Source organism: Notothenia coriiceps, unplaced genomic scaffold, assembly GCF_000735185.1.
Source record: "Notothenia coriiceps isolate Sejong01 unplaced genomic scaffold, NC01 NC01_scaffold00008958, whole genome shotgun sequence".
Lineage (NCBI taxonomy): Eukaryota > Metazoa > Chordata > Actinopteri > Perciformes > Nototheniidae > Notothenia > Notothenia coriiceps.
In genome coordinates, this window is record NW_011341659.1 from 274,873 (window position 1) to 333,058 (window position 58,186).

The 58,186-nt window shown below is 41.9% G+C and overlaps 2 protein-coding genes across 2 annotated transcripts; one reads left to right on the forward strand and one right to left on the reverse strand.

The window, feature by feature from the left end:
- Window positions 1-1,636: 1,636 nt before the first annotated feature.
- On the forward strand, window positions 1,637-10,672 carry tubg1 (tubulin, gamma 1; the record flags this gene model as incomplete). The annotated part of the gene is made up of 9 exons (XM_010770494.1): window positions 1,637-1,822; window positions 1,910-2,084; window positions 2,190-2,214; window positions 3,115-3,175; window positions 5,217-5,303; window positions 5,841-5,990; window positions 6,130-6,282; window positions 8,887-9,048; window positions 9,511-10,672. Coding segments are annotated over 9 exons (1,197 nt in total), but the record flags the coding sequence as incomplete, so codon positions are not given.
- Window positions 10,673-11,648: 976 nt separating this feature from the next.
- On the reverse strand, window positions 11,649-45,617 carry plekhh3 (pleckstrin homology, MyTH4 and FERM domain containing H3). Its single transcript, XM_010770489.1, has 13 exons — window positions 45,009-45,617; window positions 40,523-40,578; window positions 28,440-28,534; window positions 24,803-24,985; window positions 23,140-23,297; window positions 20,497-20,620; window positions 19,663-19,960; window positions 17,636-17,843; window positions 17,331-17,458; window positions 16,561-16,681; window positions 15,630-16,118; window positions 15,319-15,510; window positions 11,649-13,720 (listed from the first exon to the last, which is right to left on the reverse strand). Exons 1-13 carry the CDS (start codon window positions 45,141-45,143, stop codon window positions 13,550-13,552), a joined length of 2,358 nt encoding a protein of 785 aa, XP_010768791.1. The 5' UTR covers window positions 45,144-45,617; the 3' UTR covers window positions 11,649-13,549.
- Window positions 45,618-58,186: the final 12,569 nt, after the last annotated feature.

Sequence of the window (58,186 nt, forward strand, 5' to 3'; positions counted from 1 at the left end):
AAAAATATACAGAAATATACACTACAGTGACATCTGGCGTCGTTTTTGTAAGAAATGTTCACTTCCGCATAAAAAAGCCTCGGCACGTGACAGAATGTTAGCTAACGTCACATCACAACATTGTAAAGTTAGCTATCATATATCAGGCTATAACTAAAGTAGCATTGATAATATAGTAACGTTACTGGCAGGACTGTTGATACTGATCCATAACAGAAACTAATGCGCAAGTATCAGCCGTATCTCGCGTTACCTAATGCAACTTCACACTACGGTGCTGTTTACCGGAGGAGAGACGCGAGATACGGCTGATACTTGACGATCTGGCGGAGAAAGGTTGTGGAGCCTCCGTTGATATGCCGTTGTAAATGGCTTGATGGAAAGCAGGTGTGTAGTCGGGGAGGGTGCACAGCTGATTGCAGCAGGTGAGTGGAGGTTGAGCCGGGAGCCAGGAGTGACAGCCACCACGCACACACAAACAACACAGACAGGGGGAAACAAACAAACACAAAGGAGACGGCTGGAGCAGTACAGCCACCACAGCGTTACCTAATGCAACTCTATACTATGTCTTACGGTGCTGTGTACCGGAGGGGAGAGAGAGAGAGCAGCGAAGGGGGGGGAGAGAGAAGTAATACGGTTTCCTGATAAAGCTGTGGAGAGTATGTGCTGCAGGGAGGTGGATGCACAACGCACCCAGGAACGAACGCTAGCTCCGGTCCTTTTTACTGTGGACTCGATGTCCTGACAGGCTGGTATTTTTGCAACCTGCACAAACACAATACTGCACCATGATTACAAATGGTGAAATACAATGTAAAACTACCGAAAAATACCAGCTCCTTAAAACACAACCGCTCTACTCAACGCAACTCTACTATACCCGCGGTCAGAGAGCGGAGATGTGTCCCCTGTGTGATGTAATATGACGCGTTTGACGTATGACCTTAAAAAAAAGCCGTTTTTAAGAGCAGAGCTCAAAATTGCTCCTTTCCCTCTGAATTCCTGCCCTTATGTCTCGTAAAACATATCAAATCCTGCATTCACTTTTTTAATTGTAATTTTTTTAGTGTCTTTGAGCACCAGGAAGAATGTATTATTATTATCAACCTATAGTTGTATTAGTTTATTTGTATTGTGTAATAGCTTATAATGTGAATATGTAAAGTTAGTAGTAACTAAGAGTAGTAGTAGTATAAAATGAAAATACTTCAGTAAAGCACCCCAAATATTGCGTAGCTACAGTACTTGAGTAAATGTACTTCAATACATTACACCACTGTAAACGTCACATGTGGTTGCTATGATCATCGCTATGAAGAACTTAATGCATTTTCTATTAAAATGATTTATGAATACAAGAAATAGAACAGTGTATTTACCACAAAACATATTGTCATACACTCCCGTCTTTACTTCTACTTAATTTATATTTACTATATATATTTTTTGGTGTCTTTTTCTATTTGGCATTGCTTATTGTTTTGTTTTTCTCAACACCTCATGTGTATGTGGGTTGATGTATTGCTTCCACTGCAACAACATTATTTGCCACTAGATGGAGTAGTTGGATTAAAGCCTTGTTCCTGCAGCCAAACGCAGGACTCTACACTTCATCACTAGCTAACTCCTGTTTTTTCATGAAACTCCCCAGGCTGACGATGAGCACTACATCCCTCGGGCAGTCCTCATGGATCTGGAGCCGAGGGTGATCCACTCCATCCTCAACTCCCCGTACGCAAACCTTTACAACCCGGAGAACATCTACCTCTCTGAGCATGGCGGAGGTGCGGGGAACAACTGGGCGAGTGGATATTCACAGGTAATCACAAAAATAAATGTCAATCTTTAACCCTTAGAAATAAAACCAGATCGCAAGTTAAGTCTGCTGTTTTTTCTTTCTGTCTAGGGCAAAAAAATCCAAGAAGACATCTTTGACATCATTGACCGGGAGGCCGATGGCAGTGACAGTCTGGAGGCAAGTCGCTGTTTATCACATACAGACTGTCCCAGAGGCAGGGTTATAGCTAGGAAGGATCCGTCTTGTGTAAATATGACGTCATGTTCTCGTTGTAACTCTCGCTGTAATCGGAGCGGACCCTATTTCAACAATCACACTCCCTGTAATTGACATAATTAATAGATAGTTTAGCTTCTCACCATCATTTGCTGTGGCCCACTGATGTTAGTTAACAGAAAGGCTGCCTGCCAAACGTAAACATTCAGCCACGTGACTTGCTAACTCTCGCGAGAGTTTTACACACGACGGATCCTTTCTAGCCATAACCCAGAGGCAGGGGGGACAGGGCTGTGGCTGTAGAGCATCTTCAAAACTGATTGAAAAGTAACCTGATATTGTTGTGTGATGAAACATTACATGGTAACTTAAACTCTTACGAGAACTGAAGCCCGAACCTCAAATGTGACCCGCTCTATCCAAATCGGTCGGAAGTAGCAACGGCTCATTGAAAAATAAACGTGGATTTGTGTAAAAAAAATAGTTGTTCGGGTGTTTTGTTTGATTTTAAACAAACAAAGTCTTGGCTTTCAGAATAAGAAACTTTTATTTCCAAAATCACACGATAAATACATTCTTTAAGCTTGTAAAGGGAAGATGACAGCTCTCCCTCGCCACTCTGCTGTTCCGCAGCGCCGCCCCCCCTCCCTCCGGCTGACATTATGAATGTAAGGCGTATAGTAATCTTAGATAACACTGCAGGGTCAATTACAGTTTATTTTCATCTGATTTAAAATAAAGAAAGTATTGGCTTTCAGAATATTAAACTTGCAAATTCAGATGATAAATACAACTTGTAACGGCACAATTACAAACGGAGTACGGAGTAACTTAACGTCACAGCAGGCATAACAACAGCCGGTGTTTCTCGTGAGTGTTTTCCCCGGGGAAACAAACACAAACGCAAAAATACACAAACACACACACGTATATATACACACACTCGCGAGCTTCCCCCAGACCAGCAATCCAAACAAAAATATCTTCCCTCCGTAGTACTTTGATCATTTGCTCCGCTAATAATCAATCAGATCGATGGATTCCAGAGAAGAGGAAACTTTGAAGGCCTTTTTCTCAAAATGATGACTCGGTGACAGTCATTATATAATGTTACGTANCTCACGCCTGAAGAGGCTCACGCAGAACGCAGACTGCGTGGTGACAGAGGAGCTACTGAATGAGAGTTGATTAATCCCACCTGCGCCTGTTCGCTTTAAGAACGGCTGCCATGGATCACACTAACCTCACAGACGGATGCGCAAAAACAAAATTATCCCTGTAACAGGCTCCCGGTAACTTGTAATGTGTCACCCCGGCAAACCAAATTGCGACATAAAACATTGGGTAAGCCAAACTGTTCTCCACCTAGCAATGAGCCTGGAACAGCACAACTAAAAACATAAAAAGTGCCAGAAAAATGACGAACGTGATGTCACAGCTGTAATAACATTTTGGCCTTCCGCTTGTTGTCTGACGAAACATTGAAAGGTCAAAAAGCAGCAAGCCGTGAAATAACACACAAGACGAATGACATCCTACATGAATACATTCCTAATGCCATAATTCACCTGATTTTGCTGCGTTTTGATTTGTTTTCAAAGATTTAAAAGTTGGTAACCACTTTACGAATAAGCACTACCCTTATAAGCGAGATTCATAAACGGGTTTATAATTAGGTTGGAACACTTTATTAAGTAATCATTTAAGGAACATTTATAACAATCTAAGGCTCACATTTGGCAAAATGACAAGGCCTTAAATTGGCCTACTGCAGCGAGAATTCAACTCTGTAGCAACAGGATACCAAGGATGCTGGCTGATGAAGCAGACGGTTTTGGCTCGGCCTCCTCCGGCGTCTATACCCTACCGGGCCGTTTCAGAAAGCATTCAGAAGCGGAAGCGTCTTGCCTGCCGGCTCGCAGTTTTTGTTGATTTGGGCATATTTCCTGGACAGGCACTTTGTAACACAACAAAGTTAATAATAATGAATATTCCAGTTATAAACGACCATGAATCAAAGATGTGTTGCTGTATAATTCTTAGTGGTCAAAAAATGCATTCATCATCATAATTACTCTATATATAATTTACACAGTGCCTGTAAACTGGAGGAGAACACTGGCATTTATTCTCCTACTTGAAAGACTACGGAGGGATAGGGTCTGCAAAATTAGATGTATGTATATATATATATATATGTGCTCTATATGCTCTGAACGTTCCACTTCCTGCCTGCCCGACATTGCGTTACGGCTGCGTCGCGTCAAAGATAGGATTCATCCTAATTGTAGAGGAGCCCTGCGCCGAGGCGCTTCTGCGACGCTTCTGAGCTGTAACGCGCCGCGTGTGGTGGAATAGCACCCATTGACTAGAGTGGCCGTGAGCGCCGTGAGCGCCGACGTAACACGCCGCAGACAGACCCGGTGGAATCTAGGGGTTTTAGCAGTACAGATAAATCTGGGCTCACTATTTGGAAAGCAACCGGTCACAGTTGCCCTGTTTATCTCATGTCTTATAAAAGCTTATTCATGATTTATAAAGTGTTCACAGCCTAATTAATAAATGAAATACAAAGTATTTGTAAACCCTTTATAAGGGTAGTCTTATTGTAATGTGCTACAAAAAGTTACACCCCAAAAAGAAATCTCAAATATGGAGAAAGGTCGTAACATCCCTCTCTGTGTGTTGCTTTATAATGAATTGGCTTCTATTAATATAAACTTGAAGTTACATTTCCACTAGTCCATTTCTAAAGCAGCTGACATAATTTCATGTTGTCATTCCCCCTCATTTGTCTAAAATCTCACTTTCTTCAAATGTGCAGCACACTAATAAAGAAGGGAACTGCAGCGCCAGCAATCAAACGTAATAAACCTCAGTCTTAAATAGTTGATTGTATTAGTCTGCGATGCTCTAACAGCTTAATGGTGTTCCCTCTGTAATACCTACTTCCTGCGGGATCTTGCATAAGGCCCTCATGGTGATTCAATTAGCCGGAGAGCTAATAGAATCTGCCTAAGAATCGCTCCCCCTGTTGCAAACGCACAGAGTGTCTTTTATATCCAGCTCTGCCCCCAACAACAGTGCACTGTGCTGCTGCTTAACACTCATTAACGTCTTACTCTCTCTAGCATCCTGGCTGTGTGTGTTGTTGTGCTGGAAGGAATCTCTCCTCATTTCTCTGTGTGTTGTAAATCAGGTGGTGCTGGATAACACGGCTCTAAATCGCATCGCCACGGACCGCCTGCACATCCAGAACCCGTCCTTCTCCCAGATCAATCAGCTGGTGAGTGAGAGGCGTCACCCAGAGCAACCACCTCCAGGGGTTTTCTCTCGCTTGTCAGTCAGCAGGTTTTAGTTATACTTCTAGACTACCTGACTGTACTCAAACAAAGGCGAAGCGTCGAGACAGGCTGTACCAGACGCATGTCGCTCACTTAAAAAATTACAAGATTCACAAACTAGTTTGGCGAGTCCGTTGCACGTCAGACTGGATTTCTGCTTTCTTGGAAATGAGTTGCACATGGCTGCCTTTTCCTAATGGTATCAGCGTGCTCGACAGGAGCCACGTTTAGACAGTTAGAAATTTAGGCTGCTCTCTTTTTAGGGCTAGTGAATTTGGCCAAGAAAGGAAATAATGTAACCTTTTCAAGTTTTTATTGGATTATTTTTCCTGCAAAAGGCAATTTGAGAATGGAATTGTACACATTGTGCAGAATTGATAAATGAATTTGATATGGCTAGCTCTAAGTCATTCATTTGTAAGATCTTACAAGATATCATTGATTTCAAGCTATGTGTGTAATAAACTCTTCACACACAGGTTTCCACCATCATGTCTGCAAGCACAACCACCCTGCGTTACCCGGGCTACATGAACAACGACCTGATTGGCCTTATCGCATCTCTCATCCCCACGCCCCGCCTCCACTTCCTCATGACTGGCTACACACCTCTTACTACTGACCAGTCGGTGAGTTTGGATTGGCGCAAAAAGTTAAATTAAAGGGGCATTAAAACCTGCTTACAGTTAATATATTGAAAGTGCTTAGTTAATGCTAAATGTCCTTAAGATTCAGACTTTCTAAATCCGTAAATGCACTGTGCTTCAGGTCGCTAGTGTGAGGAAGACCACAGTGCTGGATGTGATGAGGAGGCTTCTGCAACCCAAGAACGTCATGGTGTCCACGGGGAGAGAGAAGCAGCCGAACCACTGCTACATCGCCATCCTGAACATCATCCAGGGCGAGGTCGACCCCACACAGGTACACATGCACAGTATACGATTCAGGTTAGCAGTTATTAGATAAAAGCTCTAAATGTGAAGACAAACAGCTATGTACATTCCTTGTATGTACAGTGGGGCAAAAAAGTATTTATTCAGCCACCAATTGTGCAAGTTCTCCCACTTAAAAAGATGAGAGAGGCCTGTAATTTTCATCCTAGGTATACCTCAACTATGAGAGACAAAATGAGAAGAAAAAAATCCAGAAAATCACATTGTCTGATTTTTAAAGAATTTATTTGCAAATTATGGTGGAAAATAAGTATTTGGTCAATAACAAAAGTTCATCTCAATACTTTGTTATATACCCTTTGTTGGCAATGACAGAGGTCAAACGTTTTCACAAGGTTTTCACACACTGTTGCTGGTATTTTTGGCCCATTCCTCCATGCAGATCTCTTCTAGAGCAGTGATGTTTTGGGGCTGTCGCTGGGCAACACAGACTTTCAACTCCCTCCAAAGATTTTCTATGGGGTTGAGATCTGGAGACTGGCTAGGCTACTCCAGGACCTTGAAATGCTTCTTACAAAGCCACTCCTTCGTTGCCCGGGCGGTGTGTTTGGGATCATTGTCATGCTGAAAGACCCAGCCACGTTTCCTCTTCAATGCCCTTTGCTGATGGAAGTAGGTTGTCACTCAAAATCTCACGATACATGGCCCCATTCATTCTTTCCTTTACACGGATCAGTCGCCTGGTCCCTTTGCAGAAAAACAGCCCCAAAGCATGATGTTTCCACCCCCATGTTTCACAGTAGGTATGGTGTTCTTTCGATCCAACTCAGCATTCATTCTTCTCCAAACACGTCTAGTTGAGTTCTATTTTGGTTTCATCTGACCATATGACATTCTCCCAATCCTCTTCTGGATCATCTAAATGCTCTCTAGCAAACTTCAGACGGGCCTGGAGATGTACTGGCTTAAGCAGGGGGACACGTCTGGCACTGCAGGATTTGAGTCCCTGGCGGCGTAGTGTGTTACTGATGGTAGCCTTTGTTACTTTGGTCCCAGCTCTCTGCAGGTCATTGACTAGGTCCCCCCGTGTGGTTCTGGGATTTTTACTCACCGTTCTTGTGATCATTTTTGACCCCACGGGGTGAGATCTTACGTGGAGCCCCCAGATCGAGGGAGATTATCAGTGGTCTTGTATGTCTTCCATTTTCTAATAATTGCTCCCACAGTTGATTTCTTCACACCAAGCTGCTTACCTATTGCAGATCAGTATTCAGGTCTTCCCAGCCAGCCTGGTGCAGGTCTACAATTGTGTTTCTGGTGTCCTTTGACAGCTCTTTGGTCTTGGCCATAGTGGAGTTTGGAGTGTGACTGTTTCAGGTTGTGGACAGGTGTCTTTTATACTGATAACGAGTTCAAACAGGTGCCATTAATACAGTTAACAAGTGGAGGACAGAGGAGGCTCTTAAAGAAGAAGTTACAGGTCTGTGAGAGCCAGAAATCTTGTTTGTTTGTAGGTGACCAAATACTTATTTTACAGAGGAATTTACCAATTAATTCATTAAAAATCCTACAATGTGATTTCCTGGATTCTTCCCCCCCATTCTATCTCTCATAGTTGAAGTGGACCTAGGATGAAAATGACAGGCCTCTCTCATCTTTTTAAGTGGGAGAACTTGCACAATTGGTGGCTGACTAAATACTTTTTTGCCCCACTGTATGTATATCCTTTATTTAACCAGGTAAAAGTCTCATTGAGATTCAAATCTGTTTTTAAAGAGCAACCTGGCCAATAAGGCAGCATGAACAATGTTACAACAAATGAACATAAATTGAATACAGGCAGACGAATACAGCTGTCATAAAACACAAATGAAATGGCACATTAACCGGTCAAAATAAACTGTTATGAAACATAAAAAACTGGCAAAATGTTAAAACGACTTCAATTATGGGATATAAGAGCAATCACATCGACCAATGGTGTCCTGTTCTCTGTCCTTTAAGATGGAATTAAACTCCCCCATAGTGATCCAATCTGAGAGTTTCAGCTCCTTCTGAACATTGTTCCAAGCATCAGGGGCAGCATCTTTAAAAGCTTTTTTACCCAGATCTGTTCTCACTTTAGGAACCAGCATCTGAATAACATCTTTATACAAATCTTTTATATTTGATATTGTTGCATCGATTGTCTTGTGTCTTATCTGTCAAAGAGAAACCACTATTTATTTTATTTGTATAATCATACATTTGACCTCCTTGTGTCTATTAACCTGATAACATGTTATATTTTGCTGCATGTACCTTTTAAAGTTCTTAACAAATAATCTGAGGGGAATTTCTTGTTGTTTATTTTTTATTTGTGATGTGTGATTTTGAGCTGAATGTGTTGTATGAGAAGTGCCATATAAATAAAGCTTTATTATTATCTTGGGAGCGCAGGCCATATAGACTTTCTTTTGTACACATATATGTGCAAATATAAGAGGGAACCAGTAAAACCCAACCAATGGGAAAAGAGACAAAGATGGCCACAGCAGCATACAACGTGCAGTGGTGTACACAATATCCACATCCAGTAACAAAACATAATGCACAATGGTTCACAATAGGTCAACTTCTCATACTACCGTAGGTGCATAAAAGCCTCCAAAGGATCCGGGAGCGTAAGCTGGCCAGCTTCATCCCCTGGGGCCCCGCCAGCATCCAGGTGGCTCTGTCCAGGAAGTCCCCGTACCTGCCCTCTGCCCACAGGGTCAGCGGCCTGATGATGGCCAACCACACAAGCATCGCCTCGGTAAGTGCTCAGCCTGCTCCGCTACATTCTGCTGCAGTGTGTGTTCCTGCAGTCTAGACCTGAGCTGTGAGTCAGGGCTGCAGGCCGCCATTGTCCTAAAACTGAAGCTACGAGACCACAGCAGCAGTTAGAGGGGAGTTCCACAAGAATTAGGTTTTGGATTGTCATGCTGTGAAATTCCTTGAAACTATAGATGGTTTTTTTCCCGGTTTAAAAGATGATTTGTAAAGTTTAGTCCTGTGATTTATAACAAAGAAAGCCTTTAAGGACAGCTTGATTTCCAAGCCTAAATGAAGCTCTTTCCCAATTTCCTTTTTAGTCTTTAAATGTAATCATATATTTCCATTCAGTGTACATAAAAGCAAAACAAAAAGTATCAATGGTTTAGAGAAGTCAGAATAAGTTCCTGAAACTTTCCAGGTATTAGTTTTGGTTTTGATTTCCTGTGTTTCTGTCCCACAGCTGTTTGAGCGGACGTGCAAGCAGTACGACAAACTGCGTAAGCGAGAAGCCTTCCTGGAACAGTTCCGCAAAGAGGACATATTCAAGGAGAACTTTGACGAGCTGGACAACTCTCGGGAAGTGGTCCAGCAGCTGATAGACGAGTACCACGCAGCCACGAGGCCTGATTACATCTCCTGGGGCGCGCAAGAGCAGTGAACGCACTGACTTCAATCTCTGAAATACCATAGACGATTAGCTCATTTCTCCTCTTTTCAAACACGTTCTCCTACATATAGGTGTCCCTAAAGAGACAGATATTTGGCTATAGTTGCATCTCTGAAATACATATTTATTGGCTTGTTATAGCAGTAAATATAATGTTTCTGTATCAAAATGTAAACAAGAAAATGAGTGGAAACAGCCTCTGTAATTATATTAACCAAAAAGTAAAATCACCTTTTCTGAGCTGGATCACATCCTGGAGATTCTTAAACCTAGTTTAAATATAATAATCCTTGCCAACAGTCCAGTGAAGTGAAAGTCAACATTCATTTCTTACAAGTATGTGCAGAAAACATTGATCTGTCTTATATAAAATGATCCATAACTGTCTGTTAATAGTTTTTTTTAGTTTCCCTTAAACTCATATTTCCCGCCTTGTAGCCTTTTGGTTTTCAGCATTGCAAGAACATGTGTTGCCTTGCTTTGGTCTATTTTTATACTGAATACAGTATTTTTTGCAGTTTAGTTACAGTAAAACTACCACCCCACACAAATTGATTGCCTTGAATACTGACAGTACGGTTGACAGAATATGTTGCATGATGGGTAACGCAGGTTCTTGCATCCCAGACATTTCTGTCATCGGGCCGTCATCTGTTTGCTGCTGATAAACATTGATCTTTTTTTACTGCTGTACAAAAACAAGAATGTCAAGACAAGTTGGGCTTGAGCCAAAAATGTTAAAATACATGCTATAAATTAAACGGCTTGGACATTTTAACAGCATTGGCCGAGTACAATTTGCACAGACGAACATAGTGTACACTTCATCTCCATGCTTGTATATATGCTGCAAAGAATAGCTCATCACTGACATTCTCTGTATTGTCTTAAATGAATATACTTTTGTTTGTTGGACCTGTTTGAAATGGTTAATAAACACGTTTTGTATTTGAAATGTTTCTAGTGGTATATGAAGCAAACTGGGAATGTTTTATGTTCAGAGACTTCAGGGTTTCCCCTTTCCTGTAGTGTGGTATATAGGTTTTAGTGCCTGTAAATGGTCTGCAAAGTCTACATTTCCCTATGTTCCCTCCCTCCCCCGGCCTGAAAAGCCTCAATTTGACTCCTTTGTGTACTTATGTAACATAATGACATCACTATGTAACATTTGCACTTCTATTGGCCAGAGCTTCAACTAATTTTGCGTGACATGCTAAGGGGAGGGACATCTCCAGACAGTCGACCAATCGCAACAGAGCCACCCAGCTAACCAATCAGAGCAGACTGGGCTCTGGTTTCAGACAGAGGGTGAAAAGAGGTGCTGCAGCACAGGCTGTATGAGACAAATAAAGAGCTTTCTGAACTTTAGACATGTCACAGAGGCACAAAATACAAATAGGAACCTGAAAATGAGCAGAATAGTAGTGCCCCTTTAAGGGTTGGTTTTGCTTCCAAGCTACAAAATGATGAAATGCTTTTCCTCTCACCTGGAGCTGCAGTGTACTAGTGGCCGTTCATCTCCCTCAGTTCAGGCTCATTACCACACGGGAACGTAAAGGCACTTAGCAGCCATTGCCTGACCGACCATTGTTTGTGACCAGAATAACTCCGGGGAGGCAGCTCTCTGCTCTGCTGCTGGCTTTTATAAAACGTCTGGTTGAGAACAATAGTCTTACACTGCTTTGCTAGTCAAGGCTAAAGAAAGCACTATTTGTATTAAAGGAAAAAGGAAATGAGTGCTCAAGCTGAACAACAGAACCAAACATTAAATATGGTAAAATGGTGCTGTTTTATTAATTACATACAGTATTTATAGTTTTTATTGCACTTCCAAGCTAGTTAAAAACAAACAATAGTGCATTTAACTATACACACACATTAAAAAGGTACCATGCAGCATACAAACAAGCTTAATACAAAGCAACAACATCCGCACTTTGATTTGTTTTATTTTCATTCTTGTAGCTTGGAGCTGCCTGCAGCTGCGGTAGAAAAAGAGCTGCCTCTGAGCGGGAGGCAGGCTGACTGTGCAACGACTCGTCAAGGCCTTTCATGGTGAGGGGATTCAACTTTTGAGGCTGGTTATCACATGGGGTTGTGTTGAAGACAGAACTCTAAAATTATATTTACAAAGCCTATCTATGGTCTCGGATTCTTAAAAGGTTATTACTACATTAAAAATAAAGTGGACAATGTATGCAACAGGATGTCTCTATTTTTGTTTGACATTGAAGTTTAGAGAAAAAATTATAAATGGGAAAACAGTCAAATATAAATCAGGGGATCTTTATCTGCTTTGGGAACATTTCTTGTTATAAAAGCTTATTTAAAAAAATAACATCTTTGGTCCATGCTCTAAACCATGACTGGTAAAACTTTGGCTTCGCAAGAATACTCCAACAATGAACACAAAGATGGAGCTACACAGGATTTACACCTCTGAACTGCTTTAAGGAGCAGAACCAAAAGCACCTTTTGGCTTTTGGTTACAAAAAAAAACTGGGTCTGCATTTAGGACACAAAGAACATTAAAAAAAAGTTGCATAAATAATACTACAGAAGCATCCATGGCCTGATTAAAAAATGTTTTTGCTTAAATAGTTGAGGACGGATGGGAACTTCAAGGAAAATATGGCATCACTTCTTAAATGATCGATATCTCTGACTAGGGGTTTTATGTGTCCTCTGAGTTTAGAGTTTCCCATTATATATACACATTGTGAACATAAAGAGAAGCACCTGTTATTTTCAGCAGAGTAGAGCTGCATTAGGATGGTAACTGACATGAGCAAAATAATTCAATCAGTCAAGTGTTAACCAAGTTTCGTGTCGAGGATTACAGCCAAGACAAGCAGCACAACAAAGGACACATGAGAGCATTTGGTGGAAACGATGTAGAAACAGCTCCAAAACCTTTGGTTTCTGTGAGAAACTCAGATCCTGAATGGGAAATCCAGGAAATGGTGGAGACACACACTGATAATCCCGAGGGTAAGAGTCTATATGGCAATCGCAGCCCAAGTGACTTAGCCTAAGAGTTCAACATCTGTTTCCAGTTCCAAGTTCACATGGCTGACTGCATCAACAGTTCCAGGTAATGCAAACCCAGCCGGGACCTTATGAAAACTGACTGCCTCTGAAGAACATGTCAGCATAAGGGCACGTGAGGGAGAAACTGTGTATGCGTGAGTGAAAAAGCTAGAGCCAAGGCGGGAGGGCGTGTGTGTGTCACTGAATGTTCTCAACACTTTTCCAGCAGTGCATGAGGGACGACTGCCTTGTAGGAAAGGCAATATGAATATGGCACACATCGAAAGTAAGAAACAAAGACGAGCTAAGGAGCTGCGATTTCACTCTCAGCCATACCTTCACGAGAGAGTACCACAGTTCATTGATGTCATAACTCTTGTGATGCTGTGTCTCCCCGATATAGAGGGCTCACGCTAACGTCTCACATTGTCGAGGGGTGGGGTTTCGCCATGTTGGGTAACAAGGGTGGTTGCGTGACAGGATGGGGTGGAGGGTGTTTGACAGCTCATCAGCAACCGCATTGGTTTCTGTGGGTTTCTGGTCTCATTTGCAAAACAGAACCAACTTAACTTCCCGCCTCCCCCTCCACCTCCCCCTTCCATCGGCCAGCTCCTTCAGCTGGAAAGCTCAGCAAGGGTTTATTTTCACGGATGGGGAGTGAAAACAGCCCTCTCTTTGTTTTGGCTGCCGTGCCGTTCCCAGTGGAGGAGGCGTGGTGTCCTGAGGACTGGGGCAGGGCCTCATAGGGGCCACGTGGAGGAGGAGTGTGGGGTGGCTATGGGTGTCCGGGTATGGGTCCCTCTCAGACTGGGTGCGAGGGCAGCTCCAGGAGGGTGGGTGTGTGTGTTGAGGCCAGGTGACAGAAGCCCACCTCTGTACATTTTGTTTTGGTGATGTCTGCATCTTCCCCCTTCCCTCGCTGGCGACGGATGGCACTGAAATACGCATTCATCAGCTGCATGATCTCAGTCAGCTGTGACAGAGGGAGGGAGAGAGAGAGGTCAGATTAGTGGCAGTCTCAGTGTCTGTCTGGCGCTGTCACAGGAGGGTGGAGACGGATGATGTCATACATTTGAAAAATAAAATAGAAAAAAAAAGTTTCCTAAAAGCAGAGGATGACTTTTTTGTGAAGATTTTGGAGAACACAGAGAGAACCCCCTTGATCAGAAAATGGAGGCCTTAAATGTGTGTGCACATTATATCACTGACACGTTTTATTATGCAGCTGTTGCAGAAAAAAGAAAGGGCACTGCGGAGGAGTTCATCCCTCTCAGTTTTCCTGACCTTGGTGGACATGACCACCAAACCATCACAAGCCACCATGACCAATACCCTTACTTTGCTCCTGCTAATGCTTGCCTAAACATGGTGTGTGACAACACCGACTAAAACAGTCTCCGGGTTTGAACCTACACCTACTTTTTAACTTTTACTGTAACCCATGAATGAGCAGCTAATCTCGCCCTCACCCTTTACTCCTGGCCAAACCATAATAACCCCCTGCAAATCCATTTCACTTGCTCAGTAGCTCAAATATATGGTACATTTATGTGAGAGCAATATGAGGCCTCACCTTCATAAAAATATGAGCCTTACTGGGCTCTGCTTCAAATCGCCTGTGCATCGCATAAATAAATAAAAGCCACTTTTGTGCCCATGAGAGATCACAGAGGGATTTTTTGTTCCGAGTGGGAAGATGAGGGCAAATCTGCCCTGTGAAAGGCAAGATTTGTTCTCTAGTGAAAAAAAGTCTGCTTGGAAGAACATCCATGTTTCTGAGAAAGGTTGGCTAATATTTTAATCTGACCACTGTAATAAAACTCCCCCCCAGTTGCCCTTTAAAGCCAGGAAGTTGGACTTTTGGTGGCAAGCATCGGCTGGAGACCAGGGGCAAGTTGTGTGCTCTCTATTTAGACCAAATTAATGAGTGTTTTTAAAGTGGGTCATAGAGCTGGAGGGAGGGGAATTTCTTAAGTAGACAGCGTGCTTCTTTCTCTTGCTCTGCAGAACACTGCCCGGTGATAAGGCCAATTGGCCGTGCACCGTCCAAAGATTTAATCCTGCCGTGGAGATATATTGTTTCTAAGCTTGGTGGAAACACAGCTCGAATAATAATACATTTTACTGACATCAACCCGGTGCTTGAGGATAGAGTGTATAAGAAATCAATGCATTCAACTTGACGTCACCCATTGGTTTATGAACTATGATTTTGAAGCCTCAAGTTTGGCATTTTGGACGTTTCAATATTTCAGTTCTAAATTCTAAAATGCAAACATGGAGCAACTAAACCAGAAACACATTGGTAATGATCCATCAATCACAAATGATTTGTTGAAAAAGACAAAAACATGCAAATAAGACTATGAACTCATTAGGAAAATGATTACCGAGTTAATAAATCAAATGAAGTCAGGTCATTTCTCATAGAATTCTATACAATCAGACTTTCTTTTGCAAACAGTGGAGTCGCCTCTGGCTAGTCATTAGAGAAAAGGCAGGTTTAAGGCACTTCTGCATTTGGTCACTTTTCACACATGAATGTTGCCACTTCGGCGTGAGTCACTATACCTTGGTGGTTTCAAACATCAGATCCCGATCCCCAGCTGTGATTTTGAAGGTGTTGCTGTCAGATACCCCGTAGGAACAGATCTGGCCGTAGGGGAAGGACTCCAGGGCCTCGGCCTCTCCCTGTCGATACAGAGACACGGATGTAGCAGCTACACCCAGCCACAACTTCTGGGAAAAACTCCCTGTCGAACTCTGGAGGGAGGAAGAGATAAGCAGATGTTTGAACAGTTCACAGTTATCCTTAAATTTACCTCAAGAGGCCAAGTGACTGTCAAACATTGCGAGAGCTCAAGAGACCCAACAGTACTCACAATATAAAAATCCACTTCATAAAGAGTGCATCCAAAGCCCGACCACTGGCGTGCAATAGTGAGGTAGGCAGCGATACTGTCCCTGCGGCTGTAGCCAGCCAGGCCTTTCCAACGCTCCAAGATGGACGCCATGACGGCCGCTGCCTCCTCCTTCAGCCGGCTTCGCAGACGCATGTCCTGCTCCACCTTCTGCTTGTGCGCTGCTGTAGCCGTGTGGCTCCAAAGCGTCCCTGCTAGAAGGCCTGTGTGGAAGCGCTGCGTCGTGGGGCAGCCCTGATCCGCCACCTGACAAGGAGGCAGGGCCGGGTGTGCAGAAAGGGACATGAGGACCTGATCTTCTAGTACATGACCTGGGAACAGCTCGTCCAGAGGTGGGCAGGGGGCATGTGTACTGAAGTCCCCCACCAGACACTGAAGCCTCAATGAAGCCAAGACCTGAAGGTCCTCTTCACAGGCCGGCAGCTGGCCGCGCACCACCATCTCATGGCACTGCAGTGCAAAAGGCCAAAGCGAGGACAAACAGGGCGAGAAGAAAGAGGAGGAAAAGAAGGCACAATTTGTCAGTAATAGCCTCACTCCTGCCATCAATCCCTTTCTACCCCACCCTGTTTTATTTTCTCCCATAACTCTTTTATGGGAGTCCTCAGGAAAAATGTTCTAATGAAGCCAGTGCTGGCTGCATTTGGCCCCCTTTGCATCATAGCCAGTGCTCTTAGTCATGCTTTTTATGCACTGTGCTTTATCACAATCACAGCCCATAATACATTAATGGTTGTAAAGTAAAAACATAACAGTCCAATGAAAAAAGAGGAATGACTCGCAGCAGGAATGTAAATTAAATCCCACTATCAGGACGGAAAAGGCCAATCATAGCAAAGGCACTCTCAAAGGAGGACTATGCCCTTTGTGGAGTTGTGTTCTGCTCCATTACCTGCTCAAAGAGGAAGAGATACTCAATGCTGTCCACTGATATGCTGTCAGCATCCAACAGGCAGTAGAGCTTGAAACACAGTTTCCATTGGGCTTTAGACTCTGACTCTTTGGTTGACAGGCTGCAGAGAGAAGGGGGACAGAGAGAGTTAGAAAGGGAACACATACACTTTTCTTTTTTTTCTTTTTTTACAAATGGTATACTAAAAATGTAAAACCATGTTAATGTGTTACAAGAAATTGGCTCCTCAATATGTAATATTGTTGTTAAGTAACTTGGCGGTTTGATGAGTTCCATGTTTACCCTCAGCACTGTGAGGACACAGATGTCCACACATGTTAAAAAGGCAGGTTCCGTAATTCCAGCTGGAATCCTTATCATTTAGGTCAAGACTTTGCCTTGCCTTGTACAACCAAATGACATCAGCTTCACCTCAACTAAGCAGCGACTGGCTGGCTTTGCTGACAGAAATAGTGACATCAGTCCAGTTTCCCAGCAGGGTGTCATGTTTGACCAACAAGACCAGACAAGGTCACCAGTTATCACAATATACTGGATAACGTTCAGCATGGGCTAGCGAAGATAAATATACAATCCACAGTTCTGTTTGCGTTCATCTAACAAGTGACACATATCTCAGATTCCTGCCAGACTTAGACAAGGTGTTTTGATAGCGTGTCTGTGTGCTTGGTTTTTTATTGTGTCTGACTTCCTCTCTGAGTTTGTCTGTTCTATTTAACAGTGTGAAGACGGAAATGTATTCTTCAAACCTGGTCAGGATGTCTGCGATCAGAGCGCCGCCTGGAACTGGCTGCTCCCACAGTGCATTCTGCTCGTACAGTGCAAACGTGTTTTTGGTGTCCTGCAGGCCGAGCTTCTCCTGCATCCTTCGAACAACCTGCTCAACGGGAGTGGGTTGAAAGAAAAGATGGACACACAAAGGGTTTCACATTTCAAGAGTATAAACAGGAGACGCAAATGCAATTTATGTTTTTAATGATTTAGTTATGTCACAAGACTCAATATTAGGCTGCGAAGTGGTGCTATAAAGTAGAATACAGATGAAAGCGCTAACCTCATTAGCGGTAGTGTGTGAGCTGATGTAGAGCTGGCAGGATAGAGGGCCAGGATAGTGCACAGTGCACAGCATCTCCTGTCGGCTCATCAGCACCTGGATCTCCTCCCAGGATGGCACAGACCCCCGACACTTGGTCTTCTCCAGAGCCTCGCTGATGAATGACGCATAGTTATCCATCTCAGACTCAGGGTTCTGGCTCTGGATCCTGCGAAGAGAGAGTGAGAGTGAGATGGGGGGATATGTGCCATGTGTGTGGAAGCCCATTTCAAATGTGTAGATATTTGCCAGCAACATTTAAATGTTCAAATACCTAAAAAGAGAAAACTTGTTATTGCACGTGATGTAAACAGTGATTCAAAGTCTGTAAGGCGTTATGCTGTGATTATGGACTTTACGTCATCCTTTCGATTCAAATTCCAAGTTCTTTATTTTCCTTGGGCTGGCAATGCTCAAAAGTCAATGAGGCGAGGAATGACAAATGTTCTCACTTTAGCTCTTAGGGACTTAAAGACTCAACATCCCTCAATCCTTCAAAGAAAAGGAAAATGGCAAAGAAAACATGTTTGACTTTGGGTAACGCACGAAACAGGAAAAGGTGTTTCCGCTCCGAGTGACCTGCCACTTCCTCCCAGCGGAGTGTCCAGGAGCAGTAGGTAAGTGTGTGTGCTGTTGTTTTAAAAGAGGGGACACAAACCCAGCAGGCAACACACTCTAACTGGAGCCTGACGTCTAACACACTGAGTGTGAAAGGTGTGAAATATTACCTGATGGAGTTATGAGCTCAGCCCCGTGTAACCACAAGGAAAATAGGAAGGAAACAATTATACTGCGACGGTCGTCCCAAAACACACAAAACGGAGGACAGAGAGAGGGGTGCAAGAAGGTCTCAAATATTCTGCCAGACAGAGAGGCCCTCTCATTCCCTCAAATGTCTTTCTCTCTCATAAATATATGGCCACAGGGTGGGATTTGTCCTGCTGAAACATAATTAGGAATGTTCCATTGAGTCTGTGTGATCCTTCCTCTCCTGTCTTCACCCCTCTCTGCTTTTTCCTCCTTTCTCCCACCCCCCCCTCAACCCCCTTCCTCCTCTGCTTTCTTTCTTCTAGCCTCTTCTCTCTGACAGCAGACATTCCCTGGGGGTTTCTGGGCCCACTTCCCAGCTCCAGCTTGAGCTTTGCCCAGCTGCAGCCTCAGCACAAATCCACAGTGTGTGTGAGAGAGTGCGTGAGAGCGATGGCAATACGAATCAAAACACACAAGCAGCGTTATTATGAACCGCCATTGCATGCAACTGATCCATTAGCTACAGGCTGACTCCCAGCACGTACATATAGATAGAAAACTGTAGCGGTTTGATGGTATGTCGTTAGACAGAAAATCTGAAGCAGGAGATTAGCACTGCTAATAACTTAGATTAACATGCTCGACAGAGGGCTAATTCAGACCTGTAAATCCAGCCTTTAAACACTGGATCTGTCTGGGGGAACATACTAACAATGTGAAAGCATATCACGCTACTATATCTAAACTGGTGGTTTGCAGTGCTGGCGCCTGCTTTTTGTCCACTGTCTAGACCTCATGTTTTCCCTGCTACTGCACACTACCAGTTAACCTTTATCTCCCAGCATTCAACCTGTTCTTCCTTATAATCGGCAACTGACTCCTGGTATCATGTGTTATTCTTATGTGACTGCATGTTGTTGCACAACTTCCGTTCACATTTGACTTAGATCACGTCTCAGGTCAAATTCTATTCACGAGTATAAAAAAAACCCTGCATATTTACATGTTATTTAAATTACATTACATGTCAACAGAAGGATTACTGTAGTTGTTTCCTACAAATGAAAGCCAGCAAAAGCAAGAACATTTTCCATCTGTAACTACAAGGAAATGATGTGAGCAACTCTATTCAGTCAGAATAATTGTACCTGAATTCAAATATATATATATATATATATATTTATCTATTTATATATTTATACACACATACACCCTCACTATACTTTTGTGTTGCTCACCTCTTGAGGTGGAATCGCAGGTACTTGAGCACGTTGGGCCCAGGCAGGAAGGTGCAGCTCATGCAGGTGAGAAGCTGCCAGTAGCGCAGGTGTGCTGCAGTGTATGGGGCAGGGGTGTAGCTGGTCTGCTTCACTAGCTGGCAGTAGACCTCGTCTCTGAGAGGTCGTAGGTCCAGGCAGGTCTGCAGCACGCCTTGGATGATGGGAACCGGCTCCCGTGCCGACTCTAGCTGCTGCAGGCAGTTAAAGAGTTTCACAGCCTCTTCCCGTACCGAGCCGTAGCCTTTCCCGCTGTGGTCTGGAGAGAGGAAGAGGAGCAGAAGAATCGTGTATTGCTTTGATACATTTTTCTCAATTATTTTACTTCTTCAAGATATCTGTATGAGGATGATTTTGTCCTTTAGACTTCAAATAGTTGCATACAGTGTCTTTTTGTTCTGGGTTGAGCCTTGGTTTGCACTTATTTTAGACAAGAAAAAGCCCTGAGTTGCATTGTGTTAAATGCTGCCTCTCAGCAATTCTACCAGAGCAGAGATAACACTTTCTTCCAATTAGCAATAAAGTCCTTGAGCAGTTTGTTCAGAAAATAGAATGCACATACAGGCTTGAGTGATCAGTTTCGATTGGAAAGCATAAAATAACTGTTAATAGAGTAAAGATAACAGCTCGATAAACACTCAGGAAGTGTAGATCTGAACCTACCAGATCCAACTTCAAATGATATCAGCACTTTGTATTATGTGCAAATTATGTTTATCATTCTTATCATTTTTACCCGCAACTTCAGACACTGTTGCTATGATAATGTATGACGTGAACATGTCAACTACTTACATGTATGCTCCAGGCTTCCGTAAGGAAAGGGCAGCAGAGGAGCGTACAGGGGGCCCTGAGTGTACTTCAGGATGGGGTTGTGCTGGTAGATGTGCTCCACTACCTCTGGGTGGAACTTATTCTCCTATTGCAAACAAGTGAAAAACAATTGTCACAATAATGTCCACACACACAGAAAATAACACACGTTCATATGCCTTTAATATGCCTGCAGCCGACCTGGAAGCAAGTCAGTGAATGGGTGATTGAGTATGTGTGTTTGTCTGTGAGAGGTGACCAGGGTCGATTTGACCAGGTTCACAATTCAGCTCTGGCAACTTTCAAAGCAGCAAGAAGGTCAAGTGATGACCCAGCAAACCACACTAGCATGACTGAAAGGTTATATTTGATCGACTGGTGTCAATGGGTTTAGTGTGCGTGTGTTTGTCTCTTCCCCTGCCTATGTGGATAGATGCCTTCCAGCAGTACAGATGGCTCCCATGCTAGTGCCCTCTAGCACCTGTTGCTCATTAGTAACTTTGCCACTGCTCTCTCCTGCCTCTGCAACCCCCTCAAACCAGCCACTGTTTCTCTCTGGCTGCAAGACAAGCCCGCTTTCCCCCCTCCTTAGTGGGGCAAAGTTGACGCATTCTTCAACGGTGTTTGGTGCCCACTAGTGCAAATACTGGAATAAGATGCTGTTGTGTGGATCACATATAAGGTCAGAGCATCCCAGAAGAAATTCATACACTGTACATGCATTGTTGGTGTTTCCCTGACATATGCAGCAGTTGGACATTTTGGAAAATGCATATATTGTCTTTATTGCCAAAAGCTATGAGGGGATTGAAAGCAGTCTCAAGTCTGCACAGTAGATATGAAGCTGTAGCCTTACTTAGCATAACACTAGCACTAAGACTGGTAATGGGGAAGTGAATTCCTGGAGTCTCTGACTGTTGCTTGGCCAGCTTTTCAATAAATAGTTTGACACATAACCTTACATTTGAGTTGAAGTTTTCATTATTTTTTAAAGAATGGACCAAAACAACATGTTAATAAGTGAGCTTTCGAGGGGCTGCTGTGGCAGTTTTGTTGAATATGGGTAGAGCTAGACTATCGGTTTCTCTTTCTGCTGCTGGTGATAGTTTTATAATTAAAAATGAACTTTCTTCTCTCAGCATAAAGCGCAAATAAGCAAATTTCCTTCAAATTATAATTCTTGTGTATTACAAGTGGGTACTGTTTCTCAGATTTGTCCATCATTTTTTGCAGTTATGGTAACATTGTGCTTACCAAAGTAATTGCTAAAATCTGGTGATAAAGCAACATTGCTCTAATTACAATGAGGTCAGTGTTAACAAGACACCAAAGCAGTCAGATTATAAAACAGGTTGTAAAAACACCAGGAGTTAAAATAGATTATGTAAACGACTATTCGGAGGTCAAACCAAAACTGAGTAAACTTGAACGGTTACTAATAATCCCTCAATGCAAAGGAAAACTATGTGGTGACACAACTAAATTATACTTGGTCAGAGTTGTGCTAGGATGTATGTGTGTTAACTGTGATGGATATTTACAGTCAAGGTCATACCTTAACACTATATCTGTCCTTTAAATGGTATGTGTTTAGAGCAGGTCAGCCATCTAATCTAGTCTTCTCTCCTTTTTTCTCTATGGTCTCTGGCTGTAGGTCCAAGGCCAACACTGCAATCCCTGCTTCCCCTTGTGTCTGTGGCAGGAACATACATCTATGCTTTAAAGATAAGCTACTATCCTGTTCACACAAAGCCTTTTTTGTTAATTCGTTCTTTGATTTTGCAGTCCTCATCATCCCACAATCGCACGTGGAAAATACCTCACCTCTATGAGAAAGTGGGCCTACTTGTAAAAGTGAGAAAAAGAGAAAGCAGCAGACTGGGACAGGGAAAATGTGAGAGAGAAGAATGAAGAAGAGACTTCAGGGAGGGACATGTGAAACAATGAAGGAGCTCTTTAAAAGCAGGCCCCCTCTACTTCTCCAAAATGTAAGCTTGGCCCCTCCGGGCGAAGCAGACAGGGGCAGACGGAGGCAAGCAGATTAACCACTCTCTTTGAGATTAGAGACTCTCGTTGGGAGATTACGGAGACAGGAGGCCAGGCAAAGGACTGCTTATCTGGCCCTGCTGCTTCATGCTGAGCCCCCCTCCACCTCTTTTGCCCAAACTGCCCCTCTCTTTAACTCAGGGGCAGATTGATGCAAGAACAGTCATCTGTCAATGAGATTCCAGCATGCTGTGTATTTTAGCAGTCTGAAAATATGTTAATCCACTCTCATTCCACATGAAAAAGTGAAGCAAATGTGCATCCTTAAAAATCCCACTGGTCTTTAAAGCATTCAGTAACTGAAAATGTATTTATCTTAACACAACCCCTCTGCCTCAGGTATTTATAGTATTGTCCATGTGCGCTGGAATAGGATGAGATCAGTCAAAATGTTGAGGCAAGCAGAGGAAACTTTGGACTTTTGGCGCAATGAGGCCCTGTGGATTCCATGGTAACAGGGGAGAGGGGGGAGAGGGGGGAAGAGAGGTGTGTAGGTGTGTGTGTGTGTGTGTGTGTGTGTGTGTGTGTGTGTGTGTGTGTGTGTGTGTGTGTGTGTGTGTGTGTGTGTGTGTGTCCTACCTCGATGTCTCGAATCAGGAGCTGTGTTGGTGTTTCCACAGGTGCTTTGGTATCAATGATTTTCTGGATGGCACACGCCCAGTGCACGGCCTCGTTGAAGTGCTTGGTGTACAGCCTGTAGCAGTGCTTCCGCCCATATACTGTGATGCTCCAGTGGCCTGGAAGAAACACACAAAAAAGCATTTTAAATAATGGTACTGTGGTCGGGTGACGCAATATAATAATTGATCAGCTTCCAATAGAATTGTATCTTGATGAAATCATATATTGAAATATCGTGATAAACACTTTTGTCATACAAATTGGTAAAAACAAATCACATTTCTTTGAAAAGCTGATGTGTAATATCTTAGGGGAATATCATTTGATCACACTTAACATTACCAAACAGCTCAATAGTTAAACAAACTGCTTAAATTGAAATATTTGTTTATATTTGTTCACTTAAACTTTTGATTTATTCACCTAACACAAGACCTAACAATAATAGGCTTTACCATGTAGTTATTTCTTATGGAATTTGTTTTTTTACTATTCTATATAGCTAAATATATAGAGATGTGAAATGAGGTAGAAGATTTTGGCCATATCGCCCTGACCTGGCACTGGAAATTCAAACTGCACCTCATTGAATGTGTAATTCAAACAAAGGAAAGTGAAATGTTCTCTGCATGGGACACCTCGCGTATCTGCCGTGATTCACTTTCCATGACTTCCTCTCTCGGTTTTACTGAGGATCAAAGGTCAGCCTGAGAGAAACCTCAGTCAACGCCAAGACCAAACAACATCAGTTATTCTACAGATGAGAGGAGAGGGTGAGTTTCCTCCTTGAAGAGAGGAAGTATTAGACATACCCAGTCAGTCTGGCCTGATCTGCAGCCCCACGGCTGTTATCAGCCTTTCCTGCTACGTGACTTGGCACCACGTCCTTCTTTGTCTAGGTTCTTGGTTAAGCACAAACCCAAAAATAAAAGGTTTAACCACCAAAATGATTACATGGTGGTATTGAAATTGTTTATTGCCCTTACAATACCTCTGCTGTTCAGTATCAGGGAAGCCAAAGATGGAACCTTTAAAAAGGGAACTAATATTTCATTGTGACAACCAGAAAATACACAGAGGAAGTACAGTAAATATGTCATGCTTTCCCAGTGACTTAGAGGGAACATAAAGTCATTTAGTAGTGAAACACTAAATAGAGCTTGTGACAAAGCCACTATTGAAAGAGCACTTCTGTCTGGAAAAGTCCCCTGGCATATTGAGTTAGTAAGAACTATGTTTGAGCTTAGGTTTATACAATGGGTTAAAAATCTTAGGTGGTTTGGGAAAGTTAGCACTAACTTGGAAGAAGGCGACATGTTTGAGTAATACAGAGACTAGAAAAAGGACAAGTCATCCCTCTGTCCCAGAAAAGGAAGGGAGAGTTCCCCATTGATTACTCAGAAGTGAGTTTTGTAGGCAAACCTTATGCCACAGCTGGGGCTTCCCAAACGTACTCAGAATAACAGCACTTATGGGAAAGGGGACCGCAAGACATCACTTAAAACCCTGACAATTTTTTTTTACCAAATATGTGTTGGTCACTACAACGAGGAGGGGAATTACCAAAGGTCTTATTAGCCTCTACTCTAGAATACATGGGAGTCATCCGTGTGCCCCTCACCTGTTTCCTTGTATGTCTTCTTGTCTGGCCAGATGACGGAGCAGAGGTTGGTGAGGACCAGCGTGCCCAGTCTGCGGGCTCCTTTCTCTTGTCCGCTGTAGTAGTCCAGGGAGTCCTGGCTCAGCACAAACCAGTACCGGCGCTGCTTGATCCAGTTGCCTCGCACCTCCCGTGACAGCCACCCTTGAAAAAAGAAACAAACATGTATCATTTGAGAGTCAACTTCAAATTGAAGGGACACAGTGGCTTACATGCTAGCAGAACACCAATGATTAATGAATGAATGAATCCATCAGCCAAATAACAGAACATTTTACTTTTTTGAAAATAGAGCAATGGTTTAAGTTGTTTTTATTTTTAGAACAAAAATGTTTTGGCTCAATTGTCAAAGCTGTTGGGCCATGTACTTCGGCGTTGTCCCCCAAGCAGTCTGTATGAGACTCCCTTGTTGGGGTAAATGCTAAGGGATAAAAATACAGCCAACTAATGCCATAGGCATTAAAGCCTGCATGCAGCCAACATAATGACCACTTGAGAGGTTGACAGAGTGAGATACGAGGAAAGAGAAAGAGTGAGATTGAGATGTACTGGAACAGAGTGACAGAGAGAGTACAGCAGACATAACTTCATCTCATATGCATGCCCAATTGTCTTGCCAGGCCTGGCTCTACTTTGCTGGACTGTTGTGTTCTCAAAGTGCTGAAGGGTTGGAAAGACGGGATCCACTGTTCTACAGCAGTGAACTCTTTCTGCCCCCTCATCGGCGGGTACAAATTGTCCCAAATAAATATTTTATCTCTGAGTAAATAAATAAACTAGTTTGGCTGAGCTCTGTCCAGATGCCGCCCGTGGAGAATTGACAGAGGTAGGATTGTAGAGTCCTGGTGGGGGGCCATAGTTCATCCAGAGGGCTGATGGAGAGCCTGGCAAAGGGAGGAGGCAGGCCACCTAGACCGATCCTAGGCAGGGTGTGTCTCTATGCGGGGGCCGAACACGGCTTATGCTGGCAGTTTGCCACTTGTGGGCTGGCTGTGCACATGTGTTCATATGGCTTGTGCATGCATATTTAAGAGAGGTTTTAAAGGAACAATTAGGCAATGTACCTTCAGCTTCCTTCCCTGTGAAAACTGCAATGACGCCACGCCAGCATCACAGCTTCCTCTGTGGTTAGCAAGCTGCATGCCACCTGTCAGACAGCGCTCACTCCGCCTGTTCCTTTCTTCCCTCTGCTCTCACTTACTATTTACTTTCATCTTCACCGTTTCTCTTCTATCCCCGTTCTTTATCCTTGCCTCAAAGTGGTTTTCCCAGGCAGTGCAAAGCCTCAACTGCCTTACTGCTACTCAAAAATAAAAATAAAAAGGGAGGAGGGGGGCAAAGGCTCAGCCTCTCAGGCTATGTTTCCTGTTTAAGAATGCTTCTATATGATATAAGTAGAAGGTCTGAACCCACCATAAACCCACCCAATATAGCCTAAAGCAGAAACCCTGGAGGTACTTAACACCACATCAGAGGGGCACAGCATCTAAATCCAATGTGAAACGGATAAATAAAAAGCATGAGGTAAGTCTGGCTGAGCCTGCTGACAGACTGGAGGTGCAGCGGGGAGACAGACAAGCTGACGAGGGGAGAGACATGGAGAGAAGGGCATGCCTGCTACTTTGATACCTCAGTCCAGACACAGGACGTCCCACAGATGCTGCTCTTTTGGAAACTTTAAACAGGGCGATAAGAACCAGAATAACAGGAGGGAGACAGAAAGAGGGATACAGAGGAGCAAAGTCCCCTGTACACCCCTCCCCTGGTCTCCCATCTGGATCCAATCTCTGTGGCCTGCTAATGTCTCCCCTGGGGGCCACGGCTTGCCCTTAATTTGTTTCATTTGTGACCCCTGACCCCAAATGCCCTGCCCCCTTCAGACCCAGATTGTTCAAACAATCTCTCTCTGTGCATTTCCATTGCTCTAATGCGAACCTCCTATCTTTAGTACTGAACGTTTTTTCCATGATTGTTTAAATGACATTATAATGAAAAATTAACCATACAAATAAATAAAAAAGCACCTCACTGCAAAAAATCTGCGGGCAAATATGCAAACAATGTCTAAAATCATACAGACAGAAATTAGTATTGTATGGCTTTTGCACTTTTAAAATAAGACACCAAAAAACTCATAACTAAATTGGATCAGACTGACCATGACAAGTTCTGCATCATTTTAGGAGCAGTTTATTTTAACCGGGTCAACAAGGGTATATCAATAAACCACCGTCTTATCATCTCTCTCTGTCACCACTCAACGGCCTTTACAATGCGCCCTCCCATAACAAATCTGCATCCGCAATGTTTGTGTCCTATTTTGGATACGGTGCAATATTAACCCCATGTAGCCTAAGGACGTCCTGCTGGAAAAAAGTAAACACACTGAACATGGCTTTAATGGAGAAACTGTTGAAAACATATCCTTCTGCAGCACACACAGATAAATGAGAAGGATTATCTCTCGCCCTGAGGTGTTGTGGTGGCTGTAATAGTGTGATCGGATAGAGGATGAGGGCACGGTCAAAACTCAAATCAAAGAGACAGTGCCCTGGGAAAGTGGACGTTCTGTGTTTTGAAAGAAAACTTTTCTCCTCAAATAGTACGACCAGACATAGAGGGGAGAGCAGTGAGGGAGGGGCACTAGCCAAGGGTGCATAGTAACTGTTGTCAGAATTAGGCCATCTGACTGCCGACATTCTAAACAGGACGTCATTTATCCGAGTGCTGGCATTTACTCTCTGAGAGTAGCAGGGCAAGAAAATAAATAAAAATAAATAAAAGCACACAAATATCCTATGAGATCATTCCTCAAAGGCATCAGACACCCAAACCGGCACTCCTGTTGCTAGGAGCGATCCTTGCGTGATAACAGAGCAGGCGGGGGGGAGAGTAGGAGCAGCTGTGCCACAAGTGGCTGTGACATTACTTATCGGGAGATAATTAGGGTACTGAAATATATACTAAACTTACTGAGAACAGCATGATCCTACCCAATTTAATAAGTGAAGTGAAAATAGAAAATAAATGCCAATCTCAACTTCCAATGGCATGTTTTTAAATGGGATGTTTTGCATATCCAAAATATTCAATTTAGATAGAAAGGTAGATAGATATTTTATTGATCCCAATTTGGGAAATTCTTCATCACAGAAGCAAAAGTGTGTTTGGACATTAAAATACAATACTTTAAATACTTTAAAAAGTGGAAAAGAGAATTAACAATTAAAAAGGAGAACATTTAAATAATATATCAAATATAAACAATATAAAATATTCTGGATAATTAAAATAAAAAGTCAAAAATACTACAGGATGCAAAATACTACAGGTCTTTGATAAGAAAGGAGAAGCTCAAACTATGTAGCAGTGAGTTCTCTGCCAGCCAGAGGTGAGCTGAGAAGGCAGGAATGTTTTCCTGTACTTCTCTACAGTGGAGCAGCAAGAAAATGTAAATAATGCTTGGATTGAAGAAGCTGGAACCAGTGAATGTTTGCCATGTTTGCTTCAAAAAGTAATTGCCAATCAAACAGAGAACATAGCAAGTATTTGCATTCAGTTTAAGGAAGTTCAGTAAGGCTGTTTTCATGTGACTTACCTTTGACCAGCAGCTCGGGATCTTCCTCCAGGCCCATCTTATTCTTCTCGATGATCAGGCTCTTCATCTCTTCAGTCCCCTCTGAGACAGTGTGCCTGGGTAGAGGAGAAGAGGAGAATGTAAATAACTCTGGTTCTCTCTCAACTCAAAGTCTTCCCCTGACTACTCCCTCTCATTGGATAGCTAATTAGCCTGCCGAAACACAGTTGGCTGTGAACCCCTCAACCCCCTCCCCCATATGACACTGTGCCAACTACAAGGTTCTATGATACTCTTAGGTGGGGGTCACACATAGGGGACTGGAAGAAGTGCCATGAATATGTCCTCCAGCGTTCTCCGAGTTTCTGATACATACCACGCCACTGTGGACAGCTCGTCTCTCTTTTAACACTTTGGCCACCGCGCCGACTGAAAATAAACGTGACACAGCGACGCCGGCCTGACTCGCAGTCAGCCAGCTCACTCCGGTCAGAGAAAGGCAGAAGGTTCAAGAGGTCACAGCCTCAGATAGTTAAAACCAGAACCATCAAAAATACCTTTACATCAAATTACTTATTTCCCTTTTGATTTTATTTCAATATTTTCTAGCATTCGTTGTTATTTAAGGGTGGGATTTTTCTGTTTTGTATATAGGTTTTTTTTGGGGGGGGGTTTGGTGATGAAGTTTGTTAAAATTGAACATCATTAACAAAGATAAGAAAATAAAAAACACATCTGTAAATCTGTTGACGCCTCAGAAAGTTATGTGCCGCTTCCTGAACATAAAAGGAAGGTTTAACATCTGGTCAGGCAATATTGTGGAAAATTCCGACCTTGTTATCTCATGCCAAGGACCATTTCAGTCCATTAGATTGTTTGTAGGTTTTATTTTCTGCTTATTTATTTAGCTATTAATTACTTGTTTGTTTATTTGTTTTATTTCCTTGACCTAACTAGCATGTGAGGCACGGCATGTCAAACCCCTCCTTTCTTCCTGTCCCCCTGCTGGAGTCATTGCTTTCAGGAAATGAATGGAGACCCCCCTTGGAGGGAAATCTGGCCTCCTGTTACCTTCTCCTTTGCTAGCTGATTTACGTCCTCATTGATCTGATAATTCCGGAAGGTTGCTCCTCACGGAAGTCAGCAAATCAATGAGTCTGAATATAGCCTTATCTGCTTTGACTCAGCTTACATGACTCCAAAGGCCGTTTCCTTTCCTTTAGTGTGCGCTGAACTATTCCTGTCTGTACCATGCTTTATCATGTTGACCTCTGTGACATTACCCTCAAATATTGCCTAATATTAGGATTGTATTGCAAATATAACTTCAAACATTAATGTTTGCATTAAGATTAGTTGTAATTTCTAAACTGTATCAGGTTATGTATGACTACATGATTTTTGATGACAGACTGAGACAGTTTACCTGCTTGACAATACTGATTTACTGCAAAACAATGAATGAATTATGATGAATAGACTGAAAACGTAATCTTATTAGATAAAAGCGATGTTGACAAAAAGTAATAAAAGGGTATTTATCGCAATACGCATAATACTTTTTAGACCGCAATCAGATTGTAATACCTATGCCTAATTATTATGCTTAAATACATACATCGTAACAGACTGGTCAGACAGTGTCTAATTTAAGCTAATATTCAGACATAGTGAAACTCTATACTGGGAGTCAGTTTTCCTGCATGTGAATGTGAAGTGGTTCAGAACATCACTGGAGAGCAGAAGTGAGAAGGAGAGAGTCAAGAGGATCCTGTCACCTTATGCTTAGTCAATCTGTATAATGTCTGCCACAGCAGCCTTCAGGGAATTCAGACAGTCTCTGCATCTATAAAATTCAAACAGAAATGTAACGACGTATCTTATTTGAGGTTGTTAACAACCCCTGCTACATAACAGAGACACGCAGACAGAGATAGTTTATGTATGAAAAATGAGAGAGGAATAATATCTATAGAAAGGCTACGGCTCGACTGAAGAATATAGCCTGCTGTGGTGTTTATGATCTTTACATTAGAGCTGTCTGTGATGGGCATACATTTCAAAATGTTGAGTGATAAAAAATAATCCTTACACTCTAAATCTGAATTTACTATACACCAATATGAACCTCAAAACAACTGGTGTAACCTACTGCAGGATTTGAAAAGGCAGTCCTAAAGACACTACTCTAAATGTTATGGTTTATTAAAACATTATGTGGTACACATGGTCATAAATCTTGGAGCAATATCCTTGGAGTTTAAAATTAACCTTGGCTGTCATGTGTGAAGATTTCTAAGAAACGTTGGCCTTTGACACAGCTAAAAACAGACATAAATCTTTTTTTTTACACTGAAATACTTTTTAGCGCAACGTCATTACTTATTTTAAGCCTTGTAAATAACCATTAAATCCCAGGTTTTGACCTTTAGCAGCATAAACTAGCCTGACCTTCAATTTAGACACTGCCCTAGCAGAGTCAGTTTGAGGATTGTGCTTTGGATCTCCACAGCTGTCCAGCAGCCCTAAAACCCCCCCACCTCCATCTACCCATACTATACCACAATGCTACCACCCCCACATTCCCAGAAACCCCAGCAAAAGCCGTGACGGTGGGGCCTTTAGTGGGTAACTTCCTGTGGAGTGCAGGAAACAATTTGACATGGGGATTAGACAGCACGGAGAATAGAGTGGACAGCTACACACAGACATCACCTCTTTCTACTGCAGACGCAAAGCATCTTTTGAATGATTAAGCTTGGTATCTGTCAAAAATCAGGGTATTTGTTTTGCTCTGTGTTTTGGGTCTTGTTGAGATCAATGCATTATACAGCTTATACTTTTAGAAAAACAGAAAAGTGAATTTGCTTCTAAGGGAAAATATGCAGCATAGGGAACAAAACACCTTCCAGATTATTTGTTTATGAAAGTGAAAACATCTTCAGATCAGATCTCATAGGTCAGCTCAGTTCAGCAAGTAAACAGTGATCAATGTGGAAGTCATGAAAAAGTTAAAATAATTTCCTATGTGTACTAACCATAGATCTGATTCCATAATAAATCTAAAGCACATATGTTCATCCTGTTGAGTTTAAATATCCTGTTGCCTCTTGTGAGAAGTGAGAAACTGTATGGCGTGAAGCCAATAAGTCACTCAGATACATGGCCGACGATGAAAAGTTCTTCAATATTTATCTACTACAAGTACTAGTTTGTGTGTGCCCTTTCTCAATTTCAAATCTCTTTATACCAAATCCACACAGTAATAATATAGAGTTCTTGTGAGATGAACTACAGACAAGTGGTAAACTTGTTGGAAGAAAAAAAACAAGGGCAACATAGCAAAGGTGTAAGTGTAAAACATTTATAAATAGGACGGAACAAGGACACAAAGTATACATCAGCTGCGAGTGTTCCTTTTTTGTCTAACTTGCAAAACCAAATTACTCCTTATTGTCACGAATGATGAAGGTAAACAACCAACACCTCATCACATTAATCAATTACCTGATCTTTATTTTTTTTAAACTATGCAGTTGGGTAGAGATTTACATGATGTCACCAAATTCCACACGCTTTGAAAGAGCTTTATAAGATAAAGGTGTAGGTTGTCCCACCCTAACATGTGCCACAAAGTGAACAAGAGACTCAGGGAGCTATCAATCACCGACACTCTGTACACACCCTCTCAGTTCTGAAAGAGCGTGGTGGAGAGGTTAATAGTGAAGTTGTTTCCAATTCATTTTGATGCCAATGTATTCAAAGTTGCCATTATAGCTACATCAGTCCAACCCGCAACTAAAGCGAGCATTTTTAATGTTGATTAATAAATAGATTTCTTTTTTCCAATAAATAAATTATTGTTTGGCCTATATTGGTTAGGGAGCATTAAAATGCCCAAAGCAGACAGGGCTCCCAGTGTGGTATGTTACTATATGTTAACACAGCAAAGTTTGACTCGAATCTACAGTTTATGGACTGACACCAATAGTTCTTACGGAAATAAAGGTCATAGCATATTCGGTGCAGCCCTCATGGTGACAGTGACAAACCCCGAGCCTGTTTTTTTCAGGTTTCAGGCTCGAAAATGACATTCCCAGAACAAATGACCATATCTTCCCTTCTAAAAAGGGTTAAATTAATAATCTTTTTTCTCAAAGTAATGATAAACCTGTCAGTTGGATGTAGAAAAGTCAGATTCAATATAGATGTTTTTTATTTTAAAGAAAATTCAGATTGAACATGGTAAAAAACTGTAAATTATAGTATCCGTCCAAAATAATAAGTACCCTGTATCAAGATTGTTGACAAAACAAGTGATATTTGAAATCTTTAGCCAGATTTAGCAAAAAAAACTTTTCTGGGGCCATTTGGGTGGATTTTTCATATCTCTGGCCCCCCCTGCTGGATTTTGACATGTGACATCTCTTTCTAATCGTCAGAGCCAATCAAATCGAGGGGAACTCCCACATAGTCCTTATTTGGTCATGTGTGTGTATTATAGAGAGGCGAAGTCCCGCCCATCTACTTCCGACCCATGGGACCCCGGAAGCGGAAAATTATACATTGAAGTCAATGGAGAGAGAGAAGTAATCTTTCGATCCCGTTTGAATTGTGCCACGAATGACACATATGATGTTCGTCAAATTAAAAGAACATTTTGCAAGTCAAAAAAATTAAAAATGTGTCGTAAAACTGTGAAGCTACACATTTTTTTGTGTGAAACCGCTCAGTGAACTACAGGTCTCTGGTCTCGCACAATACGCGTCACCATCACAAAGATGGCCGTTACGTTAGCAAATTTCACCTGTTTCTTTCAGAATGAGGCGAAAAAGTATAAAACGAGGTGAAAATCACTACAAGTCTGGGCATGTTGAGAGCTGTACATACACGAAAGGGGAGTTAGTCGGTTCTGTAAGAGCCAGCATGCGGGACCGGCTTTACAAGGTTTCAGTAAGTAATATGAGTGCAATGTTTAACGTTAATGTCAGCTAGCTAACATTAGCTAACAAGGTACACTAACGTGTTTTGTTTTAGCAACTAGTTTTCTCCTTAAGAACTTCGTGGTCTCTGTGTATGCTGTGGATAACATTAGTGTTCACAAGAACAAGATACACTCCCGTGTTTTGTTTTAGTTGCTCTTCAGATTGAAGCGGCCAGTTTTATTATCGACTATATGTGTGATCTCCTTTTTACATCTCGTTGTGTACATTTGAGTTTATTTGCTGTGTGTAGATTCAAGGATTTTGGTTATCTTGTCAATTTGTTTGGTTATCTAGGCACAGCTGTGTGTGACTCCCTCTGGTACACTGGTATGTGTTTTTCTAATGTAGAGAGCATTGATTAATTAATAAACTACACACTGACTCTAGATCCTGACCAAATCCTTTTTTGTTGATCAAATGTTTTTCAAAAATGTATTGTATATTATATAACAGCTGCACATCACAGACCGGAGTCTCTGCTACTGTGGACCACGAAGGAGGCGATCATCATCCCCATCCCCAAAGACCCTGCATGGCATGGAAATCTCCTCCTGGAACAATTCTACACCCAGCATATGCTCCCTGTGTTGGCCAGTAGAGAGGAGGACATTTAAATAAACATGCTCTTAACACCCTCGGACTCTGCGTTGTGTTTCGTATGTGTGATGGGGTGTTATGCAGAGGGGACGAAAACAGGACACAGCAGATTGGGATTTTGGTGGAGATGCTGAGCAGTTATTTAATTGTTGCATGTAATTATTATTATACTGCGTGCTTCTTAGTTATTCCATCTTTTGCTGTAACATGGATCTGTATGTAACTCTATATTTACTTGTTATCTACCACACTTCCTTCTACATCGTACAGCATCATTATACATGATGGTGTATATAGGATATATATATTTGTATACATATCTGTAAATTGTATAATTTTATTTTTTCGTATTTGGGACGACGGGCGGGCCACCGAGACGGCGTGTCCGCAGCCTCTCTTTTTCGCCGACCTCTCCCAGGTAAAAGAGTTTAACCCTCTGAAAGGTCGGAGGGAATAAAGGACCGAACGACGATCGAGCAACCATTTTGCATGTTTGAACTAAATAAAAGATTACACGGACGTAAGACCCGCGACTCAAACGGTAATAAGAAAAGTAAACTTTGGTGAAAAGGACTATGAAAGGTAACAAAAACGTTATTAGTATTTTTAGACAATAATCGGGTTGATTTTTGGATCGTTTCTTCCATTTTAACTTGTCCGAAACCGACAAAACGGCGAGGAGTTAGTTTTTTTGGGGTGTTGCCCCTGAAAAAATTTTGGGGTCGCTTTTTGGTCAGGCGGCGCCCCGGTAATCGGTTTATTGGTTTTTTTTTTACATACATTTTTTTTTGTGATAAAAATTTTTTTGGTAATTTCAAATTTTGGTGTTTTATTTTATAATCCTGTTTTTCGGATGGTTTTATTTTGTATTTGTAAATATAAATTTATTTTTTTTTTTTGTTTTAATTTACAACGATAAGTACGGGACTAAAAAAATGCTTTTGTCGCCGGTTTCTAAAAAAGGACCTACCCGCCAAAAAAAGGTAAAACCTGCGGCCAGACCAATTTGTTCATTTCATATTAACTAACATTCTATAAAACGAATTTTTTTGAAACTTCGCATCCCGGGTTAGCGGGGGAGGTGTTGTCTCCAACGATTCCCCAACCCCCCGATCCAATTGCGGTTGTTAATTCGGTGAAAGCCCCGTAAGAAAATGGAATTACGCGAGTTAAGACGTTTTTACCAATTTGTTAACTTTGTAAATTTTCTTAGTCCGGTCAAGTGCCCCTCCTCAAAGCTTCCTTTCCCGTTCCCGTCCGCCGCGAAAACGTAAACCCTGTAAAGAACAAAAAAACTACAACAAAAAAAAGGTAACACTAACTACACTCCCACCCCATTTGCAAAGTTAACGAAACAACCCTATCCTGTTCAATCAAACGCCACGTAAAAATGAACGTTTCTCTTTGTTAAAAATTTGGTTCAATAATAAGCACAACAAATGAAATTCACAAACCATATACTGGAAAAAAAGAAAAATAAAAGAAAAAAAATTTTGGAGTGGACATTACGAACTTCCTGGGAACGCCTTTGTACTGTTTGACTGACCCTGGAAACGGAGACCGTTTTTGGACGTAAACAGGGTGACATCATTAAATCATAACACAATACCAAAACTAATAAATTATATGTAAGTTTCCCGGAACGTTTGGGGGTCGTCTTTCCAGCGGACGTGCGCCAGACTAAAATAAGTTTTTTCCCTGGGCGAAGGGCGGGGCGTGGTCGCTTGCACGTTAATTTTGCTCGGCGGCGAAGAAAAATTGGGCGTTTTGTACTAACGGTTTTAAATCAAGGCGTTGGGCCCTGGGCCTGGTGCGCCGTTGTCCTAAGGCCGTTGGGCTTTTTGGCTTTTGGGCGTATTATGATATTTTTTCGTCACTGTTTGCAAAACCGTTAATAATTGGGTGTTGGCCGTCAACGTATTAAACCGAAGTTTTTTCGGGAACCCTCAACCAAAATAAAAGACCCCGGAGGATCCTACTTGGTTTTTTTCGGAAGGGTCTGCCAACCTAAAGCGAGAACTCCTTTCGTCCAATTAACTTTTTTACGACATAAGACGGCCCCCGACCCTTTGTTCCTTCGAAGTTTGGGGGGGTCCCCGGGTAAAGTCCCTCTTAAAACCCCCCGCCCCCCGCCAAAGGTCCTCCCGTTTCTAATTTCTTAAAACGCCGAACCCGGTTTCTGTCCCCCCCCAATAAACCTAAAAAATATAACCCAGCCAGGGGCCCGCCCCCCCCCCCCTCCTCCCAGAAGAAAACCCTAAATTTGTAATTTTGATTGTTAATTAAATAAATTTTTTTAATAAATAAATAAATAACCCCCCCCCCCGTTTTGGTTGGGGCCCCGTTTTTTTGGGCCCTTTTTGGGGGGCCCCGGTAGTAGGAAACCAAAAAATTGGGGGGGGGTCCGCCCCCTGTGGGCCCTTTGGGGGCCCCCCTTTTTTATTTCGCCCAAAACTTTTGTTTAATGGGGGGTGGGGGCCGGTTTTTAGGTTGGAAAAAAAAAGGGACCGGCCCCAAGTTTTGGGGGCCAGCCCCCATGGCCCCCCCGCCTAAAAATTGGGCGCGGGGGAGAGGCCCCCCCTTGGCCTAAACCCGGTCTGGAAAGAAAAAAAACCCCACCCGGGGGGTCCCTCCTGGGGGTGTTGGTAACCATAACTTCCAAAACCCCTATAAACAGGGGAACCCCAGGTTACTTCCATGTGATGAAATACATTTGTTTTATGAAAAGAAACTAAAGTCGATTCATCGTTTTTCGTACACGTGCTCAGCCTCCTGAACAAGTGTGTCTTGTTAGGTTCTTAACTGTCAAAATAATATAACTGTCATCGTAGTAATTGTCGTACGCACGTCACATGTGCCTTATAGCAGAAAATGTATTAAAAATAGAAAAGAGATATGAAGGTCCACGATGTTCGGAAGAGGTATTGTGGGGGTAAAAGAGACACGAAAATCAAAGGAACCGTCCATGAACTAATAACGGATATAAAGTTACCCAAACAGATAGTAAGAAAACAAACATTGTCAATGGGGTTTATTCCCAGTTACAAATATTACAATGTAAAAGTAAACATGGTCAAAGACCAACTTCAAAGGTAGAAAGAAACCCTGTTAAGGTTTAGATTCTAGTTGGCAAAGTAATCAGAACTGTTAAAGAGTTTACCTCTGGTGAATTAATGTCCCCAACAGTGATGACGTGGCGGGCCCCTCCGGTTTAGGCTCGAGCGCTGAGGTAACTAGCACACACCGGGGGGTATTTCGAACGATTGCCTTATATTATATCACTTTTTTATAATACTCCTAAGCTAATGCATTGATGAGTTCTCGAACAACCGGTATATGAAGTACTAAAGTGTTACGGTTACAGTTTACACTGAAAAAAGACTCTAAAACAGAAATAAATGGGTATACCAATATATACCCGAATCTAAAAGTGAAAAATTAATCTATATTTAAAAAAAGGGAAGTTTAAGTGAACAATATCTGACGCCTTCGCCTTGGTCCAACCGTAATAAGATCTATATATATTTAGTAATATATCACCCCCTGTGTGTTTCCCCCCTTATGAACGGAACGTAAAATAGGGAACTTTTTTTCACACCGGTGTTCCACAAATAACTGTCACTTGCCTCTTCTCTGCTCTCTTCTATCGAATAATAATAGGTCAGTCAAGATTACCTTGATTGAATTGATTGAGGTGATGTTTGGGGGTTGATCCGTTCTTGTCAGGACCAATTTCTAATTTCCCGCATCAACATGCAAAAGTCAGGTTGAATTCTTAAGGTATAACCTAGTAGACTGTGTCAGTGATAAAAGTATTCTTATATATATAAAAAGTTAAGAGTTCAGGTTGAAATAACAGTTAGAATGATTCAAAACACAAATATCTGTCCTCTCTTAGTTTTCTGCANGGTCCCCGAGATTGGGCTTCCAGTAGCTCTGGAGAGAGCTTTCGCACCTGTGGCCACTAACGGTCATAATTTCTCTGCTTTGTTTCAAGACCCGCATCAGAAAGCTTTTGAATGGTGGTACTTTTCCAGTTGGTCTACCTGCTCTTCACGTAGCTCTGCATGTCGTAGTTTAGGTGCTTTTTTTTTTTCTGGAGATAGGCACTGCTCAATCCACTCCTCCATAGTAAGACCCCCCCGGAGGTCGAAGTTAATCTTAAATGTTTCCATTTTATGCGTTGTACGTTTGTTTCGTAACGGAAGAAATTTAAATATATTTATAAAACTGACAAGTCAAATCAAGCAATCTGATTGGTCGATAGCGTTTTTGCGGACCTCTTTGATTACAGATTTGAAAACATCGTTGCTTGCTTTAAAAGTAGCACAATTCATTGTGTTAAACCTTCAAAAGTATCTAGATATCCCTGCCCTAATGCCAAAGGAACTGCACACTGAATATGTTTTGCCGTTTGATGTCTATGTCTGGACCGCTGCGTCAAAAAGGAGGGCTTCTGCCCAGCTTCTGCCCCGTTACTTCTCCGCTGCTTTCTTGTTCCAGTATGAAAATCAGCCCAACGGTATACTGTTTTTCTCAGACGCGGAGGGATACTGACTTGTTGTGAAAAGTAACTTACAATTCTACCCGTGGTATACGCTCAGTATATCACGGCTAAGAACCAATCAGATTGCTTGATTTGACTTGTCCGTTTTATATATTAAAGATCATCCAAAACATTCCACCCTCTTTCTCATGTCTCATTGATTGTTCTGTGTCCCATCAGCAAAAGTATGTTATTCTTATGAGTAAAACCTGATTGAATGACTGATCATGAATAGAGCTGACTGTGTATGTGCCCTGCAGCTATGTTTGGGTAACAAGAATCCTTATAATTCAAAGTGCATAGTGAACACAAAGCATGGTATTTTCTTGGTTGAGCATGACTAATAATGTATATTCACAAACAATTTAAAACAAAACACATTGAAATAATACTCCCATTACTTATGGAGTACCCCGGATTGGCACACACTGTTTTAACAAATTGGTGTAGTTATCTCCCTCCCAAACCACTCTGGCCGGCACCATGATGAATAATCTGAGCATTACCATATTAACCTCAATCTACTAGGATACAAATAATTCCTGTAATTCATCACCATTACATCTGGGTTGTTATTCAAATCGAAAGTTGAGATAAATTTCTCCTTTTGGACTGTACAATTCAATTAACGTAACCCAGCCTGTTACGTGACACTGAAAATAAAAGTATGGCACCATTCACCACATAACAATGCCCTGACTTATCAGCGTTGAACTTTCAGGCGTGTCCAGTCATTGGCCAGGTAATGACCAAGCACATCTCTCTCTAATCTCTGCACTCAGTGTGATGATTACAGCAACGCTTTTAACACACTCCCTTCAAAACCTGTAGTTAATTGTGCCATGTGGCCTCAGGCCACCTCCACTATAATGTAGAAGTGACACACGCACGCACATCCGAGCCACACCTCTTCTGGGAGTGCTGCTTAGGTAGGACTGAGTCACCCAGTCCAGTTTGCCTGTCTTTCTCCTTCCATCTTCCCTTCCTTCTTTCCCTCTAAACTTCATGACACGGCACATCCTGTATACCTGCAACAAAATGTCCCAGCTCCAGCTCCCCTGCCCTGCTTCCTGATGCTGCTCTCTTCTTGTTGAAAACTGAAGCAGACCCTCGTCTATGCATTAGCATTGTATGATAGTCGGACAAGTAGAGCTTTCTGACTCATCGCCTTTGAGTCGGCAGATGTACAGTAAAGATTGTGGCTGAGGGAATAGGGGCGGGGGGATGATAAGGGCATGATGCCAGAGACAGAATGGAGCAGATCCTGGCTGCATCACTGTCTGAGATCACAGCCCTGCACTAATCGTCTGGATCCAGCCCTCCATGAATCACTCCTTTGCATTGGCACTTGCATTCACTTGTCAACCACATGACCATTTGAATGTTATTATGTGTGAGGCATAGAGGTTCCTTGTATAGGGCAGTTTGAGTATTCAGCCTTAAAACAAACAAAGTGATTGGATTTGGAAGCGGGATGGAGTTACCAGTGATTGGAACCTCATCTATGTTGAAGATTGACATATTATTGGCCAATGGAGCCCCAAACAACACCCAAACTTGAAATGGCAAACCTCAACCAGTCAAGAGGTTAATGAATGAAAATTGACATTATCCATAATCAATCAAAGTTACACTGATACTCTCTTAACATTAAAAACATGTTATTTAAGACCAACACAGATCATCTATCAATATACATGTTAGTTCGTATCACTTGCATGTGTGTCTGATGTGAGTATATGCATTGATTTGATGTTAGGCACATGTGTCGGGGCAAGGCAAATAAGGAGAGCCCCATGAGAAAACATACATGGTGCAGATGAAGTGAAAATCAAGGGATTGGCCTGCACACACACACGTGTGCCTGCCGGAGGATACAGAACTCCCCAGCACTCAGAGGAAGCAAACGAGTAAAATAAGGAACTATTACTTCCTAAAATGCCTGTTAAAAAAACCCCGCTTTTTTCATTCCTTACCCATTTGTTCCATTGGCTGTGCGAGTTGGTTGAGAAACAGTCACTTCAGCTGGACTCTGTGAACAGAAGAGAGAGAATAGGGTAAATAGATGATAATGCAACACAAACAGTAGCCTTTCCCTAGAACTTCAATAGTTTTCCTTCAGTGGCCACGCTACAGTAAAGCATACAGCCATTCCTGGCAGTCTCAGCACATAGCTGTTCTGTTCCTGTAATGCTTGGCTTTCACTTGCAAGGAGTGAGCTAGTGGGGAGAAATATGGCATTCAAAACAGGCTCATTTAATACAGAAGTGGAGAACAGAAGAATAATGTGTGTAATAGGAGCATGCACCCCAACCAGCAAACCCCAAAAGGCTTTTTCTCAGAACATTCATTCCTCTGAGAAGGTTGTTAACCTAAAAATAACCTCAGTCTTTCAGATTGCACTCATAACAGCATCTTTTGCCTTTATCTTCTATCCGCATGTTACAGTGTCACAAGTTTGCTGATAGCTTGATGAAAACAAGTGGGGAAAATAAAGAGCTTCTAGAGGGGGCTTGTATGAAAACCACACTTTGTGTAGTAAAATAAAAATGTGGCTGCCCTGGCCCAACTCAGGGGTGTTGGCCTACCTGAAACAGTATCCAGGTCACCTCTGGGCCCCTCTCAATTCACACACCACACTTTACAACTGGGAAAACCAGCCTAAGTATAGCCCTTGCCCTGCGATAAAATAAGTCTACTGCTTCTTTTGGGACTGCTCAAAAATAACAAAGGAACAATTAACTGCAAATGTAAAGGTTAGTATGGCATCTGGGTTATATTTTTAAGGCAGTTGGACTCTGGCAAATGTCGGAAAGATGAGGTTTGAGATTTGATTAATGTTTTACTCAGGGTGAGGTACTGTAAACGTCAAACCAGACCGACAGGAATAACTTAACAGTGTCAGAAGGCGACTTGTGAATGAAAGAGTGTGTGTGCGGTAACTCCCTATACCCCTGTCCGTTAACCATAAATACATTCTACCAAGCAAGCAGCTCCAGAGAAAAAAAAAATGCAGACAGACAACGCGAAAGAAAAGGACAAATGAATACTGACCAAATCAAGAACTGCAAAGCTGTAATATTTCGAGTAAGACTTGTCAGAGGATCAATAAACTAATGAGTCAAGTAGATTAGGTTCAGATATTTTCACTAATTATACACGAAAATGTGACAATTTACAGAAAGAAAATAGGTTTCCAATATAGTTAATGGGCTGTGGGATGGGGAACAAGGATAGCGTGCAATGCAGAGACCTGGCAAAAGCTCTCCCTTTGGACAGGCATGGGATGAATCACTCCAGACTAAAGCAGAGCACGGAGGGAAAAAGGGAAAGATGCCGTGATGTGTTCGTTCCGTGGCTGACTTCCGCTCTCGCTTTTCCCCCTCCAGTCTACTCTCTCTCATTCAGCTCTCCTGGGAGGCTGAGTAACCAGGAGGAAATGCTTGGGCTCAGCCAGTGTCGGCCTGAAGACCAGATGTGTGGCCTGGAGGTGGTGAGGCAGAGACGCAACGGAAACCAAATATAAACCAGTGTACCATGACACCGCTGAAGACAGAGGGCAGTAGTGACGGTTAAGGAGACCTGCTCTTACCAAGGCCGGACTGTGCCCATTTGTCAAGTAACAGGATACAGTGCGGTGCTCTGGCCCACACTTACAACTGTAAAGTCCTAAACACTCTGTGGTAGTAGTTTATTGGTAAACCTGAATGGATGTTGCATAAAAACTGAATAAATATGGAAAGAAGAGAGAATGACGGATGTCCTGTCCTATAATGACTGGCTTGCTGTCCCAACACTGGGGGCATTCAGCTCAGAATGACTGTTTGGGCAGCTGTTGGAGAGCAGTTTCTTTGAATGAGGACTGTAAACATGCAGGGAAAGGGTTCTGACATGGCCCTGTGCTCTTAAGGGCAAAGCCTGCCCAAATGTCAGCACTGACTCATGATTCCAACCTCAGTGAGAAAGAGTCCTGGCAAAGAAAAGTATGTCATCTATGGCTTTGGTGCTATGGATGATGCACATCATGGGATCCTCTGGCAGTGCTTTGGAAAACAACGCAGGAGAGCGTGGTGAAGGTTTTGGATGTCTTGAGCGAGGTAGAGTCCACCAGACCTGCGGTTTACTGCGGTCAGCTCTGGCAGGAACTGAACAGAGGCCTACTAAATGGAGTATTTCAGTGTTACAAAGCCCAAATGAGACACATACATACACCCAGGGAGGTCTGACCGGCTAAAATGTGGCCTCTCAAGCTTCAATTGGGCTTTCCCTGGGACTCACTGTAGACCATCTTCAACCCTCCGCCCCACCCCCTCCGTTAACAACAACATGGAAAGCCAAACAGAATCTGTTAGATCTGTATATTCTGAGGGGAAGGGCTGTGGGGTGCACAACCAATTGTCTTGTTAAAGAGTGGGTCAGCTGATGATATTGGCTTAGAGTGGTGCAGCTGTGGTTTTAATTATTCGCTTAGCGTGAACTATTGACACGGAGTTACAATAGCCAGCATGAACCAGTGACATATATCCAGAGGAAACAGGTTTATGGAAGTGAATTGATTACCTGCACTCATTACATCAGGGAATTGATAATCAATAACCAATGTGGACGTATAACAGAAAAATACTTGTTTCATTCAAAAGAAGAGTTTACTTTGGTTACTATGGAAAACATTGTCTAACTGGTTCCTGCTAATTAGGTTTTTCTCATAATCTGAAAAGGCCAAATTAGTCAGATTAAGTCATGATTTTCCTCAATAGGAAATATAAGTTGTTTTGAAGAGTTATGAGCAAGAAAGCAATAGAACCACAACTGTAATCAGTGATGTAACCCCACTGCAAGGTGAACAGCACTAAAGAACAGCACTAAAGACAGAGAAGCATTATGACTTCAGTCATATACGATAACAAAAATGATAGTAGCAGCTTTGTTTTGGACTTATTCTTGTGTAAAAATTACACTAGTTTAAAAAATGTGAACTGCACTGAGGAATAACAGTAAAAGTGCAGTAGTATGCTATTCAACTTGTCTTTTCAAGAGACTAAAGACAGGCCGGAATGCAATCCCTCAATCAAGGTCATCTGCTCAGATATACATCAACAATTATATCAACCAACGATAACCCGAGCCTCCCAAGAGGAGCATTATTCTGCAGATGGAGCACGGGTTGCATTTTGATGAGGGATCCGGGAAAGTTAAAAGAAAAGGAAATCTTTGGGCCTCACTTTAAAAAGGCCATCAGCCGTCTCCATATGGACATGCTACAATGATCTCGTATTGATTGTAAATATGGAGTACAGTTAGGTTCCTTTGACTGCCAATAGCCAGGCAGATGGTACATTATGACCAAGACAGGGATGTTTGCCAAGAAGAAGAGTGCTACACAAATGCCTCTCTGGATACCCCTGAGCAACAGATGTGGCTCTTATCTGGCGGCTGCTACTTCTGTTGAGGCAATAACCATGTAAAACATATCTGTTCCAAACGTTTTCATGCAAATCTGTGTGGTGTTACACTGGTTGGATGCAAGCACACAAATGGGCCACTTATTAGATGATCAGGCTTTGTAAGTAGGTGGTATTACTTTCATTAACAACACCTACAAAGACATGCTGTTTGTATAAACCATGTCTCAGCAGCACAGAATATCTAAGACTATGTTATTATGTAACATAATGCAAAGGCAAAACACCTTTTAGAATATGTTGCTTATAAAGGGTGAGTCCGATGTGAGGATAAGCACACAGTAATAAATACATAACGGTGTAATATTCTAAGAGGCTGTACATGAAGGGATGTACGTTGGGTCATACAGATAGAGCCTACCTCAATTCCAGGCAACAATGCCCCCTCACAAGTGGGTGGACAATGCTGAACTCTCTGCGCCTGATCAGATGACTAACATTACAGAGAAGACAAGGCCAGTCTTATTTGCAATTGAGCGGGGAGGCATGCACACAGAATCACTTCAACACTGGGTTTTACAGCTAGAGTGTGTGCGTGTGTGTTTGTGTGTGCACGTGCTATTGCTCAATGTTGCCCAAGCCTTCAGGAACGTGCAAAACCTAAAAATCAAGCTGGCAAAAGCAGCAGCACATTGTTTGTCCTTCAACAGTGATAGAGCCTAGGATTGAACAGTTAAAAACACTGTAGCATGCAGCATGCAACTTTAAAATGTGGGCAATATACACAGATTGCACGGATACCTTGAAGTTCCAATCCATATTTACTTCAAAATAATAATAATAATAATAATAATAATAATAATAATAATAATAATATTCATATTAGGAACTGATGTCTGTTTGCACTCAACTGATATAATGCCTCTGAAGCCAAGCCAAGTTGCAAGAAGACATACATGACAGTTGACAGCTACCACTAGACTTGAACATGTATATTAGCTGTGTATGTGAAGTATTCATGCACAGGAAGTGTAGTGTACTGCAGGTGGAGAGTTTTTACCCGTCCATTGGGAGTCAAGTCCTCCTTGTTGCGCAATTCAAAAGACTCTTCCTCCTCTTTCTCCCCATAGTCCCGTCCGAGCAAACTGAAGCCCTTCCTGCAGCACAAAAACCAGCAAACTCCTTGCAAAGGCATTCAAATGAGGTTATGTGTGTCGTCTTCTGATATCCAGGTCGGTGAATTCAACATTCACGGTGCTGTGTCGGCCGCAAGTAACTCCAAGAGTTGCGTGAGAGCATACAGGACAGCCTCTCCATAGATATCCAGTGAGGAGGATGAAGGGTTGCATAAGCTTACTGTCTCTCCTTTCTGATAAAGAAAATGTCTAGTAACTGTACATGACAGCAGTAGTACTCCAGCAAAACCAACAGAGAACGGATTCAGGAAAAAAATAACTCCCTTCTTCCCTCGATACACCTTGCTGTCCTGTTAGAAGAACTTCACACGACCAAAGTGCGACAACAATATTTTGTGTTCACAAAAATGGCAGTAATGGTTAAAAAATACATGAAGATGAATGCACCTAAAGATAAATACTGTTATTGTCAGCGTTTTACTAACACATTGACTGTGTAAAGTAAACGAGAACCTCTGGAAAGCCGCCTACCGACTGTCTGACTTCTGAATTTGAACAAAAGCATGCTGCAGCTGGGACTGAATAGAGTGGGAGGGGAGGCTCCGCCCATAGACAGCACGTCAATATTCTGATTGGCTGAACTCAGACACTCCTCAGAAAGACGCGCCCAGAGCACACGCCCCTTCAAACTGACGATGCATCACATGTTTTGTTGTAGATGATAGTAATCAAATCATCCAGATGTCACGGTAATACTCATTTAAGAAGTCTGTAGCCCTCATCAGTAAGGGGTATTTCTTTACTGTAGAATTCACACAGGCAACTATACTCAAAAGTGAGTCTAAATAGACTTAAATTATGCTTATTACGATGGTCTTTTAAATCTCCTTGCTTCGTTTTAGGCTAAGCTTGTAGAATCTGAAAATGTATGCAATTATAATGTAACCCCCCCAACAAAATCTTGAAGTAACTTAATACTTTAGAGTGGAAGGTAATTTGATAATTTCTTATAAGTAAAGGATTATTATGTTATGTAAAACTAGCAATTAACGCCTAACTACAAGTATAAGTCATGAATTCAAATATTTCAGTGAAGTGCAGTTTGTAATTTAAAGTAGTAAGAAAAGTGAGCTTTCATTATTATATTGATGTTGTTATTTTATAATGTTTCTTATAATCCCAATATATAATTATATATTATTAATTATTATTTGGAATCAGAATTCCTTTATTAATCCCACAGATGGAAAATCTACATTGTTACAGCACTATAGATAGAGAGGAGAATAACACACTATTAGTAAAAAAGGCATGCACAAAGTATTTCAAATAAAAAAATGTTTTACAGAAGTACACATTCAGGGTAAATATAAATAATCAGTATTTATAAAATAAAATGAGTGTAACATTGTGGACTACTGTGTGGCAATGGGTTGATTGTAGCGTTAAATACAAATAAAATGATACATTTACATAATAACGTATAGATTACATTACATTTTATTTGGCCGACCGTTAAATCCAAAGCGATTTACAATAAGTTCAGATTCTTGTTGGAATGGATAACCGAAGTACAGCAGCCAGCAGCCATAATAGTATTAGGACAATACAGATATTATTATTATTAATAAAAATGAGTAATGATGCGTAAACAGTAAAGATGTTGAAATGTAGTTACTGGTAACTTAACTTGATGGGTTGTTTAAATTATATAAACATACATGATAATTTATGAACTGATCAGAACTTTATATGTAGAATGTTGATCTGAAAAGTGACTAGAAGCCAACTGTTGCTGTTAGATAAATGGGATCGCGTAAATAATATGAACCGCTCAATAAAGTAGCATGACATTTCTACTTTCATACTGAACTTGAGTTGGTTTCACTATAAATATTCACATGATATTAGTATGCCCTTTGCTGTGGTTAGTATGCTATGATATTTGCATAAGACTTTAAAGTCTTACAATGTACTATACTTTGTTTCCAACGTGAAAGCCATCCGTAGTGAAAACACATTACAACATGACTGGCTGACTTTTGAAACCTTATTTTTAAGGGAGATCAGATTTGAGGGTGTCATGATGATGCTTATTAGCCCCAGTGTTTGGTAACAGCTCTTTCATGTTCTCTCTTTATTGCTTTTCTGCATATCTTTTTTTTCTATAACTCTTGTTCTCTTGCTTTTCTTGCACACACACACACACACACACACACACACACACACACACACACACACACACACACACACACACACACACACACACACACATTTTTGGATACACACAAGATAACCCGATACAGTGTGTCAAGTTGAAGCACTAGATCAGGAGAAGGGCAAATTATTTGGTTGGGCTCCGAGTATGAACATTAGCCTTGAGCCAGAGGAGAGGTGTGAATCTGGTATAAAATATAAGTTATTAAAGCTTTTTATAACATGTTGATTCTTGTGAAGCTGTGAGATTCTCTCAGTTATGTCCAACAATAACAAAAAGTTGATTTACCTTTAAAGCACAATGAGAATAGGGTTCTTGATAAGCAAAACAGTTGGTATTACCTTTCAGCTTCACCATATCTTAACTAAGCTGTTCATAAATTTTTTTCCTTCATCTTATTGATTTCATTGGATTTTTTTTTACCTTTCTGGCTGGTCCTACCCACGTCCTGCCTGCCACTCCTCACAACACTGCTTGTTGAAATTGGCGTGTGGAGTTTCAAACAGAGACGTAGACACAAGTCACACATGTCAGGTTGATTGGAGACAGAGCAGAGCAGTGCACGGTTCCCTCCATTTCTCTCTCCCTCACTCACTCTGTGCCTCTCGCTGTGTCTCCCACTCTTTCCCCTTTGAGTTACTTCCTGCAGGATCCCATTTCACTGAAACCCACATTGTAGCAACACTCTTATGTTGGTGAACCAGATTGATTGTCAACATAAAGGGATGTGAAATCTTGGCCAATGAGGAGCTTCCTTCATGTTCACATTTTGGTGGCTGAATGCTTGTTATGTTCTTTTTTTACATGTTCTTTTGGTAATGGTTCATCAAATGTAATGATTTGGTTAAGGAGTACTTTGGGAATTTAGCTTTTAAGGAGTTGTTTTGAAAACTAGGCTTTGAATGTGGTATGAAGGCACAAGTAGAACAGATTCAATAATAGTCTCTGTTTTCTGTTCAAAACAGCTGCACTGTCTTGAGTGAACTACTAGTTTCCCTCTAGAAGTCCGGTCCAAGGTCAACGTTTATCTGACAACCCCAAACTAAGGATTTAGTATAGGAACTGACCTCCAGCGACCCTTCAGCAAAGACTCAGACAGGACTTCCTCCCTGCTGTGTCTAGCATTGAACTTAACCCTCATCCTGCCAGGCCACCATCCCTTCTTCCACAAGCCCAGTGTGTTTGGGTCGAGCAGAGATTTGGACTATGGGTTAGTGAACAGAGGACTGCTGTTTGACGGCTGTTGGCTCATGTAATGGGATATGGCTGCTAGGGAGCCCAAAGTACTGCACCACTTGACCTGAAGTCCCCACTGTGAAATATCCAGCTGTGCATGTGGATCGTTTGTGATAGACAGGCTTCATGGGATGAAATTATGAACGAAGATTCATTTAATGAAATGGATGATAAAGAAATTAGAAGATTTACTTTCATCTGCAATGGGTCACACGCAGGCTTACTGTAATAAAATAAAGAGGGAACATGATTTTTGGTTATGCAGCTAAGTTTTCATCGATGCCATGTGCAGTGCTGTCTGTGTTCAGGAACAGTGTTTACCAGTATCAGGGACACCACAGGGAGGTGTTTCTAACCCTGGCTGTGTGGGCACATCTGTTCATGGGGACTGTGTGGCACACAGGCTTGTGTCAAGGGAAGGCCAGGCTGGAGAAAACATTCCCAGGTTCAACTTCTGACCTCTCGCCCCAGTTAACCCCTCGCATTCCTCCTTTTCCCCTTGCTCTGCTTCATTACAGTAACCCTTAACTCTCCGGACTCTTGCACACTGGCTCTGCCTGTCATCACGTAAACTGCCAGCACGACTTTTGCAATGGATGAATAATTGTGTTGGATGGAGGTATCTCAGGTTTTATGTGCTGAGTGACATTCTATACCTTAGGCATCTGTTGTTGGTGCCATTAGACTGTAGATTCAATATTGACCGCATATTACTGCCTTTTTATACAACTGAGTGAAAAAATCGACTGATTTGGTCCTTCTAAGTGATTTTTTAAGAAAAAGTTTAAAAGTTTAGTGTACAGTATACAGTATGGGCCTCCAAATGCAATTGTCCAAGAAACATATAATCATTGCTCTTTTTACAGATTCAAGCCTATTGTATTAAGATAAGCAAAGAGCAATTTGAATGTAGACATTCCTCAGCATGGTGGAAAATGAGAGCCACAATACGAGAAGCCATGTTATCTGTAACCGTCATCAAAAGCCAAGTATGGAGGCGTTGCAGCAGAATCAGAAAGGCAGAAAGAAAGATGGGGGATTGAATGCTCTGAATAGTCAACCAAAAAAGATAAAAAGCCAGGAGAGCTGAGACTGAAACTGTGAGGAGACACAACAACCGACAATGCAAACAAACAGCAGATATACGCCCTCATGTTGTCTGCTTTTTTCACATCAAGGAGGGAATAAAAGAACAGACAGGGTGTCCCAACATACATATTGCAGTTCATATCCTGATCTTCCTAGTTTGGGATTTCTAAACAGTAGCAACCAATCAAGTTAGCTTAAACCTATTCCTGTACATTTTACTTAAGGCTACTGATGCTTGGTTTATTACCACATACTAAAGGTAGTCCAGAATAATTTACAATTAACTTATGGTATTTGGTTAATGGTTGTGGTACTGTATGCACTAAAGTTGAGTGTTGGTGCAAGAAGAAGATAACTTATTGACAGTTAGGGAGGCTGGGCAGAGAGCCAAGGTCCTTCAGCTATTTATAGGCTGCTGACTGTGTGAAAGTATGCTGAGTACAGAATTGATGACACATTGCCCAAATCTAAATCCGTGCCGAATTAGTAGGTTATGTGTGCACTTGCATTTATATATAAGCTCTTTTGCAGAGAAGCACATTTATCCAAATCTAAGAGGAAGGCAGGAATCAGTATGCGTACCTTTGTGTGCAAATTAATGTCAGAGATTTTTTATTGCGGGTCACCATGACCTACTGAAACATGGACATATCTAAAGGATTTTTAGAATGACTGAAAATGGCCTGCTATTTGCGATGGATTCTAGCTCTTCTCGGCCTCGCATGTGTTTCCTGTGTTTAGATATCAGCCTTGAGAGTGGCTCTTAGCAGTATAAGCAGTATAATTACTGATTATGGAAAACGTGCCCACTGCTTTACCTCAGTCTGGGCAGCAGCCCTCCACAGAGCAACTGAGTAAACTTCTATCCCTTTGGTTAAATTTGCGAGAATGTATATGGGTGTCTTTACAATGTAACTTACCTAGGACACAGCCACAAACTCCACGAAATCTTGTAGACTTAAACATGTTTTGTACACAAGAACTCTCAAAACAAGAATCAGGAAAACTAAGACACCGAAGACAATGATTTACGATGAAATCTTTGATAATTATTTGATTTGTTTGAAATGTTTTCACATCAATTAGTTTAGCTCAAGATTTTAAGATTTCATCCTTTTTTTTCAATTCTCTGTTAGTTTTAAATGGCAACAAGTAAACAACTGGCGTCATGAATAGACAAAACATTTGTTGTGTGCCGCCTTCTAGATCAATTAGGGATTGGATCTAAAAGAATCACATCAGTCATATAGACACATGCACACTAAAAAGCTAAACTGTTGTTCTGCAACTTTAGAACAACCTTATATCATGTCAACAAAGTGAGTTTAATCTGGGTGTGTTTAGGAAAATGTATGTAGCTATATAAACTGTGTATGTACATGTCCGCCTGTGTGTTGTCTCATGTTTCCTTTAGGACTTCATCAAGGCTGTTGCTAGGTGCCGTGACCTCCTACTTTCATGGATGTAGAGGGTGAACCCTGCGAAGAGGAGGGCTGTATTTTATTTCTGCACCCTCCCCCTACCCCAAACATCCTGTCTCACATACAGACTGTATACCACAAAATCCCAATGGGCTTCGCCTGTGGCTAGGTTTGTTCACCAATATTTCACCACAAAGCACAATATCTACTCCCAACACTAATTATCTCTCTTTGTCTCTTCGACCAGAGGAAGCAGAGGAGTTTCTGATTTTTAGGGTAGTATTTTCCACCCATGAATAAAGTGTTTAGTATGACATCATTGCCAACTGGTCTTTAACACTTCCTACACTACAGTTTTTATAAGAAATAATTATTTCCATCAACTGCACTCCAGATGCCCCAACCCCCACCCCACCTGCAGGCTGTGTGGAGTGGGGCCCAGTATGGAGAGGACAAGCCGTTCTGCTGCCTTGCTGCCAAAGGTACTCTACTTAAGTTTAACTCCAAGGAACTAATCTGGAGAGGGGAAGGACACCGTTTTGCATGTCTGGCCAGGTACCTCAATGTGTATGTGTGTGTGTGTGTGTGTGTGTGTGTGTGTGTGTGTGTGTGTGTGTGTGTGTGTGTGTGTGTGTGTGTGTGTGTGTGTGTGTGTGTTGAACGAAGTCCATGGTAGAAATGGGCCAGCAGAACTTCTAAGAAATGGTTGACCTTTGATTCAACCGTTGTATTACTGCTTTGGACATGCTTGCCAACGTGTGAAAACTCATGTCCAAGTTAGTTTGGAGGACTTCCAAGCATCCTATTGGAACTGAATGTGTATAGAGTTCCATTCAGTAGTCGCTTGTTGAGCACATACACTAAAACATTGCTGTTTATCCAACCTGGCCACCTTCATATGTTGTCACTCGGCGTGACCCTTTTCATTCTCACACATCCTCCCAGCTGCAATTGTCATTTGTCACAGTCAGTAGTTTACATCAAACAAAGCCCAAGGCAGAGCAACAAAAGAGAGAAGACATTGGGCAAACAAATTGGGAGGCAGACTAAATAAATGCGGCTTGTCTGCTCCGTGAGGGAAACACAACCCGGTGGTGTGGGTGTATTACTGGTTGTGGCTCTGCATTTGTGTGTGTGTGAGCGTGTTCTTGTTGGCAGCAAACATGAGAAACAAAAGTGTCTCAGCTCCATGCATATCCACTAGGCCGCAGCTGTTTTCAGTAATTCAACTTAATGCAGGTGTCAGTGCTGTTGTCTTTGTGGAGCTGTCGTTGTGTGTAAAACTTCTTCGCCTCCTCTCTGAATAAATCAACTTTGAAAATGTATGAAAGCATGTGTGTGTGTGTTCATTAACAGGACTACAATAGCAGCACTAGTGCCGGTACATCAGCACAGAAGCATCACTCAGTTGTTTTAACAGAGTAAATTAGAATCTGATGAAAGCTTAGATGGCTCACAGGCTTTTCTGTTGTGTTGACCATGCAGGCAAACACAAAGGAATAGCCTTTTAAACTGGCTGGAGGACGGGACTAGAATAAGAACAAACCAAATGCATGTTGATCTCTTACTTTCTTATCATATTTTCTTGCCATTAACAAGGCTTTACAGTGAAAAGTGCTTTACAGTAGACGAATGGATAAAACAAAGACCAATGAGGCTATAATAGTAGGACTACAATACGGTAAAATATGAATGTAGAAAACAAAACAAAAATTCAAACAATAGAGGTTAAATAGCACAATGTGGTTGCAACTGTGTCATCAATTTCCTCTCAATTTGGAAAGAAAGCAAAGGCCCTCAGCAGAAGTTTTTGGTTTTTGTAACATTCCCATAACCCCCCGCGGTCTGTGTCATAAACTGAGTTTGTCGAAGAGTCCACTCTGAAGTGTGAATGGTCAAACAGGTTGTATCAGCTGTCTTGGAAACACCAGTTGAGCTAACAATGGGGGGAGATCTTCAGAGGTGGGATCCCAGTCTGGGCTTCCCCAGCTGGGTTTATTTTCAGCTGAGATTGGCCTTCACCAGCAGGAGGTCATACCAGTGTAAGGACACCTGAGAGCAAGCTGCTTTAATAGCCCTGTTTACAGCAGCTCACGCACCAGTATGGGGACATTAGGTTCCCATAGCTGGTGGCCAATACAAACAACTTTCTTAGAGTCCAACCAGAATACAATCTTGCTGAATTCTCCACTTTCTGACAAGTATTTCCCAAATAGCCACCATCAGCGTGACCTGCTGCTGTTTTCTGTCTGACACATCAGAAAAACATAAATAAAGCCCGTGCTCATCATACAAAACTGGTCAGAATCCTTCATCCATCTTCATGACAAGTCACTCATCCGTAAAAACAGAGCAGCATTATCTCTTGGAAACATCTGGACCCAAGTCATGTCTTGACCCCTGTTTGTGAGTGTCTGCATGCCCGTGGTTGTGGGTTTGGCGATTTATGTGTGAGAAGTGTTTATGTGTGTTTTCATTCTTGTACCCTCAGCACATGTCCTATGCAGAGTACAGTGGAACCCCTATGGAAAATACACACAATGCTAATGGGGGCTGACAAAAGTACAATCTGATTAAAAAAAAAAAAAACCTGTGAGAAACAAGGCCATCACATGTCCATCCACCTGTGGGTGTTTTTTTTAAAACACGTTAGAGAAGGACACAGAGTGTTATTTTCTTTTGTTTCAAGTTAAAAGTAGGTATAAAATCAATACAAAAGTAAGAAAAGTAAATCATATTTCAAATCTGGCATTCTCATTTCATTAAACCAAAGGTCGTTGGCCAATTTATTGATAACGTATGTACATGTTCATACATTTCTGAACCATAAAACGGTTATTTTAAATATAAGACCTGCAAAATAAAGTTATACAATGAATAGGTTGTGGTAAAGAGTTTTTTCTGTCAAATGGTGTAAGCTGACAAAAAAACATAGATACAGTACATGTCTGAGCTTTATCTGACACCTAGTGGCCAGTTGTGGTTTGGTTCTGAAACTGCTGCTGCAATCTGCAAATTGCAATTTAAGTCTAAATGCACATTAAGGAAAAACCCATATTTTGCATTAAGGTTTATCCCTCTTATGATTCACATTTTCCATTCATTCATATTTGTCAGCTATATGGTTATCCATTACAACGTAATTTATCGGTGTACACAAGCTTTTTAAACTGGTAATGACACTACCAAATTGTGTTATTTTCCACCTAAATGTTACACTAATATGTCATTTGTATCCGCTAAATTGGCAGCTGAATATAAATTGAATTATTGTGTTAGAGATTTATTTCTATTCAGCCTTCATTGTGCATAGTTGGAATTATTGCATCCCTTTGGCAGAACTATTCACATGACGAAAATAAGAGGATTTTAGGACAGGATATTTTAGGTATATTTCACAGCAAACATGGTGCCAAATGGACTATGTGAGAGAGGTTGTAATTGGAACCCTGCATTATGTTTGCTGAGGATTCTGTCTCTGGATGCTCTTGTTAATCAGTGTATCACTTGAGCTTTTGTGTTGTTTTTCCTCCCAGATGTGTGGTTTAACCCCAACCAGACCGTATTATGTGTCCTCTGAACCTGTCTCTATGGTTACTATAGGGTTGAATATAAAGGTCACTAGGGAAACAGATGGCAATCCATCCTAAAACAACGTCTTCTGCATGTGTTTAATGTAAATGTTGTCTGAGGAGAACTGAGAAACAGTCAGGAGAGTCAGTATTTAGTTTTATATCTATTTGTTTATTTTGTCTAGTCTAACAGAGACATACAGAACACAAATAATATTGTTTGCTTTGGTTTAGCCATATATTGAACTTCACTGTTATAGAAATGAGTGACCTCTCCAAATGGTTTTGCACCTGTTCCCAGTCAGTTAGATACCTCTGCAGTGGGCCACATCAGCAGCTAGTTTCCCCTGCTGATTTGATGCCCCACTTTACTCTCCCATGTATTTTCTTTCCTATTGCCATTGTTTTATTTCTGCAGATATATTTTTATACTCTTAATTTCAGGGGTGGGGGAAGCGAGCAGGAGGGAGCTTACAAACTGACAATCTGATTTGATTGAAAACACGATAAATCCCACGCTGGCCCAAGCATTCAATCTCACATCACCACTGACACACTGCAGCCCCATAAACCCACTTCTTAATCCCAAAAGCCTTTTTATTTTGTGGTCAATGTGCTACCCATTGCTACAAATCCCCCTCTGCCACTGTCTCACCCAGCCCCCACCCCCATGTAGTTGTGTGTGTGTGTGTGCAGGGATTCGTCTGAGTTCAGGCACAGCTGGCATCATCATCCTCTAAAATGAATGTTTTTTGATGCACTGGTGGGAACAGAGTACCTGCACAAGGTCAGACAAACAACCCGTAGACCTGTGCAGCCTGCTGCTCTGCTGTGATTGTCATTCTATACGGTTCTGCTGCTGAAGCGGCATATAAAGGACTTCCATCCTATTTTTGGATACAAGTTCAGATCTACGTTATTGGACCAAAAGATTTCTTAACCATCTCCTCACTAGTGCAGTGCACTCCAGTGTTCAGCCTTGAAAAGTGTGCCAAAGGACGATGTGAGATGCCCTGGAAGAAGAGAAGAGGAATATATTTTTAGTCCATTATTGAACTGAGCCACATCCCAGAAGGAAAGTTGCTGTTTTGACAAGTTCTTTAAGAGTTATCTGGAGGTTAAAGACAACTTACATTTTTCTTAATTGTTCTGGAAAAATACTATCACTCTGTGGCAGACAGAAAAAGTTCCAGTCTCCTCTGCATCCTGCGAGAGGGACACACCAGAAACCCACTCCCACCTGGTATTCAAACTCTCTGCTAGTTACAATTATGTTGAATCCTATCACGCCCGGAGCCAGAGAATTCCATGACGGAGATGTGAATTAAACATTATTAAAGGATATAAAGAAGAAGTGCGCGCTCTCGGCGAAGGGCAGCATCAGCACCAGCATCCAATGCGCGTCCCCGCCCCGGTAGAGGCTGCCCGAGAACCCGGGAAGAGGAGTTGGAGCTGCGCGAGTTAAAGTTGGGCCAAAGGGGGGGTGAGAGGATGCTGCAGAACAATCTACGATCTAAATAAGATAGCCTGTACGGAGAAACGTGTCCTAAGTGAAGGATGACTTGCAAAATACTGAGCATATGCCTCTTATTTTTGGGGTTTCAACATGGCTCATCACGTAAGTCCTGTGAAACTGAAATTGTTCATTTATTATCGGCTGTTAGAATAGTATTACAGTGTTTATACATGCCATATATATTGTTTAACGTCTGATTGTATGCTTGAGAGAAAGTTAACTCGGTAATTCGGTTATAAGTGGAAAATACCACCGGGGGGCAAAATGTAGCCAGAGGTGTTGCGATCGTTGAAGGGTACGTTGCGGGAAAATCCTTTAAGTACTGATCATTATATTCACTGGTTATATTGGCTATTGACATTTCAGTAAAGCATTATTATATGGGACCTCAGAACTAAAGTGTGGAAGATAACCGCGTCGGTCCTGCGGAAGGTGCGCATGGTGATCCCCTCGCGCTGCACTGTCTGCATTGCAGTGCTTTCCCTCGGCCAGCGTGCAAGTTTCGTGCCGCGTGCGACTTTATCTCTCGACTTCTTCTCCAAATCACGATGATGATTGGGAGTCTATCTGGTTTTTTAATATCAAATCGTGTATCATGTATGTTGTTCTGTGGTGAACATGTGATTTTATTTTTTAATCAAGCGGTTGAGACATAGCGTCCTGAGTGGGACCAGCCCACTGCAGTACTTTTTTTGGGAAGCCCTGCGCCACCTGTCCACAGATCACTGCATGGTGCACACGAAGAGCTCATATTCACCTGCAGGGAGATAAGCAGTCATGTGTTGGGTTTAGTTGGGCAGTGATGGGGCTGTGTTTGAGGTCAAAATTAGATCAGGGGAAATGTTAGATCTATTTCTATCACAAAGCTTGTATGCATACTAATAAGCTTTATGAGTGATGTCATGATGACTTCACAGGTTCTTAACTATCCCAAAATAGCGCATTGCATGACTCAGTATGTCGGTATCAGTTGAAGATCAGGAGGGAGGGATGCTTTGTCATGTGACTTCCTAGGCAACTGTATTGTGTGTACAGTATTACTGTGTTAATGATACACTATATTGTGCACTTTTTCTGTACAGTTATTGACAGGAAATTATGACAACATGCTGCTGACATGTCACATATTCTGTGAGTGAACGGTACTATCATACGTTATTGTGGAGAGCATTAAAAACTGAATGAACAGGAAAGTTTGCAATTGACTGGCTGTTGGTAAACATCATTGGATCCCAGAATGCTATGCAGTAAATGGATGACCCGTGGGCTTGTTGTATATCCTGTTGGTACTTTATTGTAGGCCTGGCCAGTATTTTATCTGCTCTGTGGAATTGCACAGGAGTTCTGCCAGATTAAAATGGAGCATTAGAGTACAATGGCTCAGCCTGGGGTTGGGCTGAGGTTCACTTACTTGTGTGTGCGTATGGAAGAGTGTGGTGTCAATGCATACATCTGAAGTTCATGCTGTGTTCATTCAGTCATGGTAAGCAGTCCAGGCATCAGGAGACTGTTGGGGGAATTGATATCAAGGGACAAAACCAAGCTATTTGTTTCTTTAAGGCAAATAATCTTTGACATCTTATTTCAGATTTATGTCGGAATATGATACCCTGCATAGTTTGTGTTTATATCTCAGGCAGTGGTCGACACCACCCACTGTGATGCCGGCCTGGGTATGAATGATTTATTATTCCTCCTTAAATAGAGCTTGCTGTATTTTACTACCATTTTGCTGTTCTGTTGAAGTATTTGCATCAGGATTCTGATGCATTGTTGATATTTTGTTGCTGGACATCTGCATTTAGACACAGGCTTTTCTGCCTGAATCCCCTGCGGTCACGCGTCAAAGGCTAGTGACAGGCTGAGGAGGTGCATCTCTGCATATATATGTGTAACCAGCTGTAATGATGTGTCAGCCCAGACATACCAGCCTATACACTTACAGCAGACTGATGATTCAGCAAGAGTGGTGCTAGAGCTCTATGCAGCCACACTGTTCCCCACAGCCCCTAAATGATAAATGGAGGAAGAGACTACTCTGCAGAGAAGG

What these genes read in the sequence shown, in the direction of transcription:
- plekhh3 (XM_010770489.1), bottom strand. Translation starts at nt 45,143, where the DNA reads ATGCCTTTGCAAGGAGTTTGCTGGTTTTTGTGCTGCAGGAAGGGCTTC. An exon ending in ACTTGACTCCCAATGGACGG is followed by an intron (nt 40,579 to 45,008) that starts GTAAAAACTCTC and finishes TTCTGTTCACAG; the next exon opens with AGTCCAGCTGAAGTGACTGT. An exon ending in TCCCGAGCTGCTGGTCAAAG is followed by an intron (nt 24,986 to 28,439) that starts GTAAGTCACATG and finishes TCTTTTTTCAAG; the next exon opens with GGTGGCTGTCACGGGAGGTG.